Source organism: Zingiber officinale, chromosome 3B, assembly GCF_018446385.1.
Source record: "Zingiber officinale cultivar Zhangliang chromosome 3B, Zo_v1.1, whole genome shotgun sequence".
Classification (NCBI taxonomy): domain Eukaryota; kingdom Viridiplantae; phylum Streptophyta; class Magnoliopsida; order Zingiberales; family Zingiberaceae; genus Zingiber; species Zingiber officinale.
In genome coordinates this window covers 107,634,788-107,706,876 of record NC_055991.1, presented here as the reverse complement: position 1 = coordinate 107,706,876, position 72,089 = coordinate 107,634,788, and the positions used below count along the sequence as shown (strand labels likewise).

The 72,089-nt window shown below is 36.9% G+C and overlaps 5 protein-coding genes across 5 annotated transcripts; 3 read left to right on the top strand and 2 right to left on the bottom strand.

Annotated features, from left to right (window-relative positions):
* Positions 1–23,444: 23,444 nt before the first annotated feature.
* Positions 23,445–25,601, top strand: LOC121967244 (40S ribosomal protein S18). Its single transcript, XM_042517346.1, has 4 exons — positions 23,445–23,575; positions 23,666–23,826; positions 24,032–24,220; positions 25,283–25,601. The coding sequence occupies exons 1-4, from the start codon at positions 23,573–23,575 to the stop codon at positions 25,386–25,388; spliced, it is 459 nt and encodes a 152-aa protein (XP_042373280.1). The 5' UTR covers positions 23,445–23,572; the 3' UTR covers positions 25,389–25,601.
* Positions 25,602–28,125: 2,524 nt separating this feature from the next.
* LOC122055096 (pentatricopeptide repeat-containing protein At1g66345, mitochondrial-like) lies at positions 28,126–29,499 on the top strand. Its single transcript, XM_042616488.1, has one exon. The coding sequence runs from the start codon at positions 28,126–28,128 to the stop codon at positions 29,497–29,499; it is 1,374 nt and encodes a 457-aa protein (XP_042472422.1).
* Positions 29,500–38,347: 8,848 nt separating this feature from the next.
* On the bottom strand, positions 38,348–39,830 carry LOC122055095 (agamous-like MADS-box protein AGL61). Its single transcript, XM_042616487.1, has 2 exons — positions 39,826–39,830; positions 38,348–38,978 (listed from the first exon to the last, which is right to left on the bottom strand). Exons 1-2 carry the CDS (start codon positions 39,828–39,830, stop codon positions 38,348–38,350), a joined length of 636 nt encoding a protein of 211 aa, XP_042472421.1.
* Positions 39,831–50,166: 10,336 nt separating this feature from the next.
* LOC121968500 (zinc finger A20 and AN1 domain-containing stress-associated protein 9-like) lies at positions 50,167–51,724 on the top strand. Its single transcript, XM_042518842.1, has 2 exons — positions 50,167–50,283; positions 50,848–51,724. Exon 2 carries the CDS (start codon positions 50,931–50,933, stop codon positions 51,435–51,437), a length of 507 nt encoding a protein of 168 aa, XP_042374776.1. The 5' UTR covers positions 50,167–50,283; positions 50,848–50,930; the 3' UTR covers positions 51,438–51,724.
* A 2,345-nt stretch (positions 51,725–54,069) lies between these two features.
* On the bottom strand, positions 54,070–55,311 carry LOC122055094. The gene is made up of 2 exons (XM_042616486.1): positions 55,158–55,311; positions 54,070–54,695 (listed from the first exon to the last, which is right to left on the bottom strand). The coding sequence occupies exons 1-2, from the start codon at positions 55,309–55,311 to the stop codon at positions 54,070–54,072; spliced, it is 780 nt and encodes a 259-aa protein (XP_042472420.1).
* Between the last annotated feature and the right edge of the window lie 16,778 nt (positions 55,312–72,089).

Genomic DNA, 72,089 nt, shown 5'->3' with positions numbered 1-72,089 from the left:
TTGGTTATTGAAGCAACAACCACTTCCTTGACAAAACCTCATAAAGAAATTCTTTGTTTAATTTTCTCACTGAAAAGCGCTAATTTTAATTATAAAATTTAGATTAAGCAAGATTTAGGAACCCAATAAAGGTTCCAGCCTACTGGATTAATTAAAAATTTCTTAGGGACATATTTTCTAGAGATATTCTTAATTTGTCCCGGGTGATATTTATAATACCAATTTAAATTTTTTATTTTTCTAGAATTAGATGAACAAGCATAATTTTTCAAATTATCTACTTGAATTTTCAAATCATTATTTTCAAGTTTCAATTTTTCATTTTCCAAATTTGATTTATCTAATTCTTCTAGAGGGCAGGATTTAGCTAAAATTATTTTTAAATTTTTTATTTCTCTTTCTAATTTACAGCAGTCTTTAGTTAATAACTTAACAAATTTATAAAGTTTATCCGGAGGAAGAGAACGTACCTGACTTACCTTGTCGAGTTCGTTGTCCGTATCTCCCCCTAAACTGCTGCTTTCTTCTGACGAAGCTCCCCTTCATCGATGCTCTCGATGCTCATTTCGGAAGAGCTCGACTCGCAGTCTTCGTCTTGATGACTTGCCATTAGAGCAAGTCCGGAGAATACCTCAACTTCCGACTCCGACGACGTATCGTCCCACGTCGCCTTTAGGGCTTTTCGCTTCTGGATAGGCTTCTTACCCTTATCCTTGTCTTTGTTCTTCAGCTTGGGGCAGTTGTCCTTGACGTGCCCTTCTTCGTCGCAGTGGTAGCAGCGGATCGTTCTTCTCTTCTTTCCCTGCGGATGGTTAGTAGATCTGGATTTATAAAGTTTCTTGAATCTTCTTACCATCATTACCATTTCCTCGTCGTCGAGAGAGGATTCAGATTCTGGTTCGTCTCTCGAGGCTTTGAGGGCGACGTTGTTATTAGGCTCCTTCATTCCTGCATATCTTGACTCATGCACTTCAAATGTTGAAAAGAATTCTTCTAATGAAGTCTTTTCTAAATCTTTAGAAATGTAAAATGCATCTACTAGTGATGCCCATTTTGAATTTCTAGGGAAGGAATTTAAAGCGTACCTGAGCGGTTACTTACCTCTTCTCCGAGATTCGTGAGTCCGGTGATGATTTATTCTTGAGTGCAGATGTACGACTGCCTCATCTTCCCAAGTCGCAGTTGGTGAGCCGATGAAGCGGATCTCGCTTAGCGAGCTTGGCTTGACGACCTTCATGCACTGAGGAACTTCTCCCAAAGTTCCTTTGGAGTTATATTTACCGATCCTATTGACTTCTTGAGGCGGAAGGACACTTAGCAGATGGTACTCTGCTTTGCCGTTCAAGTCAGTCTGCTCCTTTTTGTCCATTTATCTATTTCCTTGTCCTATGGAGCTCAAAGCCAAATTTCATTGTTAAAATAATTCAATATCTCAGTAAGAAATACCGCATCGTTTTTTCCAGTAGCAAGTCCCCTTCATATTTCAAGGTGGATGCTTGGTCCGCCATCGCGTTGCTTCGGTTAGTCCTCCTGGCCTCGGCTCGATACCATTTGTAGGACCGTTGGGCTAGAAGGGGTTGAATAGCCTGAAATCAAAACACAAACCAACCCTTCTCGAACTCTTAAACCGACACTTTCATAAAATAAGAGAAATAACTAAAAGCGTAAGAGTAAAAGGCACACCGAGATTTACTTGGTTACAACCGGAAGGTTGTTAATCCAAGAAAGCGTAGCACTAGTATGTCCTTCAGCGGAGAAGCCTTTTACAGAAGAGCACAGACAGAAAAGTAAAGCATAGAGAAATAGAATAAAAGTGAGTTGTTGAAAAGCTTCGGACCAAGGCTATATTTATAGCCTTGGTCGAGCGCCTAGAAGGGTTCCGGCGCCTGGGATAAATTTTATCCCCAACGGTCGGATCGAGTCAAAACTCGATCCCGCTGAAAAGTCGATTCCGGGCGCCCGGAAGGGCCGGGCGCCCGGAATGGTTCCGGGCGCCCGGAGCCCTAAGGTCAACATAAGTTGACTTTTCGACTCCGGTTCAACTCGTCTCAGTTCAGCTCGTCTTGGTCCGGGTCTGTTCGCTCCGACTCCGCTAGCTTGGGTGATCTCGGCCTTCCGGAATAGGGCTCACCCGAACCCATCTTCCGGTCTTCTCGAGCGTGCTTCCCTCCGGCTTCTCGTCCCTCGAAATTGCCGCGTGTTCCTTCTCGTCCACCAGGGTACTCATCCGCAGACTTCGTCCCTCGGTCACACCCCGTGCCGACCTTCGCGCTAGCTGCGTCTCTTGCTCCCCGAGCAATCTTCCGCTCTGGCTTTCGTACCTCGGAACCACCGCGCGCACTTCCTTCTCGTCCGCCGGTGTACTCTTCCGCAGCACCTCGTCCCTCGGATGCACAGCGTGCCGTCCTTCTCGCTAGTTGCGTCTTCCGCTCGAGTACCTGTGCTCATAAGCTCCTGCACACTTAGACACAAGGTTAGAAACAACGCAGGACCTAACTCAACTTGTTGATCACACCAAAACAACCTTGGGGTTCCAACACCGTAGACGCTTTGATCTCCTCTACCGGTCGGTGGGAGAAGTTGTGGTACTTCTGGCAGGAGAGGCATGTCGAGACGGTCCGCGCGGCGTCTGTTTGCAGGGTTAGCCAGAAGTATCCGGCCAGCAAGATCTTCTTGGCCAGCGATCATCCGTCCGGATGTCCCCCACACGATCCTTGGTGCACTTCGTGGAGGATGTACTCCGTATCCTCCGAGCTTACACACTTCAACAGGGGGCGAGAGAAAGCCTTCTTGTAGAGTTGATCTCCAATGAGCGTGAACCGACCGACTCTCCTCCTTAATAGCTGGGTTGCTTCCCGGTCGGATGGTGTTGCCCCCGATCGAAGAAATTCCATGATGGCCGTCCTCCAATCGCTCGGAAACGCGAGACCCTCCATCCGGTCGACGTGAGCCACCAAAGCTACTTGTTCAATTGGCTGCTGGATGACGACCATTGATATTGAACCCCGCTCCCGAGCCGAGTGGACGATCCATCCACAAATATTTTCCACATAGCTTCGGGTTCTGGCTTTTGCACTTCCGGGGTTTATACTGAATGTTGAATTCGCTCAACTCCGTGGTCCATTTGATGAGCCATCCGGACGCTTCTGGGTTCAACAGCACTCTTCCCAAGGGGCTATTTGTCCGGACGATGATAGTATGAGCCAAGAAATAGGGACGAAGTCGCCGAGCGGTGAGGACCAAAGCAAAAGCCAGCTTCTCAAGCCCGGTGTAGCGAGATTCAGCGTCTTTTAAAATATGGCTCAAGAAGTACACTGGTTGTTCTTCTTCGCTCGTCCTCACTAGTGCCGAGCCTACTGTATGCTCGGTAGAAGATAAGTAGATACAAAGCGGCTCACCCACAGCTGGCTTGGCTAGCACAGGCAAAGAGTTCAGATATGTCTTCAGTTCTTCGAACGCCTGATCGCATTCTTCATCCCAATGAAACTTAGTGGCTTTGCGCAAGATTTTGAAAAAAGAGAGGCTCCGGTCGGCAGTCTTCGAGATGAATCTGGACAATGCTGTTATCCGACCAGTCAAGCGCTGTACTTCCCTTAGATTTCTTGGGGCGGCATGTCTTGTAATGCTTTCACTTTGCTGGGATTGGCCTCGATGCCCCGCTCGATCACTATATAGCCCAAGAAACGCCCGCCTTTTGCCCCGAACAGATACTTATGAGGGTTCAGCTTAACTCCATACTTCCTCAGCGTTCGGAAAGTCTCCTCCATGTCTTTAAAGAGATCGGCCGCTCGGACGAATTTGATGAGAATATCATCCACGTACACTTCTAGATTTCATCCGATCTGCTCCTTGAACACTCTGTTCATCAGGCGCTGGTAAGTTGCTCCGGCATTCTTCAGTCCGAACGGCATCACATTGTAGCAGTAAGTGTCGTCGGCTGTAACGAAGCTGACCTTCTCTTGATCTTCTCGGGCGAGCGGCACTTGATGGTAGCCCTGATAGGCGTCGAGCATGCATATCAACTCACAGCCGGCTGTGGAGTCCACCAGTTGATCGATCCGGGGTAGAGGATAAAAATCCTTTGGGCATGCTTTATTGAGATCCCGGAAATCGATGCAAACTCTCCACTTGTTGCCCGGCTTGGAGACTAGCACCACATTCGCCAGCCAGTTCAGGAACTGAACCTCACGTATATGGCCGACCTCCAGGAGCTTCTCAACCTCCACTCAGATGATGGCATTTTGTTCAGCGCTGAAGTCCCTCTTCCTTTGCTTCACCGGCTGAGCGTCCGGTCGGACGTGGAGCTCGTACTGCGCTATACTTGGAGAAATTTCGGGCAGCTCATGCGTCGACCAAACGAAGACATCGCAGTTTTTCTGGAGACATTTGATCACTTCCTTTTTCTGGCTTGCCTCCAGATCGGCCACGATGAAGGTGGTTGCTTCCGGTCGGGTCGGGTGAATTTGCACTTCCTCTTTTTCTTCATAAACCAAAGAGGGTGATTTTTCGGTTATGGCGTTCACCTCGATCTGTGGCATTTTCTAAGCGGAGTTAGCTTCTGCTCGGACTATCTCGACGTAGCATCGCCGAGCGGCCAGCTCGAGGGGCCTTGCCTTTTCTGTTGTCTCGTATTGGCACTTCGTTTGATGAAGATCCTCGATCATGATTGACTGCTGCGGCTTGAGGAGGCGTGCGGAATAGGGCCCGATGAAATGGAACCGTGGCAGCGGGTGCTTCCGCTCGGCCTCCCGATGCGGGCGTCGCTTGTTGCTCCATCCGCTCGGCTTGTGCCTTCTGTTTTTGTTCCACATGCTTAGCTTCTCTTGTTTCGATAAGAGCGTCGAGCTCCTCTGTGGAGAGCATCACCAAGTGCGGTCGTCCAGCTTCGTCCATTGCTTCCGATTGGATACAGGAGCGTTCCCACAGACGGCGCCAAATTGATCATGTCCGAACGCTGAATCAACAGACACTGGGCATGTGGCGCTCTCCTAACTGCTGACGTAGATCTTCGACCGGTTGTGTGGACCTCCGGCGAACCTGCAAGGAAGTCGGGCCGGGAGGGGATTCCCGGCGACGACCCTCCGACGCTCAAGTCAGGCAAGAGGAAGACGAGAAAGTGGCTCTGAATATGCGAGAATGCGTACCTCCGGCGAAGTATGAGGCTCCTTATATAGAGCTGTGAAGAGGCTCACACACATATACCGAGGCGAATACGTGTCCACTAACCATATCTCAGTATGGGCTTGTCAGAAGAGCTTACCTGACACCATACTGCTACAGTCCGAGCACATCTCTGATGGGACAGCGGAACCCTCTGTCGTAAGATCCTGCGTATGGCCTGGTCGTTGAACATACCCGCTATCAGAGGATGTTCCCTTGTCCTTGTGTCTCTTCTTACCCCATTCCGAGCGTCCGACCGGTCGGCAGTCCCCGCACGTCTGGCCGGTCGTATGTGCTAGTCCGCTCGGGAGATTCCTGGTTGTGTGCTGTGTGGAGACTGTTCGCAGTATTACTACTTTAAGCCTTCGGCCGAGCGCGCTGCCCGCTCGGCCATATGGCCCTGTTCAACATGAGCGTCGGAACCCCGACTCCCCGCCGGGGTGTCTTTGCTTCCGTTCGGTCCGTTCGGTTGGTCGCCCCAATCTTTATCCGCTCGGTTAAACCCCTGATTGGCCTTTTACCTTTCAACCTCCACGTGGCGTTGACTCTACTTAAAAGGGGGGTCCCCCCTCCTTATTGTCGGATCACACGTGATTCAACCCCCCGTCTCACATGCGTAATCGATCCAACAAAACTCTCTCCCTGAGATAGGTGCTAAACCACGATGCCATATGTGATAGTATGACCAGTTTAGCTCATTAAAAAATGACACCTACACATAAATGACATTAGTAATTAATACATATCCAATGCTTATTGTATATATGTATATATATAATATAATACTTATAGTTTTATCAAAATAGCAGTATAATTTTCTGTAATGCCGAGAGAGTTATAATGAATTATATGACCTTCCTCCAACTCTATGACCATTAGATGTCAATGGTCATCTTCATTATTTAGTGGACAGAAAATATATCTAATGGGCTTGTCGTCATCAGTTTTAGCACTCTGTTTTAATGCGTCCACGTGCATCATTCCAAATAGTTCCTATGTAAACAAGATAAATTTTTAGTTTAATACATCTGTTATTTATAAAAAACAAGATTAGGTGCTCAAATACTTACTTGAAATCCAACCCCACAAAATATGGATGGGTACTATGGTGAGTTAGAGGTTTTAGCTTCATTAGCTAGAATAGTCCAATAAGCATTTATGAAATCACCATTGGTGTATTGAGTCCAATTAAATATTATCTTAAAAGATTGCATATCTAAAGAGAAAGTATCATTGGACCATATTGGAAGCACTATAACCCTACATAATCAGTCAAAAAACAAAAATAATTAAGTTAACGCTATTAGTTATTATTCAACTCCAATCATCATCACTAGTTTACATGATTATGCAATTACACTACCAACTAACTTCCTTTAACTGACTCAGCTTCAATATTGCATCTACTATCATACCATTTTTATTCTTCTTAAAAAATATCTTCGCTTGCTGAAAAAAATTCAAATTCTAATAGGTCAATAGGGATTACAAAGTAATGAATTACCTACAATCGACCCTACCTTCAATATTTTGGTCTTGAGCTTTTTAAGTTCACCATATTTTATTACTATATTTGACGAACATGTGTCTTCAGTCTTTGATAGGGAAGGAGCTTCTAGTTCTATATCCTTAACAATCTGTTTGCCTTTTTTTTACACTCAGCTAGTTGTTTTCTCTGAGTTCTCTTTCTTTTGGGGCATAGTCTAAAATTAGTTGATAGTCTTAGCGGATTAACTTTTATGTGTTGGATTGAGATGCACATGAGAGGAGGGGGTGAATCACATAGTTTTCAAAAATACTTCTTTTTCTGTTTTTAAAACTAGAGTACGCAACGGAAAGTAAGAAAGAAAGCACCAGAAAAACACGAGTGATTTTTACTTGGTTCGGAGTCTTCAGCGACTCCTACTCCAAGGCCCAGGTCCCACAGACCTATCGATGGAAAATCCACTAAAAAATCTCTTCCGGTACCCTCGGAAGACAGAATCGAGTACAAAGGAATTAGGTCAAGTGTAACACACTTCACTTGCCCTTTTTATAGAAATTAATTATAGAAAATAAATGTTACCAACACTTTTTAGGAATTGAGTTGAAGCACTTTGTGTTGATGTCTATCTGCCGAGCGTAATCAGAACTCCTCGGAGCAGTCGTCGAGCTCAGCATCTTCGCAGTAGAGTCGCAACAGGAATCGGGAGAAGTCAGAGGCTCAAATGTGAGCGTAGTAACTCGTATGTTGTTGTTGTTTAAGTGCCTACTGGAGATTGCCTTATAAAGGGCTTGGAGGGCGCCTCCCATAAGCATGGAAGGCACCTCCAATAAGGCAAATCCTATCCCGATAAAATGGACACTTATCTATGATCGATTCCAAAAATCATCCTACAGAGGGCACCTTCCATAGCTATGGAAGACACCTTCTATGAGCAGTACCGAGACGCCTTCCATAGCGATGGAAAGCGCCTTCTATGAACAGTACCGAGGTATCTTCCATATTCATGGAAGGCGCCCTCGGGTACTGTTCACCCGAAGGCAGCTTTGCTTCTTTGCTTGCTTTCTTGCCCTACAGTAAATGTGTTAGTCCAAATACTCTGCAAGACAAGTGCTAGCACAAAATATAATAAATAGAGTAATTAGTTCTTGTCCTCCCAGGACCAGAAACTAGTCAAGGTCTCAGTATAGGGATCCCAAATAGACCTAAACTGGACTGACGCCTACTGTCCCTCAACTGGGACGCGTCCTCACAGTTACTCTCCTCGAGTGACATACCTTTACTTACCTTTTGCCAGACATCCGGTCAGCCCGTCGACCAATCTAGACTTTGTGCCAGCTATTCGGTCGACCCATCGACCTAGCTGAACTTCGTGTCAGATATCCGGTCAGCCCATCGACCTATCTAGGCTTCGTGCCAGCTATCCGATCGGCCCGTCGACTTAACTGGGCTTTGTACCGACTATCCGGTCGACCCGTTCACCTAGCTGGATTTCTCCTGCACACTCAGTGAAAGTGTTGGATCTCGACAAAACTAACTTAACATACTTTGTCATTCATCAAAACCTAAGTTATACCATTAGTGCTAACCACCCCAATACTATGCCCCCTTTTTCTATGGTAGGGGATGTTCGTAGCTCTTCTAAGACCTTATTTTGCAGGATTTTTTTAGAGATCTTTGATTTTATTTTCTGCATCAGCTATGATTTTATCTTTGACAATTAAAATTATGTTGTCCACAAGAACATTACTAGTATTATCAATTTCCCCATTCCTATCCTGTAAGTCAGGAAGGTGACTTATTTGAAGATCTTTTTCTTTAAGCATACTCTCCATTTCAGCAATTAAAATATCATTTGTTGTTAAGAGACTATTCTTTTCATCCATGACTATTGCCATATTGTTATTAGCATCCTCCAAACTTTTAACAGCTCTCTATCATTATTGCTTAAAATTTTTAATTTGTTCTCCCTTTTCCTTGCACTGACTACAGTCTACCATCTCTGGCCACTAAAGTATACCTTCTTGACGTTGTTGTGAAGATCCTTGGCCAACCAACTCAAGGGCTTGAGTTGGAGGAGCCCAATTTGGTAGTAAATCCAACTCTGACTTTTCCAGAATTAAATCTATAATATTTTTATCTGTAGTCACATGGTCTATCAACTTTTTGACTGTGTCAACATGATAGTTAGGCCAACTCCGTTGTAGGATTCTAGAAAATTATTCAGGATGGTCTAGATCAATGATGTTGATGTGCTCACACACCCATACCTACAATATGATTATAAAAATAAATAATATTCATAACAAATATCATGAGATAATTATAATCTAACGTACATCCAAAATATTTGGAAATCCCTTGAGTAAGGGGGCCTTGGGCATTGAATCAGCAACAAGTGGTTTTGGTCTCAATGTAAGCTCCAAGCCAATGGCTTCTAATTGAGGAGCCATGAAATTATATACCGCATTGCACCAGTTAAACCTAGCTAAGTTGTCAAAATCATCTATACAGTAAATTAGGGATATCACAGGTATTCTAAGAATGCTGCTACTACCACAAAATAGAATTTTTGCAAAAATAATACAGGATATATAGTTGACAGTACAGCTTGTCATTTGATCTTGACTTCCATATAAGTTTCTCCAAATATTTGGCAGAACAATCAGACTTTTGGGAAAACTCCATGTACAGTTGACTGGAGGCCTCATTTAAATCAAGACGAACTATCTCTCCATTATAGGGTAGGCCTAAAATCAGCACAACATCTACCTTGATAAATTTTAGTTTTTTCCATGGAAGATGAAGTTGTGTTCCTCCTGATCCCAATTATCAAACATATTCTGGACCTGAGCTCTTACAAAGGAACTAATAGGGAGGTCGAGGATCCATGAAAAGGGTGTCCCTCGAATCATCTGTTCTTATTCTACAGACGGTTGAACAAAAGAAATAAATTTCCTAAAATGGCAAATGGTACTTTTCCAGTTCATTCTTTTAGTTCTTCCTCTGTTGACATAACTTGGATAGCTGGGTCGAGCAGCACCTGCACTTGTCGATGCTCCTTTTGTAGCCATTCCGAACTTAGCAACCATAAAACAACAACCACACACAGAAAAAAAAACTCTTAGATTCCGTAATAACGGTTGTACTCTTATTCTAACAATGCCCTTAACAATATCACAAACCCTAGGTGAAACCATTGTAGATATTACCACTGAATACGCAACGGAGCGAAGTACAAAACTAATGGTCGGATGTCGGTGATGCTAGAGGCATGCCTCGAATAGAGCTACATACATTGCCTTCGAGAAGACGACTATGGCCGAGGCAGGAGAGTGGGAGAATGAGCTATGATTCAAACGTTGACCTGATATCCCCTAATATCAGGCCCAACGTTGAAAATTCATTTATTTTAATTTGTTAACTTTTTAGTTATTTATTTTCTATTTAATCTCTATAATTTATTATATATTAATCTTTTTTTATTATTTTACTTTTTATTTATACTATATATATATATATATATATATATATATATATATTATTAAAAATTATTTTATATTTTATAGATATATTTAATTTCATTATATGATTTATTTTAATCTATATACTATATTTTGTTTTCTTTAAATTTTTTTATAATATTAATATATATATTAGTAATTTATTTTATATTTATTTTTAATATTTTGTTTAACATTTAAATTTTTTATTTGCTATTTAATTTGTAACTTTTATTCTATATATTACTCTTTTTATATATCAAATTTTATTTTAGAATAAAAACATGAACTGTTAGTGCTAGGCTATTTGAATTTCAAAAAAAAAATCTCAACTCCTAGTATTTTTTTTTTTTGCTTAAAGACGTAAGATATGGTGTGAAATTTTAAATCTCAGGATCAAAATCTTGGTTGTGATTAATGAACAAAGCCACCAAGGATGGATCTTACAAGGCCAACATTGGGCCTGATATGTTAGCATATCAAGCCCAATGTGGGCATGATATTCTAGCATATCAGGCCCACAATAAGGCTGAGATGTTTTGTAATGTTTGATCACCTCTAAGGATATTTAAATTAGTAATGGATAGTATCGTTGGAGTCCTTGGAATACTAGAAACTCACAAGACTTGACATGGGTGCAATCAGAGATGTGTAGGTCCATCAGTGGATTTTGATCAAAATCCACTTATAGACCTACGGTACTTGGAGTTATCTAAAATCACCTTCCCTATCAAGGTTTGAGTTTGTAGAATCTATATATGGTGCAAAGACTTAGTTTTAATCAATAAAAATGAAGCTCTTGCTCCATGCCAGTTGGCATGGAACATGTGCACCTATTGGATTTCTTTAAATGAACACCATTAAATTTACAAAACACCAAGCACCACCATTTTATTTTTTAGTGACAACTTAGTTTGAGGTTAAAGCAATATTGCACTACTATTAGCAATTTCTAATCACGTGTCGTAGCCTTAAAATCCACTGTTGGACCTGGCCTACTGGAATTTTTATAATTTTTCACAATCCGTAGTGAGTTTATAGTTTATAGAAGGGAGAGATGGTGTCAAGTTTTAGATTTGTGGAGCAAGAATTTGGAAGTGATCGGCTGAACAAAGCGACCAAGGTCCCAACCTATCAAGCCCAACATTTGGCTTGATATGTCAGCATATCAGGCCCACAATAAGGCTGAGATGTTTCATAGCATTCGATCATCTCTAAGGATCTTTAAATTAGTAATAGATAGCACCGTTGAAGTCCTTGGAATACTAGAAACTCATAAGTCTTGAAATGAGCACGGTCGGAGATGTGTAGGTCCATCAGTCGGTTTTGGTCAAAACCCACTGATAGTCCTACGGTACTTGGATTTTTCTAAAATCACCTTCCCTATCAAGGTTTGAGTTTGTAGAATCTATATATGGTGTCAAAACTTAGTTTTAACCAATAAAAATGAAGCTCTTGCTCCGTGCCAGTTGGCATGGAACATGTGCACCTATTGGATTTCTTTAAATGAACATCATTAAATTTATAACAACACCAAGCACCACCATTGTATTTTTTAATGACAACTTAGTTAGAGGTTAAAGCGATATTGCACTACCATTAGCAATTTCCAATCACACGCCGTAGCCTTAAAACCCACTGTTGAACCTGGTCTACTGGAATTTCTATACTTTTTCGCAATTCATAGTGTGAGTTTATAGTTTATAGAAGGGAGAGATGGTGTCAAGTTTTAGATTTGTGGAGCAAGAATTTGGTAGTGATCGGCTGAACAAAGCGGCCAAGGTCCCAACCTATTAGGCCCATAATAAGGTTGAGATATTTCGTAACGTTCGATCACCTCTAAGGATCTTTAAATTAGTAATGAATAGCACCGTTGGAATCCTTGGAATACTAGAAACTTATAAGACTTGAAATGGGCGCGATCAGAGATGTGTAAGTCCATCAGTGGATTTTGGTCAAAACCCACTGATGGTCCCACGGTACTTAGATTTCTCTAAAATCACCTTCCCTATCAAGGTTTGAGTTTATAGAATCTATATATGATGTCAAAACTTAGTTTTAACCTTTACAAATGAAGCTCATGCTCTGTGTCAGTTGGCAAAAAACATGTGCACCTGAATTGTATTCTATTAGCAACAACTGCTATCCTATTATATTTTTCAAGCACAATAACACTTATTTTGTTTAGCTCATAACTTAGAGTTGAAAACAAATTTATAAGACTTTAAAATTTCCAACCCCAACCTATTGATTTTAAATGCACAGTTGGACTGAGTCTATTACATTTCTGAATATTCACAACTGCTAGCGAGTTTTTATTTTACAAAATTGATATATGGTGTGAAGTATTAATTCTGCCTTCCTAATATTGGTTTACACTTCTCATATCATAGATATCATTGTATTAAAAAACGAATACTACAAACAACGATATAACAATAACATTTTTTGCACAACTATTTTTTTTTACAACACTATGGATGCACTGTATACAAAATATAAGGATCCACTCCTCCTGCTTACATATACAGGTAAGTCAAGAACAAGCGGATGGCGGCGTTCTACAAGTCCTTCGATTATGGTCCAGTTGTTTGCACCGGCTGCATTTGATTTTTACCTTCCCATTATGTTTCGACTCGATACTTGCCTTCTTTCGCCTACCTGCTGCACAAGGCTACGGGGACATAGAACTATAATGTTGTTTACACTCCATGTATGTCGCATTCCAATTCTGTGAATGAAAAAAATGCTCACAATATGGGAGTGTATCCATGTTTCGGTGAATGATGATAGCAATAGCATGTGAGCAAGGTAGTCCTGAAATTTAAAACTCCCCGCAGTTACAATAATTTTTTCCAAATCAACAATGAATGAAGCACCTCATGTCTCTACTTTCATTTCAGATTGAAAGTAGGGGTGGACTTTATATCGCCTAGCTTTCTCTCTCCTTAAATCCATTTCTTTGGTAGCATGAGGTGTCAAAACAACATACCATTTAGAGACTTCCTCCCTATGGTTAAAGAACCATTGAACTACCTTTCTTCTAGTATTATCAATTAACCTGTTTATGGGAAGTTCACGTGTATGCTTGAACAAAGCATTTAAACTCTCTACACAATTGGTGGTTAGCATTGTGTACTTTCTCCTAGTAAATTGTGCATTCGCCCATCTTTTAGGGTCAATGTTATGAAGCCACTTATGGGCATCTGGATGTTTTTCAAGCATGGACTGCATTATGAGATACATATTGGAGTGTTGTGTTTGCACGTGTTGCTGCCCAAAACAAGCCTAAAGCTGACCTACCGTCAGTATCTATTACAATATTGCAAGACATGTGGTGGCAATAGAAAGCATGATGGATGGTTGGGTAGACTTTCCTAGTTGCTGATATAATGTCGCGATGTCTATCTGATACTATGTTCATTAACTGTCTATCAATAGTAAAGAATTTCTTTGTATGATCCAAAAACCACTCCCAGACAAACCTACATTCAACTTCAGTGATTCCAAACGCTACTAGGAGGACATTGTCATTAGCATCAATTGTTGTAGCCATCAACAACATATCTGGATACTTCCTTCTTAGATGTGTGACATCAATTCCGATTATTTTACGAAGATAAGACCTTAATACTCTTCGGCAAGCTCCAAAACCCCAAAAATAACACTGGAACTGATTATCACCATTCCTTTGTAGTGCTACATAGGTTTCCGGGTCCTTGACTCTTAACTCACGCAGATATAGTGGAAGATCTCTATAAGCTTGGTCATAATCTCCAACGACCTTCTTCATCACTTTCTCCCAAGCTATGTATGCTTTTCTATATGATATGGTCACTCCAAATCTTGCTTTTATATCTGATATAATCATACTTTGTTTACACTGTTCATTTGCAACAAATTTCTCTTCAACAAAACACGCTACAAAGGAGGAAGAGCATGCTTGATGATAAACACTTTTCCTAATGGTGGCACATTGGTGTTCCTTTACATATTTCGTAACAGTGAACTCTACATCCCCCCAGGTAATTATTCTCCATGTACATAGTTTATTGAAGCAGATGACTTTTACTTTATTTTTTCGGGTGTCAACTGGGTTATATCTCATATGTTTAACCATGACATATTTCACAAGTGCATTCTTGAACTCTTGTCGAGACAGAAAAATCTGTCCAACACAAAATTCATGCTCATCTATTACCTCTTCAATTAACCTTTGGAGCAATCGAGAATTTAGAATATATGAATCATCAGTTATTGGGAACTCCTCCTCTAAGTCACTGTACTACTCTGGGGGAATTTTATATTGTTCAATCTGCATATCAACAGCTAAGAATTCTTGTACATCTGTATTACATTATAATTCCTCTCTAATTCAGGTATAATGTCCTTCCTCCTCACTCTAAGTAGGCTCAAAGTAATCACCAAGTGTTGTACAAGGATTCAGAACCTCATCTTCTAGAACACTTGCTTCTTCATTTAGATCAAATGTCAAATTGCTGCTTATATTTCTATTTGTGCTCTGCACACGACTATACTCAGAAGATGATGGAATATTTGTTCTAGATAATTCTTAGCTCCATGTCCCATGCAAGAATTTGTATCAAGTGTATTCCATATCTCAGATAGAATTTCTTCAGTAATATGATCGTCCCTGATAAAAAAATTACAAACTAATTTAGCAAAGTTATAACTACATAATCAAGTATTGTTGTACATACTAATTTAGCAAAGACTAAGTAACGATATATATGGTGTACATATTAGATTTTCATAATTTATCAGTAGTTGTGACATAATTCAATTTATATTGACATAGGGTTTGTAATTTTCCATAATTTCAAACACTAGAAAAGGTTGAGCAAGGAAATTGTATATATGGTGTAAAAGTAAGTTTTAAGCAAAAATCACGCAAGACCTGATATGATCTCACATCAGGCCCATGTTGGGCCTGATATGGGATAATATCAGGTCCAATGTGGACCTGATATCATCCCATATCAGGCCCTCATGAAGCATAAATTCTGGTAACGTTGGACCACCACTCAGAGCCCTGAATAAGCAATGGATAGCACAATTTATCTCCTTACAACACCAAAATGTAACAACATATTCATTGGGTGTAATCAAACAAGTTTAGGTCCTTAAGTGGATTTTGGTCTAAACATATTTATGGACCTAGGGTAATTAAATTTATGCAAACTCCTAGTCACTACGAAGGGTTAAACGAGGAGAATGCCCATATGGTATCAAATCAAATTTTTGATCAACGAATACAATGGACCTGATATGATTGTCTATTAGGCCGAACGCCCTGATACCTACCATATCAATCTAATATGCATGAGCAAGGTCTAACTAAAATCTAGCATCATAGTGGAGCACCTTGCAGGTGTTGTTGAATATTTATTCCCCAAACATTGAATGAAACCATAAACATGATTTTTTTTTTATCACCCTTTGCTACCAAACTGTAATATTTTTTTTTACATGACAACCTTACAATAGTAAATTTATACATACATCGCTAAATATTTAACTGTCTTCTTCTACTAATTTCCCTTTTGCTACAAATTTGCTCTTCAACGCTGCAGTTTTTAATCGTTGTTGTCCTATGAACTCTTCTCTTGAAACTCTTGTTTTGCAATGCCACCAAACATCATGAGAAGGTATAACAAGTGGAGGAGGTTCATGATCGCTTTGTGTTTATAAGACCAGTAAAAGGGATGGAGGGAGAGAGAGGGTGAGAGAACGTGCATCCGAACCATAAAATGATTTTCAGTTTAAAAATATGGCTTAGATGCTTGAAAAATGGTGATTAACAAAAGGAAATTGGCGGGAGGGATAACAAGGGAATTTTATTTTTTATTGTGCGCCATTTGGTATAAACAAAACTATGATACATCTTTTAGTAAATACACAATTCTACCTACGCCTTTTGGTAAATTGTCGAAAAAAATACTTCAATTTTGATCTGACACGAATCATTTCGGGTTGGTTCCGACTCGCATATGTGTCCAACCTTTTCGAACTCATCTAAAAGCACGTGGTAATTAGGAAGCGCGAACCTACATGGTAAACATCTGGTAGTCAATCAAATGAATTAGGGTCAAATTTTGATAAAATTAAGAAAACGATGGTCAATTATTTTAAATTTAATTTTTATTTTAAATTTTAAGATTTCACATAAAAACATATTTAATTATATATTTTATAAATAGTACATTTCTAAATTTGTAGAATAGATTTTATTCCTTAAATATTAAAATAATATTTATCTCTTCTATCTCGGATAATAATTTTTTTCCTTCCCCCCTCTAATAATAAAAAATCTGAAAGAAAAAAATAATAAAAAATAAATAAATATGTCACACCCCAAAGAAGTCCCTGCCAGAGGAAAATCCGGCAGCATTTCCCCTGTACCGATGACAATCTGAAACATATATACATCAACAAATACATCAACCCGCACGATTGGAATATACACAACCACGCAGTTATATATATATTAAACAACCCACACGACTGTACTACAAACACAACCACGCAGTTATATATAAAACAACTCATTCGGCTATAATAAAAACACAACGGAAAAACAAACGGAAAACCCATACAACAAAAACAACACAATGCGTGTTAGCACGACTTAAACACAAATATAACACCAAAATAATAAAATAGCCACATGGCTAAACACCAATACAAAACTAAATCAATAAAGAATATATAAAAAGAAATCAAGAATGAGGTAAACCGTCTTCTAATGTGATGTGGGACCGACAGTCAGGATACTCCAAGCGACACGACATATCTATGTGATAACCTGAAAACAACATGAAAAAATAAGAGGTAGTGAGTTCAACAACTCAGCAAGTATCAAGCGGACATGCATAGTAAAATATAATTACCAGTAATAATGATGGAGTACAGTCTCCTGATCAATAACAGAAAATACGAAAACCGAACAAGCAAAGAAGAGCTGTATTCACCAGGGTCTCCTATCCTGACATAAGGGTCGTCAAACCAGATACTTCATGTCTCATGTATGCATGTCAATCATATGCAACCCAAACAAATGCAACATCCAAAGTGCAACAATCACAAGCAATAAATGCAATCTATGCATATGATGCAAAAATGACATGGTCACCCCTGACGCCAGTCAACCATCTCACACACGATAGTGAGACCGAGTGGGTAGGGCTATGACAACTGTGCACTCTGTCATCACTACTCCTGAGTGACCGAGTGGACAGGATGCTGTCGGAGCACACCTATCCTCCTACCCCAAATCATAAGTGGGGGAGCTCAATGCTCTCATCTCCCTGAAACAATCCAGAGGAGGGATCCCTGTCCTACTACCACACTGTGTCACCACTACCCATGAGCGGGTCAGCGAAGCCCTTGACAGAGCAACCCGCTGCAACACATCCTACCTGATATACCACTAACCCATGAGTGGTTGTGTGTGTAGATCCATGTAACTGACGATGTGCTCAACAACAATGGAGCCGACAATCGCTCAGCATGCAATCATGCAAGATTGTGCATGACACTAACATGTAGATACTAACAGTATACACCTCTATATAAAATGTACCAAAAAGGAAATAAATCCATATAATGATCTAGGTAACAATAAACTAGGTACACAAGTCAGACATGTCAATTAACTAGACTACTACACAGTAGGGCAATGTATATCATTATTTCTATGAAAAGGAGTAAACATGACAACAAACAAGAGAATATAAGTATGAATGCATAACAGATAGGAATATAGGCAGACTACAAGAACCAAGAAGTGGCATACCAAAGTAGAAGTAAACATAATCATTACTACTAGCTATAAACTACTATGCATATAAAAAATGACCATATCAAGGAGATAAGTCAGAGGTATCCTTCTCAAAAGAAGATCGTATTCAAAAATCCTACGTCGAAACGCTCGTCTCAAATCAAAGTCCTGCATCAATCATATGTATAACTTTTATTTAGCTAAAATCATACAAGTTAAATGGCTAAATAAAATCCCCTAATCAATATAATCACTAACCCGAACTATTGATTAATCCACCAATTATAATCCATAGGTCGACTAGGGTTAGATCTACTAACCCTAACCATCCCACTATTCAATTAGATTAAAATCTATACAGAATCAACCTAACCTTAAATCAAATTAAGAATAATTCATTTCTAACCTTCCCTAGCTTCAATCCGGGTGTAGGCTATAACTAAGAAACCAAATTCTCTACACCTTACCTAAACTCACAACCAGGGAGGGTGCTGCCGGAAGAAGCTGCTGCTGCTGGATACACCTTTCTCTTCCTCTCCAATCGCTGGTGATGTTCACGGCAGAATCGAACCAGAACAAAGCACAGGATTAAGAACCAAGCCCTCACCTTTCAGTCACACCGTCGGATCACCACTGCTCTGAGGAGGCAAGGCACGGTAGAGATCAACAAAAAGTAGTATTCGAGGAAGGACTCAAGCAACCTATCTTTGTCGCCTACTCGCGTCCTCGGTTTCCGGCGATCTAGGCACGCTCTGTTGGTTAGTCCTAGGAAAACGTACCGGTTCCACTGTACAAAAAATTTTGTACAAGTGTCAAACCTTTCCTTAAATAACCTATTGTGTTCTTTAGAAATTAAATAAGGAATCGCAGACGGAACTTAACATCATTGATTCCAAATTTAACTTATCTGTTCTTAATAGTTTAGATTTGAATCACAAGCGGAACTTAACACTATTGATTCAAATCTACCTATGTTATTAATTCCATTAAATATTAATTTCCAAAATTGTCTTCTAGGACTGCATGGCGAGGCACATGACCTTCTTGGATATGGGAGCAACCACCACCGTCTAGAGAAAGCCTTTTAAGGAAAGCTAATATTTAATTTCCTTAAATAACTCTAGGTTAACTAAAAAGAACAATCGAATCACAAATTCGAAAAAGAAGAAAACACAAACTCGAAAAATAATTTCGAAAAACTAGATCTAATTGCCTCTTGTATTTAGAATTCTTACAAAGAAAATAACTAGTATGATGCGGAAGAAAATTACTAGTTATACCTTCTCTTTGTAAGCTAATGACCTCGAGATCTTCTGCCGTATTCCTCGCCTCGCCTTGGACGTCGTGTGGGTGACGAACCTCCAAGATGATCACCACCCAAAAGCTTTCCTTCCTCTTCTTCTAAAACTGGCCACCACCACCAACAAGGAGAAGAGAGCAAAAGGGAAAAGAGAGAAGAAAGGGAGGGCCGGCCACTTGATGATCTCCAAGAAAGAGAATAAGAATTGTCTTCCATGAAGCCCTCTCACCCCTTCTTTTATATTACTTGCCCAAGGCAAATAAGGAAAAAAACTTTTTACAAAAATAAAATCATCCATGAGTTTTTTCTTTTTCCCTTTTAATTTTTCCTTTTCTTTCCTCTTGATTGAATCAATCACCAAAATTAATTTTTGTGATGATTTTTAATTTTTAATTATGGCTGGCCCCTTGCTTGGGCACCAAGCAAGGTGGCCAACCACCTCATCAAGAGGAATAAGGAAAAATATTTTTTTAAAAATTTTACAAGAAGTAATCTTCTTATAAAATTTACAAACTCTCTTTCCTAAAGTAGGAGTTAAAAAAGGAAAGTTTTAAAAATTAAAACCATGTTTTAAAATTTAAAACTTCTCTTATATATTTCCTTTTTTATCATGATGATAGAAAATTTTAATTTTAAAACTTATCTTCCTTTTTTTCTTAAACCATGAGGATGGTTAAAAAAAGAAAGTTTTAAAAGTTTTAAAACTCTCTATTAAAACATGTGACCTAATTCAAATAAGGAAAATTTTAAAAATTAAAATCTCTCTTTTAAAACTTATAGTTTCCTACAAAGAGAATATTTTAAAAATTCAAAGCAACCCTCCTTTTTTGAATTATTGTGGCCGACCCCTTTATGCTTGGTCACCAAGCAAAGGGTTGGCCCCTATAGAAGAGGATGTGGCCGGCCCTTGCTTGGTCACCAAGCATTGGACCAACCCACTTCTTGGACACCAAGAAGAGCCTTACATTTGGATGGACTTGGGACTATAATGAGGCTACGACAGGGACCTAGAGGAGAAATTGGTTTTGTTCTTCCGATGAGCTTGAGTATCCCGTGCTCACCCCGAACACACAACTCAAGTTCATCGATAATAACTCATTCCACTAGAGAGTTATTATCGCACTACTGCACCAATCCTAAATTACATTATGGGCTCCTTCTTATCATGAGTGTGTCAGTCTCCCTGTGTTTAAGATAACGAATGTCCACTAATTAAGTAAGTTACTGACAACTCACTTAATTAATATCTAGCTCCAAGAGTAGTACCACTCAACTTCATTATCATGTCAGACTAAGTCCACCTGTAGGGTTTAACATGACAATCCTTATGAGCTCCTCTTGGGGGCATTCTCAACCTAGATAACTAAGACACAAATTCCTTCTATAATCAACAACACACACTATAAGTAATATCATTTCCCAACTTATCGAGCATATTGATTTATCGAGCTAAACCTCACCCTTTGATAAGTCAAAGAAATAAATATTAAATATATGTGCTTGTTATTATATTAGGATTAAGAGCACACACTTCCATAATAACTAAGGTCTAGTTCTTTTTATTAAGTCAGTACAAAAAGAACTTACCTAAAATGGTCCTACTCAATACACTTAGAGTGTACCAGTGTAATTTATTAATCAAGATAAACTAATACTTAATTACACTACGACTATTCCGATGGTTTGCTCCTTTCCATCTTAGTCGTGAGCAACTGTTTATAATTTATAGAGAACCGACAACATGATCTTCTGAGTGTGACACCACACTCCATGTTATCTACTATATAAATTAATTGAACAATTACATTTAACAAATAAATGTAGATATTGACCAATATGATTCTTTTATTTCAACAAATAAATGTTTATACAAAAGCTAGATTTTTAGTATACACTCTAACACGCTCGGATGCTCGATCTGCGACCAAGAGAGGGAAGGTAGAGTGGCACTCAACGTTCCTCCCTGCTTATCCTGGACAGGTCGTCGACTGTTTCTAGTGACACTCGACGATTAGGCAGCGCCGCAAGATCGAGAGGAAGAAGGATCGGGAGAGAACGTCGCAAGATCTGGGAGGAGGAAGGGTCGTTGCGGAGCACAACGATGGAGCTCACGGCTTGCTTAACAATCGCAAGGAAAGGAAAAGAATCGGCGAGGTTAGGTTGGCGTTGCGAGATGAAGAGAAGGGGAAGAAGAAAAGAGAGGAGACGGCGGTGTGCGGCTCGGTAGAGAAGGGGAGGTCGGGGCGACGATGAGTTGAGGAAAGGAAGGTTTTCGGCAAGGAAGAAATAGGGCACCGGAAGGAATTTAAAGAAAAGGAAAAGAAACATTTAAGGAAATTAAACATTTCCTCGTTCAAATAGGGTAGCTTAAACATGCTTTTCTCTAGCCCAATATTTTATCCCCTTAAAAATTCTCAAATTTTTTAAAAAAATTTCTAAAAATTCCGTTAAGATTATTCCTCATATAATTTTATTACTTTATTATTATTTGGTTGCTGTATTTTATAAAATATATGATAAGTTATAGAAAAATTGATGTTCATAATAAAAAAATAGATATCTAAATTTAAATTTAATAAAATAGTTGTATCTTAATTTTTAAATTTTAAATTTTAAGTGACCATTAGAACATCCACACTCTCGTATTCCTATTAAAAATATATAATTTAACTTAAAAAATTACATATTAAATTTAGATTTTTATTTTTTATTATATCAATATTTTTAATTTTTTTTCTTCTGTAATCTTTGGAAAATAGAATTTATTTTTAAAATTTTGAGAATATAGGTAATTGACTAAAAGATTTTTTAGTTAATCTAATTTTAAATAAAATTTTTGAATAGGATAATTAATATAGATGTAGATGCGGATGTGGCACATAGTTTTTCGATTTACGACCGACCATATTTCAACTTTTTTCTATAATTATAACCAATCACAGGCAATATTAAGAAATCAGAGTATTCTTACCCCAAATAAGAGAGCTGTTTTTCTTACCCCTGCTGACACCCTCCCCTCTCCGGATCCACCATAAAATATAATAATATTTACCCTTCTACCATTTTCCTTATTCCTTATTCATGTTTTTTTTTTTGTTTTAATTTTTTAAAGTTTTGTTTTTTTAAGTAATTTTATTTTTTATCAGTTTTATTTTTTGAATAATTTTTTAATTATATATTTTAATCTTTGTTTATTTTTTATCTTAGATTTTATGAGTTATTATTGGTAAAAATTTAAATAGTATAAAAATATGGATCATAATAAATAAATAAATATATATATATATATATAGAGAGAGAGAGAGGGGGCAGTGCCACATTTTATTTTGTTTTGTTTTGTTTTATTTTATTGATTTTTGTTTTTTTTAATCAGTTTTTTTTATAATTTTAATTTTTTTAATATATATTTATAATCTTTTATTTATTTTTTAGTCGTAGATTTTCGCACACACTTCTTTCTCAGTCCCATCATATTATTTACCTTTATATCATTTTTTTGTTTTTTTTAAAGTATTTTCTCGGTAAAAATGTCATGTTTTTTTTTATATTTGTAATATGAGATTGGATCTTTTGTCCTCAATTTTCTCTGTCCTCCTATCCCACTCGTCACCTCGAGCTCACTATCGGCGGTCTCTGGTCGTCACCCCGATCAGAACTATACCCTAAAGGAAGGTGAACTCGGGGGTCACTATCAGGGCGATCGACGTCGAAATTCGATCGAATTTAAGCAGGGACTTAGATCGTTGACGAAGAAAAGTTTACTCAAATCAGACCGAATTTCGGGGTTGATCGCGTCGATGGCGACCGCATTCACTTTCCTCCTAGGATATAATTTTAATCGGAGCGACGGTCGGAGGCCGCCGACGGTGTCGCAGATGAAGGGCTAGGGCAATAAGTGGGACACCGGGACAAGTGATATTGGGATAGAGGATTCGATATCTTATAATTTTTGTTTTTTTTAATAATAAATTTTAGGGGTTATTATTTATAAAAAATTTAAAAGTAAAATATGGATAAAAAATAAAAAAAAATTGATGAAAAAATAATAAATAAAATTTATTTAAAAAAATAAAACTAAGGAATTAATAAAATTGGAAAAAAAATAAAACTAAGAAAGTAAATAAAATTGGAAAAAAATAAAATAATTTATTATTTTAAAGAAGAAGGGTAAAAGGGTGATTTAACATGAAAGAGAGAGGGGGTGTGCTGCCAGGGGTGGGAAAAGCAATTTACCCCCAAATAAATAAATCGTCTGCTCCTAGGGTTTCGTTCTTTGCTTTGCCGCCGCTCCCAGCGAGAAGTGCTTAGAAACCCTAGCTGACACCATGGTGAGTTCTAGGATGGATCTACCGGTTGTTTCGATCTTGAACTGTCTTTTCCTTCTTCCGAGTAATTAATGGGTTTTATGTTTTCTGCAGTCGCTGGTCGCCAACGAGGATTTCCAGCATATTCTTCGTGTTCTAAACACGAACGTTGATGGGAAGCAGAAGATTATGTTCGCCCTTACCTCCATCAAAGGTATTGGCCGCCGCTTCGCCAATATTGTTTGCAAGAAGGCCGACGTCGACATGAACAAAAGGTTGTTTCATTTTTTCTCCTATGGATTGCTATCATTGGAAGTTGTTGATCCTAGCGTTCCTTTAAATATTTTTTGCAAGGTCATCTTTTTTGTCACAGTGAAAGGATCTAAAAGTTTTTTCTTTCTAAAGATTCTTTGATTAAGCTGCTCCAGAGTATTCTTTTGAGTTTATTTCATTGCGTTAGAAAGTTTTACTTTTCTGTAGGGCTGGCGAGCTTTCTGCTGCTGAACTTGAGAATCTGATGACAGTTGTTGCGAACCCACGCCAGTTCAAGATTCCTGATTGGTTCTTGAACAGAAAGAAAGATTACAAAGATGGCAGGTATTCTCAGGTTGTTTCAAATGCCTTGGACATGAAGCTGAGGGATGACCTTGAGAGGCTGAAGAAGATAAGGTTAGCTTATCCTAAAACTCTAAGTTTCTTGTTAGAATATTTATGTAAATTTTGTCTTTGGATTGCACATTGCTACTATTACCTAGAGTTTGCAAAGCGATGACTTCTGACTCTTTGTTCTTTGGTACATTGAATCTGCACTCTGATTTTACTTTTTTAGGGCATTCACAATGTTACATCTTTAAACACCACCACCTCATCAAAAAGCACGGGTCCACATTGGTTGGTATTTATAGATGGAATGAAAATATGTGTACACATTTGTCGGTATTTGTAGATGGAATTTTGAACTAGCCGTTAAAAATAACCGTTAAAAAAACTAACTGTTTTATTTAATTTTTAATTTTTAATTATAAATTTTTAATAAATAAAATTTAAAAATATATATATATACACATGGGTTGGGCCAGACGGGCCCACCCCATGTTTGCAGTTTTGAACTCGTTCAAGCGGAGGGTTAACGTTGAAGTGACGTTATAACATATAATGGATCGCAGCGTTGCAGTTGCTCTTAGCTGTTTCTTTCTTTTCGCATGTGAATTCAAATTGAATTGCTTAAAATTGTCTTTCCAAGTTAAATATTTATGGATCAATAGTACATTATAGAATAGCCACTGGTAGGTTTCCAATTATTTTCATTCTATGAATATCAGGATATTTACTAAGCCCACATTATACTTTCTATTGTTTTGTGTTCCAAACATGATACTCGGCAGTTGTTTCAGTCCTTATTATGAAATATGTTGGTCTAGGTAGATTGCTACTTGTACTGTGTGATTATCCATTGATTGTTCATTAAAATTCAATCCATGGTGGTCGAGGTAGATGCTGGCAATAGAACATCCAATACATGTTGATATGGCATTTGGTATATAGAATGTGTCTTCTGAGCAAGGCATGACTTCCCCTACCTACCTTCTCTGTTTGATAATGGTATTTCTTCATGCATTTAATATGACTAAGCATTTGGATCTCGCTAGAGGGCATAACTTTTTGCAGTCATATCGGCTCATGAACTTCCATCATTTTGAGTTTGCTCAAGCATCAGATTTTCTCTTGCAGGAATCACCGCGGACTTCGTCATTACTGGGGTCTTCGTGTTCGCGGTCAGCACACAAAGACAACTGGCAGGAGGGGAAAAACTGTTGGTGTTTCGAAGAAACGATGAGCTCCTGCACATCTCACTATGCTCATCAGCATTCGGAGAACCTCGAGAACTCTACTTCCAACTTTTAATTAATTGTGCTGAAAACTCCTGCTAGTTTAATCTTTTGTTAATGTTTTTGATGAAAATTTTGTTTGCCTGCTCGCTCAACAATCATTTTGACAAATGATAACTCTTCAATCTGTTTGATTTGCCTATAAAATTCTATTTGATCCACAAATATGTTACATTTTATTACTATGATAACAGTCTGCATACGCACCCCCCTGTACATTACAGTTACATAACTAGAAGAGCCCAACATCACAATTATCACATCTGTAGCACTGATCTTCATTTAGCTTCTTTTACTAAACCTTTTAATTTCATTGTAGCGAAGTTCTAGCATATACTCAGCAAGTCCTTTGTAATTAGCTTCTTTTGCATTTCAGTGCTCGATTTGTAAGTTGGTAATTTTGTACATTTTTACATTGTTTTTCTATTCTATCCTCATGATAAATTTGATTAATTTTCTTTTTATTTTCTCTATAATTTCTCTCTTCTTTTTTCTTCTATACATGTAATATTTATTCTCTTTCCTCTCAGCTTTTGTATTCTTTTTTTTGCACATCATTTTTTTTTAAAATATTTTAACACTATTGAGAAATTAAAATAAATAATCGATGGTATATTTGAATTCTTTGTAATTCTAGAAATTCATAATAATTGAAATGAATATAATCAAAGCTCTTTAGGTCTATCAGTAAATTTTGACTAGCTCTTTAGGTTTATCAGTGAATTTTGATCAAAGATCAATTTTGGTCAAAATTCATTCATAGATCTAGAGAGTTTCGATGATATCTATTTCAGTTTCTATGTATTTCTGGATTTACAAGGAGTTCAAATATGTTATCATTGTTTATTTTGATTCGAGTATGTTAAAATATAATAAGAAAGAATCGTTAAAATTCATCATGTTGAGTTTGATCAAGAATCATATCAGGCCTAATGTGGGCCTGATCTAGAACATATCAAGATCACATGGGGCCTAATATAATTCCATATCAGCACAATGTGAAAAATTTGATGATTATTTTTATTACATTTTAACACCTCTGTGAAGTCGAAATAAATAATGGATAGTATATTTGAACTCCTTGCAATCCCAGAAATTCATAGGAATTGAAATGGCTAAAATTGGAGCTTTCTAGGTCAATCAGTGATTTTTTACTAAAATCCACAAAATCTACTGATGAATCTAGATAATTTCAATTGTATCTATTTCAGTTCATATGGATTTATTAAGTTGTGAGGAATTCAAATATTTTATTCATTTTTTATTTTGACTTCTTCGGGTGTTAAAATGATTTTAGAAGAATCGGTGTGCAAAAGAAAAGAAAGAAAAAAGAGAAAATAGAATAGTTGTTGTAAGCATAGAAGGAAAGAGAAAAAAGAGAAAAGTGGTAGAGAAAATAAAAAGAAAAATAATCAAATTTATCATGAAGTAAAATAATAATAGTAATATAAAAATGTGCTTCTTTGATAAATATAAAATAACATGCGTCTTTTATAAATTTAAAAATTTGCATAAATCTTTTGATAAATTACCATATGTAAATAACATATTCTCAGGAACATGAGTGTTTTGTTTGTTTTTGTTTAAGAAAAGAGGTTTGTCTATGTTCTTTGTCGAGGGTCTGCATAGGAAGGAAGTTCATATCGGCACGGAGTTCATATCCTTTTCTCGTGGTCAGTGTTGAATGGATGGACACTTGCACTCATATCGGTCCAAATGCCTTGGGGTGGGGGTGAAGAGGAGTTTGTCTTGATGAGTTCATATTGGTGGTGAAATGAGAAATTTCATCTGTGCCAATCGATAATTGATGTAGTTTGTCATGCGAGATAAATGCATTGCTGAATACCTTAATAACACGTCTAACGTAAGAAGTTGCCTTCATTCTTCTTTTGTTTTTTAAAAAAGAACCACATACAAAAATATTTTGAATAAGAGAAAAGTTGCAAGGAAAAATGAAAATTTCGTTGTAACAGATAAAAGGTAAAGACGAAAAAGTAAATGAAATGTTAAATTGTCTATTTTATCGACTTAAATTATTTATTTATCGATAAAGAAAATAATTAAATACTAAAAAAATTATTAATTATAAAAACGTTATTTCACATGAAACCAAGAAATGTCCTCAAGAAAATTATATTCCATTTTTGCCCTCTTTGAATTTTCGCTCCTCTATTTCCATCCCTCGAAAACGAACGTTGCCTTAGAATTGGCCATGGTGATGCACTGAGCTGGTGGATTAGGGTTTATGCGGTGTCCGGAATCTCGACCCTTCTCAACTCATCCGGGTTTATATCCATGCGAGCCACGGTAGTTCGATGCCTCTCCGACCGTCTCCGTTGCTGCCCAACTCTCGTCTCGAAATATGATCCAAATCGCTGCTTCGGCAGTGAATTCGTACTCGCTCGTCGCCAAGCTCTCCACCTCCCTGCTAATAATTCCCACGCAGACTCCGTCCATTGCCGACAACCGCAAAAAGAATCAAATTTTTGCAATTTTTCCTCTATAATCAACGATGTGAGCAACAAAGGTTGGAGCTTTGACAGCCTAACCGCTGGTTTCGGATCAGTACAACTCACCGAGCCCCTGGTGGAGCGAGTGATACTTTCCCTCAAGGAACCCATTGACGCAAAAAAGGCGCTAACTTTCTTCCACTAGTGCTCCCAGACCAAACATTTTGAACATGGCATGCGATCTTATTGCTTCATTGTTCATGTCCTTGTTCGTTCTGGCCTTCTTATCGATGCGCGTGCTTTGCTGGAGTTGGCAGTCAGCAAGTATACAGAGAGAGTTGCATCCAAACATGCATCGATTGTGGAGGTGCTTCTCGGCACTTACGAAGCAGTTTTTCCGGGACATCGTGTTTTTGATCTTTTGCTGCAGGTGTATTCGAAGAAGAGAATGGTCAATGAAGCGTTTGATGCTTGCAGATACTTGGGAGATCATGGGCTGGACGCTAATATAATTAGCTTTAACGCAATGCTTCATGTTTCACAGAGATCTGATCAGAATAATTTAGCTTGGAAGATATTTGAATATATGTTTGTAAGAAGAATATACCAAAACCAAACAACGACTGAAGTTATGATTGATGTGATGCTCAAGGAAGGGGTTTTGCCAAAGTTAGTCAGTGTTTTGGATAGAATCCGTGGGAGTAGATGTGCCCCTGGCATTATTGTGAACACTACACTGGCTTTTAGGATCATTGAGGAGGATAGGGCTGAAGAAGCAATCACTCTTTTGAAGAGAATGCTGCAAAGAAACATGATGTTTGATGATATTGCATACTCTTTGATTGTAGCTAGCTATTGCAAGTTGTGCAAACTAGACTCAGCACTTCAATCCAAGGACGAAATGATCAACAGGGGATGCAGCTTGAATTCATATGTTTACACTTGTCTAATAGGATTTTATTCTGAGGAAGAAAGAATCGAAGAGGCTGTTCAAATGATGGAAGAGATGGTGTCAATAGGACTGAAACCATATGACGAGACATATAATCATCTGATAGTTGGTCTGTCGAGAAATGGGTGGACAAATCAGTGCTTGAGATATAGTGAAAAGATGCTTAAAGGTGGATTTTTGCCCAGTCTTGGCACTTGCAATGAGATGATAAAGACACTCTGCATAGTAGGAAATATCGAGGAAGCCAACAAAACTCTGACATCTTTGTTGAACATGGGGCTTGTCCCTAATCAGGAAATATACTTGATTCTAATTGATGTCTATGGATCAACTGGAGATTATCATAAAATCATCACACTTTACTATGAGATGGTGCATGTGGGTCTTGAGCCCAATGTGTGGGTTTATAAGTCCTTGGTTCAAAACCTCTGCAAATGTGGAAAATTGAGTGAAGCTGAGAAATTTATTGGCATTTTGGAGAGGAAAGTTTTGACCCCTACTAACTGCATGTATAATTCATTGATCATAGCATATTGTAACAGAGGTGGTATACAGAGAGCACTTATTTTCTATGATGAGATGATTCAAAAGGAGTTGGTGCCATGTTCAGATGCTTTCATGCTTCTAGCAAAGAAAATGCTAAAAGCTGAACAGTGAGATTTCAACAAAATTCAAATGGTTAGGCATTTATGTTGCACTCTTGAGACTGAATTTTTGTTTGGTGAGTGGTCTAGGCATTTAGAAAAATTTGACACAATCACCTCGAGAGATGGTTATGATGGGTGGAGTTTTTACTTGCTTGAGAGAATAGCATCCACGGAAGTTAGACTACATCATTCAGCAGGAGTTATGAAAATACTGTTTTCCAGGGAATAATACTCCAACAATATGTATATATGAGCAATAATATAAGAAAAAATGACTCATACATTCTACCTGATCAAGTATAATGCATCATGCTTTTGCTCTCTAGCACACCTTTTCTATTGGCAAATTAAACAACTTAGCTGTGTTACGAGCAAAGATAGCTTGCCGTGTGTTGAAGGAGATGGCCTATCCTTATTCAAGTTTTTTGGAAATGAAAATTGCATACTCATGCTCAAGTACCCTTCTCTGCTGATGACTATAACTTTATACTTTATGATGAACTTCATCCTTTATGGGTCAAGTATTTTGGCTGTCTTGTTTCCATTCATCACAAATTTTGGTTCACGCATTGAGATGAGGGTCATTGTTGGTTGACTTCTTGAATGTTTTGAAGCCATTGGGGCATGTTGAAAAGAAGATACATTTGAATGAAGACAGTTCTCAAGGCTTTTTTCCTTTATGAAAACTTTAAGGAACGTAAATATTTGATACTAAATAGAATATATATATAGTATCAAATATTTACGAGTGATATTTTCAGTTCAGTGCATGGTTTTTGACTTGAAGGACAGTGAGCAGAGTCATGCATTTACGATGGCAAAACTTCCAACATGAGTTTGTATTTAGCAGCAAGAGCTGTACTTGTAACATTTAGGGAGCGTTTAGTTTAGGGGAATAAGAGTGGGGAATGGGAATAGTATTCATTGATTTCCATTGTTGATGTTTGGATTCTAGGAATGAGAATACAAATAAGGAAATGAATCCTTATAATTGGGTAATGACTCATTCCCATGTCTCCTCCCTTCAATGAGTCATTACCCTATTTTCAACAATCAAAATATTCTCTTATTCCCAAAATACCCTTGACCAAAAACTAAAATTTTCCCCTTAATATCAAATATCAAAATATATTTATTTAATTTTTCTTTCATATCACTTTCTCTCTCCTTGTTCTCTCTCATTATATTTTCTTTTCCTCATTTTTATCATCCACTTTCTCTCTCCTTAATCTCTCTCATCACACTTTCCTTACTCTTTTTTTCTCATTACACTTTCTCTCTCCTGAATCTCTTCCATCACATTCTCTTCCCTCTTTTTTTCTCATCATACTTTCTCTCTCATCAACTTCCTCTCTCATCATACTTTCTCTCTTCTCAATCTCTCACATCACACTCTCTTTTCTTTTTTTTCTCATCACACTTTCTCTCTCATCACACTTTCTCTCTCTTCAATATCTCCCATCACATTCTCTCCCTTTTTTTCTTAATACACTTTCTCTCTCAGCACACTTTCTCTCTCTTCAATATCTCCCATCACAGTCTCTCCGTTTTTTTCTTAACACACTTTCTCTCTCATTATGCTTTCTCTCTCCTCAATATCTCCGATCACAATTACTTTCCTATTTTTTTCTCATCACACTTTCTCTCTCAGCATACTTTCTCTCTCCTCAATCTCTCCCATCACACATTCTCTTCTCATTTTTTCTTATTACACTTTCTCTCTCTTCATCCTGGCTCATCATATTTTCTCTCTCATCTTCTATTATCACGCTCTCTCTCATCTACTTTCTTTTCTCATTTTCTCTTATCGCACTTTCTCTCTCTTTTCATTCTTTTCCATCACACTTTTTCTCTCATCATACTTTCTCTCTCATCATATTTTTCTCTCACATTCAACTTTCTCCCACATCTAATTTTTTTCTTTTATTTTCCTTTAAGGATAAAAAAGAAAATTTTGATTGATTCCAATAGAAAATATTTAACTAACCAAATATTACTTTTAAAAGTGATATCCATGCTCATACTCATTCCCATTCAACAATACTATGATTCCCATTCTGATTCCTATTCCTAGGAAAGAACCAAACGCCCCCTTATAACTTTGGGGCAAACCGTTTGTTGATTCATTTACTTTCCCAAAATGAAAATTGCTGGCTTAGGCATTCGAACAATAATGAGCAGATCCATGCATTCAGGATTGTGCAGATTTAAGCTGCCTTATTGGACGTGTGTGAAGAGAGAATCAAAAGTAAGTTCATCTCTTTTCCTTTCAAATGTGATGTTGGCTCATCTCTTTTCACTCAGTTTCCATGGATATCTCTAGCTAATGGAATTGTGCTAGGAGATGGATCTTTTTTATAATCCATTGTGGGGATGTTTGTTTGGTGGTCTGAAATATAGCAAGATCCTGGAGAAAGAAATGTGAAGGAAAGAAATCCCCGGGCAGCCGGGACCAATTAGACGTGCTCGAGCTTGCGGCCATGACATCGTGAACTCACAACAGCCACTAACTCGCAGCCTCTCGGTGACTTCTATGTGTTCGTGGAGTCACTGTGAACTTGCATAGCCTTGCTGCTCGTAAGACCGTGGAGAGGTTGGCTACGGTGTCGTTGCGAGTTTGCAGTGAGTCGGAATGACTGCGACTCTTGTTCAACTCTCAACTCACGACAAATGAGTTAAGGTTTTCGTTGAAACTATACTAGTCATATCTCTCCTCTCCTATTTTGAACTTGTGTTTCATAATGACACAAGAAGATATTGCAAAGGTATGTTTAGTGTCTATCTTTTACCCATTAACTTGAATTCTTTGATTTTTTTTTTGTTGGCTTTAGGATTCCATATTTTCTACCAACCACATTGTTAATGGTTCAGGGATTGTAAATCCATCATAGTTTTTAAGAACCGGCTGTTTAAAAATCAGGCGTTCACTTTAGTTCTTGATTTCGAAGAACAACACCACCCCTAAAAGCAAGTTTGGACTATATTGAACATGAGGGTTCAGTGTCTGAAAAATAGAAAAGTTAGGCCAACGTTGTTCAATGTTTGAAAAATCAATATCACTGTGGTACTGCAATATGGAAACTAGCACCAACCCTGCAACATATTGATAAAGACATAAAAGTCAGAAGACATAGTGTTATATCAATGTCAAAATTTTAGAACCGTTATTTGAGCATATGGACATTTATTTATTTATGTTAATAATGTATATTTTTAATAATTTTAATCATTAGTTGATGTTGGTCATAAACTCTAATGAACTAGTGTTTTAAGTCACTTTAATAATTTTTTGGTCTTCTAGCAATTAAAGGAAAGGGTTGTGGGTCCGATCACTTATATGATTGGCGCAAAGCTTGTAGGGATTTTATACATAAAATTTACATAATAGCAGTGGAAAAGGATCCCTCCAGAGATCCTAGCGAATACCGTATACTCATTCTTGCTACTCTATCACATAGAATAGTTACCTTTGTTGCATGAACAAGCAATCCCGACAACAACTTGAGTTTGGTAGATCTCATCTTGATCAGAACGTTCGTGCTTATATGGTAACCACACGAACACGTTTCTTGTCCGTCTCATGAACTCACTACTGGAACAAGTTACAACCTTTGTTGTGCTAGCAACAACTCAAGGAAGTTTCACCCAAGGTAAGAATAAGAAGAAGACTAGAATGAATACTCAAAGTCATGACTGAAAATCATCAAAAAAAATCTTTTTGTACTCATTCAATGAATACCAAAGGTTTTCGCCTTTTGATCTTCCTTCTTCAATGCATAATTAGTCCAAATTAATCATCATTATTCTTCTTTAATGAGTGAATTCAATTGAGTATAACTCAATGAGTCTAATTCAAATTAGACTCAATCCAATGGTTGGATTCATTTAAGTCTAACTTAATGAGTCTAATTTGGATTAGCCTTGACCTAATAATCTTAAGGTCCAATATATTTTCGTCATACTAAAATACCCATCTTCAAATCAACATATTCTATAGGATCGAAAGTGCTAGAGAGGGGGGAGGGGAGTAAATAACGCTCATGACTTTTTCATGTTTTTGAAAATCGATCATGTAAAGAGTAAGTGCAATGGAAAGAAAGAGAAGGAAAGTAAAACAATGCTAACACGATCAAGTTTACTTGGTTCGAAACCTATGACGACTCTTACTCCAAAGCCTGCACTTATTGAGTGCTTTCGATGGACAATCACTAATCAATCAGAAAGATTATAAATACAATATCAATTTAAATACATGCAATTTGGAAGGTAAACAATACCAATGACTTAGAAACGGATCTTGAGCATAGTCGTCGTCGGAGCATCAAGCATCCTAGAGACCTTTTCGGAGCAACGCACAGGAGTGGAAGATGTTTGAATTGATGTGTTGAAGCTGTTGGTCGAACCCTCATTTTATAGCCCTGTCCAGGCGCTTGGATTCCTTTTCGGATGCTTGGATTGTGCTGACATGGTGAGCTCTCGTCGAAACTTCATCCTGGAATTTTATCTATATTCGAGCGCCCAACCCCCCTTTGGGCACTTGGACTGCTGATATGGGTCGGCCAGTCGTCGCACTCCAACTCTGTGTGATAATGAGATTTGTCTTGTCTGGGCACCTGGACCAACTTGGGGCGCCTGGGTGTCTGGCTAGGCGCCCACCCGGGGACGTTCCCTCATCGAAGCTTGCCCGGGCACCTAGAGCAACTCTGGGCGCCCATACCACCTTTTTCAAGCTTTTGTCTTTCTATAAAACAAGAGTTAGTCCAGGCAACAATATATATATATATATATATATATATATATATATATATATATATATATATATATATAAAGAATAATTTTGATAGCCTTCGGACTGTCTGGTCCTGACTTTGAGTTTTGTTGAAACTCTAGGTCAGATCGATGCATAATGTTCTCTCTTCGAGGAACACGTTCTTACCTACTCCTCTCATGAGAATTTACTATTTTCCAAACCAAACATCCATACCATTTGGACTTTTTCTCAGCGTCCAAGACATCAGGACTTTCCACTAGATGTCTGATCCTCGACCCGTCCAGTCTTCCGCCTGATGTCCGCGACCTCCACGACTTTCATCTAGTGTCCTCGACCCTAGGATTTAGCAAAATGTCCTCGATTGGTTAAGACTTTGCTTAGTCCCCTGGACCAGTACTTCATTTCCTAATCGCAGCTAGGACTTTCACTTTACCTAAGATCACTTAGGACTTTCTACACACTTAGTTCAACTTATTAAAATAATAATAACATTTAACTTATAACCCTTTACCATTATCAAAAAATAGGTTCAATTGTCTGGTGCTCCTTGCACTAGCACTCTCCCCTTTTTTAATTATGACAATATATTTCATAGTTAAGTTAAGTAAATAGATAACAAGTAAGAATAAATAAGTATTTTCACAAGTAAGAAAAATCTTTTTTAAAAAATAAGTTTCTAAGTGTTGTAGTAGGACTAAAAAATCCTTAAGAGTTCTAAAACTCCCCCTAAAATATAACACTTTCTTAACTTAAAAAAACTTATCTTTTCTTTTTCCAAAATTTTAGTTTTTTTTTCAAAATACATAGCTAAACATACTTAGCTAAAAATACTTTCTCAAAAAATACTTACTTTTTAAAAAATACTTTAAACTTTGTTTTTTTTTAAAAAAAATAGTTAAACTTACTTTTTCAAAAAACCTTTAAACTTTGTTTTTCAAAGATAGTTAAATTTTCTTCTTCTTTTTTTTTAAAAAAAACTTAAACTTTAAATTTTGCTTTTTCAAAAATAGTTGAACTTACTTTTTAAAAAATATTTAAATTTTCTTTTTGAAAAATATTTAACTTGCTTTTTGTAAAACACTTAACTTTGAAAAAAATTATCATGCCCTCAGAGGAGTCCCTACCGACAAAATTTCGATAACATCTTCCCTATATCGGTGACAATATGAAGCAATATATATACACAAATAACATCATAACATATTCAACAGCCCACACGAATGGATATAAGTACAACCATGCAGTATAATAAACTCACACGGCTAAAAATAAACACACAACCACGCAGTATAATAACAACCCACACGGCTAGAAGTAAACACAACGAAAAATCACAAAGAAATACGAATGTAAGACCAACCAAGTCACTATCTAAAATACCTGCGACCACTAGATTAGACTCCAGAATCCACATTGACTTATTCGAAAAGAAAAATACGCAAAATTAACATACCACCCAAACAGTAACAAAACCAAAAAAAAAACTCTCCTCGAGTGTGACGTGGGACTGACAGCCGGGACCCTCCAAGCATCCATGACTCATCTATCTGCGACCTGGCGAAAGAAAAAATCATTTTGTGGGGGTGGTGAGTATTGGAACTCAACGGGTAAAAGAAAGATAGTGCATGAACATAATATACAAAAAAAGAGTGCCAACAGTATACAGTCTCATAAGGGGAATATCAGATACTAAAATAAAATCATAATAAATGTCCATACCTGAAGCAATATCCTAGGCTAACAATAGAAGGTCAAAAGTAGTACTAATCTGCTATAGTACTGCTCATAACTACAGAGGTAGTGTGTAAGGTATATAAACATTTCAAATAAATAAACCAATGTCTAAACACCGACAATGAGAGTATATCCCAACATAAGTAAGCATATCAGCATAAGTGAACAACAACAGTAAGTAAGCAATAACAACATCTGTAAAACATCAACAGCCAAAGCAAGTATAATAACAACGTATGCACGGATGGTCACCCGCCCACCTCTTTGCACCACGACCCTTGTATGGTCGAGAGGCCGGATCGATGACAACTACACCACTCAAAGGTCGTCACTTCTCTCAAGTGACCGAGTGGACAGGTGCTGAGTAGCTAACTAGCTACACAGCGAAGGGGGTCCTTGCTGCTCGCAACTCCAGCTACCACTACCCACAAATGGCCAAGCGCGGCACGACAGGACAAGCAACATCAACTCCAGCTACCACTCTGTCGAGTGACCGAGGATGCGGCCTTGGTCAACGACTCTCTCGACCGCAAGGGAGAATTTGTCGTTGACATGTATGCAATGATATGATGCGCATAATACAACGGTCATTATATATATATATATATATATATATATATATATATATATATATATATATATATATATATATATATATATATATATATATATATATATATATATATATATATATATATAAACAGGAATCAGGTATGCTACATGAAGTCAGCATGCTCAATACAGAATATAAATAAACAACAATCAAAACATGCAAATATGGTATTTAGTATCTGCTACGTATCATGGATAATAACGAGACACTGTATAGATATGGAAATGAATATCTCAAAGATCGAATGGAAATATTAAACATAGAAAAAATAAGAATTAAAGTTGAAAGCAATTGATATTCCATAATTATTCAAAGACGAGTAGAAAATTTAGTATAAAAATAATAAAATGAATAATCTATTTATAGAGTTGGTTGAAATAACAATATGTTATTGATAACTATTAATAAAAAATAATCAAATAATTTTAATCATTAAAAAATAAATAAAAGTTATGAAGGGTGTGTATATATATATATATATATATATATATATATATATATATGATCCTGTCGGGAACATGAGAAGACGGAACTGTCAGAATGACGTAGCTGGAATGCTGACTGCATCTCGTATCTCTATGACCCGGATGGTGAGTTGTCTTCTGTATTGACCAAGTCATCATAGGGCCTCTGGTCAACAGTACTTGTAGCCAGCGATCGGGTTGCCCCGGTCCCTGATACCCCGATGCTCGAGGTGGGTGCCACAAATATATAAACAGTCAAATAGTAGTAGAACAACGAAATAAATATATGATAAGTACAGTGATGTACCCTGGCCTCGGGGGCGCCCTTGGATGGATCGACGAGTTGGTCGTTATGCTGAGTGAGTCGTAGCGGCCCTGAAGGGTAGATGAGTGTGAGTCAACTGAGGAGCCGGATCTAAAGGTGACGATATGAAGTCCGGTGCAGCATGGATCCAAAAGGCGGCATGTAGGTCAAAATATGACAACGACACCTAGGCGTGCCCTGTGGAGCAATGGAGGCAGTGTCGGCAGTGGGAGGTGCTGGCAGAGGCGTGCCTTCGGTTGTGGCAGAAGAAAACTAACCTCCGATGAGGCGACGAGAGACGCCCAAGGCATCTGCGAAGGCGACATTAGTGACAAGGGTCGCGTTAGAGGCCCTAGCGACGGAGAAGAGGAGGAGGTGTGCCCCTTCATCTACAGCAATAATGTCGATGTTGTCAGCCATCCTTGTGCATGGGCGTGAGGCGGTGGCAGCGCTGGCGTGAGAGAGGAAATCGGAGGAGAGGGAGGCGCAATGCTCATCCGGGTGTATGACTCCGGCTGTTGCCTCGGCGAACGCCCAGAGAGGGAGGGGGAGAGGAGAAACGGTTGGCGTCGATGAGGAGACAGAGAAGGGGAGGAGAACAGTGGCTGGGGTGAGGGAGAGAGGTGGCGGCCAAAACCCATACCCAGCGACCCCCTTTTCTCCACACGATGAGCAATAGCACATAAATATCAAAATCCTTTACATGTGAAAGGATCAAAATACCCCTCTTCTTCTCCATAATTTTCTTTGGGCTACATCAATATATATTGAGCCGACGGTTCAAATCATCGATTCTCATTGAAATTGTAATCGGCTTAAATATTTAACTGAGTCAAAAGATTTTATATATATATATATATAATTCTCACATTTTTCAAACAATTAATATTGCTTGGTCTTCTTATTTATTTGTTCGGTAAAAGACTAACAAACTCTTGAAAGGCATGCAAAAATCCACCTAAACTAGTGGCGCTAGACCAAGCGATAGACGTAGGGCGGCATGTAGGCAAAATCCGTTGGAGCCCCCGCGCTCCCTGCCGCCGGGGCGGCGGCAACCAATGCACCGGCGTTTGAGCTGATTCTGGGAACTACAGACGTACTCGTAGCCTGTAAAGTCTCCATGCCCAGTTGCTCCGCTCTGCTAACCGCCTCCGCTCGTATTTGCACCAGCGCTATCCGCAACTTATCAAGCTCCGGAAGGCCCAGCTCCTCCAGATCCTCGTTCAACAGGTCCGCCACAGGGCCCCGAGGCCGCCGCAGCACCTCTTCGAGTGCCACCTTCCTCCTCCTCTCCGCCTCGAGTTGCTCCCTAAGCTCCGACTCCTGGCGGCAGAGCGCGTGAATCACGGGGTGGACGAACGGGTGCGGTGGCAGAAGGCAGCTAGGAGGAGGAGAAGGCTGGAAAGAGAAGCGGTCGAGGATGGAGTCGACGGAGGGGTGGCCGTAGGAGAAGGGCTTACCGCTAGGGGAGAAGACGACGACGGCGAGTTGGGCGCCGCAGAGGAGGGAGAGCTCGTTGGCCTTCTTGAAGAGGCTGGCGCGGCGTTTGCAGAAGCACACCTGCCTTGCTTCTTCCTTGCGCCGCTCATCTTCTTCAACACTACTGCAAATTTTGAGGGGATATATAAATTAAGTAAACTGATTTGAATATATATACATATGATACTACTAATTAAGGGCTTCCAAAATTAGTAATGAATATTCTAATCTAATTTAATCGAGATTAGATTAGAGGATTTCATTACATAAAAGGTTTAAGATATCTAATCAAAAGTTCAATCTAATCAAAGATCTGAATTGAGTTCCAACGGACGATTCTATTCCTAATTAATCTTGGATTGCTTTTTACGATAATAGATTAATGTTTATAATCTTTTAATTCACAAATTCAAATTCGTCATCCTTTTAACTAGGTAATTTCCATTTAAACTTGCTTAATTGTTCTTCTTCTGCTAAAAAATAGTTTCCAAAATTTAATCTCCTCTTGCCCTACTTTGTACCCACGATAATTTCCCAAAATGCGTATTTACTATTTTAGATTTCCCAAAAGGCGCACACAATGTTGGGATGGGCCAAAAGGCTCTCTTTATTCCACTTTTACCCCTTTTTGTTGTCTCACCATAGCCACATTTTAAAAAAGAATTATTAAAAAAAAACTTTCGTCGGTTTGGATGTACGTGATAACTCTCTCCACGAGAAAAGCAGATATTTCTCTCTCTGATCGGGCAAAGATCTCTTTCAGGTCGTCAAAAGCAATCTCCTTGTCTCGTCGTCGAAAATCTCAGAAGCCGAAACTCTACACATAGATCATCTTGTAGGGTCGTACCTAAGATTTTGATGCCCTAAATCGAGCTTAAAAAAAATGCCCCTCTCTTACAACATCTTATTACTATTTTAACTTAAAAATTCATTTACACTTCAAATCAAAATATAAAAGTCAAAAGTCTTGCCTCATTTCACTACCAAAATCAATAAACACATAATCAAAATTTCTAAAAGGATAAATAATATCAATGCCATATGCTACAAATTATGTAACAATATGAAGTAAATATTATAAATTACTATATGCATCTCTTGCCTCGAACTATAGACATTTTGAAGCAAGTTCCACTAGCTTTGTAACATCCTCATTAGCATATTGCCGATCCAGGGATGAAGTCATTATCATCAACATGCTATTTCCTCTTATCAAATCTAGTGTCTGACAAGAGACAACAAAAATTCAGTTTGGTCATAATCAAATAGTATTAGACTGGTAAACAGTAAATTGTCAAACAATCAAATATATCAGGAAAACAACTTGAGATTTATTTATAAACATAAGCATTAAGAAATACAAATAAAATTGAACTAATTACAATGTGCACAAAGAGTTACTGAGCTACAAAGATAAAATAGGCCACTGTCATTAAGAAAAATTAGGTAAAATAATAATAAACATATAAATATCAAAATGTAAAATAAAATACACCAATGAAGATTCAATGGTAAGATAGATTTAAGCCTAAAAGAATAATGTAAAATAGTATTTACAATGATCTATGGTAAATGTATTTAATTATAAGTAAAGAATTTCAAATGTAACAAACAAACAAATTTAATGACGCAAACTATTCTAATCGAATTAAATGAAGTTAATAGGAATAAGCAAGAGTAGGAGCATAGCAGAAGAGAAGAAGAATAATTGGCCTTGCTTAATTGCTTTTGTCTCCCTTTCACGATCTCACCTTTTCCCTTGATTTTGTAACCGCACAAAACATTAAACACACAACGCTTTAAAAGCAAGAGAACTAATGCCGCAAGCAAGAGCAGCGAGCTAGCGAAGTTGATCGGAAACAAAAATTGGACAGATCGAACAGAGTTATATAAACTTACCAAAATAGAAGATGAATCGAAGATACTGCCATCGTCGGTCGTGTAGGAGACGAGCACCCTTGAAGAGTAGAAGCTTAGTACCGATGATGAGGGAGGGTCGGAAGCAGAAAACGATCCCCATTGCCCCATGCTAGAGGCGACAGCGCGGAAGAAATGGAAGGGGACAAGGAGGTTGGCGGAGGAGAAGATTGAAGAGAGGAAGGGAAGGGCGGGCCCGGGATTGACGGAAAGGGCGAAGCCAGTGAAGGGCACGGCGAAGCCCTCAAGGACAACGTCTGATCCAACAATAAGTATCTCAACGAGTCGACGTCGGTTGCTCACGACAAAATTAGGATGGAACCGAAATTTTAGGCCCCTCTCAAAAATGGGCCTGAGACGAGCGCCTTCTGTGCCTCACCTTAGGTCCGGGTCTGACTGCGAGTTTGTGGTGTGGCCTTAACTCACTTGGTCTCGTTGCTACAAGCTCGCAACGACCATTATTTTGATGTTTGAGATTAGGATTCACAATCAAAGTTCATTATTCTTGTAGTCAATTTTTTTTATCAAGTTTGAAAAGATTATTTTACCTATTTTGGATGGATGAAAAAATGTGTCAAAATAATTCGTGGATGAATTTAAACTCTGTCCGTCAATTATTTTTTCAATAGGTGAATGAATAAAAGTGTTTCAACTCTTATGTAATTCATCTTTTTTTTTTTTAATTTTCTTTTTATATTTAATTCATAGTTCACATTAAACAGAGGATAAATTCAGTCTCTTGAGAGATAGACGGTTGACATTAAACTAACTTTTCAATCAAAAGCAAACAAATAAGTGATAATTCATAAGGAACAAAACAACAACAATAATAATAATCACATTTCATATTGCAACACGTCAAAAATCTTAACAAAACAAAATGTTAGGAACTTAAGGTTGATGGCTGGAAGTGAGAGATGATGAGTCGCAGGAGGGGAGTGAGCAGTATTTTTCTTGTGAAGTTAGTTTATACTCTTACTAGCTTAGTAAGGTCAATTGCAATAGATTTGTGTAACAAAAATGAGAGGAAAAAATACCAATGCTAACATGCTAATTAATGTGGTCGGCAATTTTTTTTTCTTCTATTGCACTATGATTTTTTAACGAGTCATTTCTTAAAGTCTACTAGCAGGCAATTTGAGTTAGAAGATTTAGAATAAGATTACACCAGATAAATCCTAAATCGCTCTCCTTAACATTTCTTTTATAGCTTTCCAATGTCTTTAGTTCTATTGTTCTATTATTAATCATCCGATTGGATCAGTCGTCAGTCAACTATTTTCCCATTACAACATTTTCAGTCTATCAATAGTTATCCTAGTACTTCCCGGTGTTCAGGATGTCCTATATAATAATCTTTGTTAGTCACATTAATTATTTTTAGATCATTAGTTCAGTCCTATGAAAAATTTTTATCAACCATCAGAATAAATCAAAAAGCACATATGACAATCAGTCCAGAAGCTCAATATCTTTTAGTTGTACCCCATATTTGAAGAAAAAATTTCTACAAATACGTTATAGCTGGGATTCGAACCGCAAGTGCCTGGATGATAACTTGGATGTCCTACCGCGGTACTATAGCCGATAAATGATAATCCCAGTTAGCTTCATTAACTATCCCTAAGGGTGATCGGCTCGATCCTATGAAAGTTTTCACTGGCCACTAGGATAAATCGGGAAGCGCACGCGACGACCAGCTCAAAAGCACAGTATCCTTTGGTCGCATCCCCTATTTGAAAGAAAAATTTCTATAAAATATGTTATAACTAGGGATCAAATTATAGATACCTAGGTGATAATATGATCAAATATTTCGTGTAGCTCTTAGATCATCTATAGTTATCTTTCATAGATACTGTCCTATCGGATGGGTCTAGTGGCTAGCACATGAGATGTTGCCACCAATGAGGTCTGGGGTTCGAATCTCGGCAAAGCCGAGGTAAATGCCTCATTTATGTGCTAGTTACTATTCCAAAGGCTAGTAGCCGTCCGTGATTTACCTCCTCCGTGTTGGCCTTAGGACGAATTGACGGAGGCGCTGGGACGAACGTATTCACCTTTTGCCACTAATCTATAGTTACTTTCAACTTTATCAAATTAACTATTATCTTTATTTTTTTTTTCTACGTCAACAATCGAGTAAAATTCACTCAGTCAACTGACTATTAGTTTGGTATCTAGTCAACTTAGCCACGAGTATAAACATTTTAATTATTGGTCCATCAACTTAAGTTGATTGCTTAGCTGACTATTAGTTTGGTATCTAGTCAACTTAGCCACACGTATAAACATTTTAATTATTGGTCTATCAACTTAGTTGATTGTTGAGCTGACTCAATGATTTACTGACTAAAGATTATCTTCGGTCGACGATAAAAATCTTATTAGTCGAGTTTATTGTAGGATCGAACTCGACTTTAAATGAGAGAGGGGGAGGGGTTGATAGTAAAACAATTGAATAACTGAAATAGAAATTACTTAAATTGATTCTATTTCAATCAAGTAAAGTAGCATAGTGGAAATAAAAATTACTTAAATTGATTCAATCAAGTAAAACGAGACAATATAAACATGTAATAGATTTAGTTAACAATTTAAGCATGCAAGTAGTTGACCAATCACACTAGAAGTAGATACACGCAACAATAATAATAGTATGATTCTTATTTTTAAATTTCTTCTACGTGGAGAAACTTTACAGAAAAAAATATAAAAAATAAGCACAATAATAAAACGAGACAACACAACATAAATGAAAATGTACTTTAGGTGCTGTCAAACAGAAGTGAAGCACAAGTCGCAGTGCATTGCAACACTAAAGGTAAGAGAGCACAAGAGTATGAGCATAAGAGAATGTGTGAATAAGTAATTAAGTGATTTCCAAACTCGGCCTCGAAACTCCTCCGATCGCCTTGAGACTTCTTGGTCGCCTATATTAGAGCTGATGTGGCTACAAAGTTTATCGGTGAGATAATGATAAAGAAGCTCTCTGATCGATTAGACACCCTTCGATCACCTGGACAAGGCTCAAACCTCATCTTAATTTGGCTCGCTTGGATTGTTGATAATGTTATCCCCGATTGCTTAGAAACTGCCCCCATCACTCATATTCTCCGGTTGCCTGGACCCAATATGGTCGTCCCAAAATCCTTTTATGGAGTGTTATCACCAGTCAGTCACCCTTGGACTCCATTCGGTTGTCTGGAACTATTGAACATGCTTCTCTATAGTGGTTACACGTAAGAGTATGATACATAATTTAAAATTACGGATCTAGATACTCAACCTTCAGCTGACTCATCTAGACTGAGTTGTTAAGCCATAACTCCCATGCCGCTTCCACTTGAACTTGTTTGCTAAGCCTTCAGCTCCTAGTTGTCTCCACCTGGACTTGATTCACCTAGCACCTAGCTAGCTAGGACTTTGTCTGCCAAGGCTTACCACTTGGACTTGATTCACCTAGTCTACATCTAGGAATTTGTTTGTCAAACCTTTATCACTTGTACTTGATTCACCTAGCTAGTCTTCAACCAGGAATTTCATCGGCTAAGCATTTTGTAACGACCACCCTTCTTACTATTACTACTCTCTAAGGAAAATCGTTACTTAACTACTAACTCTACTTAACCGGTATGATTAAAAATCATATGGAAACCCTACCGAAAAATTTCGACAAAATCTCCCCTGTACCGGTGACCTTAAACTGACATACATAACATAATATACACAGCCACAGGCGGCTGGAACACATATCAAACACACAAAAGGAATAACATCACCACGCAGTTTAATGAAATCAAATCACGCAAGTAATGAATAGCGGAAACAAAATAAAAACATACAATTAACTAACAGCGGAAGACTAAATGACTCATCTAATACATTCTTAATAAATGACAATCTTAATAAATTCTTAAACTAAGTCCCAAGGCTTCCATAGTCCTAGCATCACACACCATCCGCGCCACCTTGTCGCCTTCCTTTCTATATCTTTTCCTTTCCTGTATCTGCAGTAAGAGGAAGTGTAGTCTATAAGCAAAATTTGCTTAGTAAGCGCTATCTAACTCACAAAATCATGAATGTGCATGTATACGAAAAGAACTAGAAACTATATGCTCTAAAAAGAAATAAAGTATAAACATAACTGCTCATGTCAAACTAATAGCAAAAAAAAGCTAAAGAATCTACTCATGTAATTCTAATAGTTAATCATGCTGCTCATCTAATAGGTAAACATGAAAACTACTCATCTACTAGATAAACATGGTAGAATAAAGAACTAAACTTACTGATTTTTAGAACTATATGAATCTTATTTCATTTGTTCTATACTTATTCTTTTATTTCGCTTGTTTAAAAACTTCTTCTTTAATACTTTTATACTTATGTAAAACTTACTTTACTTGTTCAAAAACTTATACTTATAATACTTCAAAATAATAATCAACTTCTTCTTGGGCCCAGGCGTAGTACCATCTTATGCGCGTTCCCTAATATGTTGGGGTAGCGAGCCACCAATCCTAAAAGAGCATACCTCGGTCTACCAGGGCCAAGACCTCGGAATTGGACACCTGGATTTGTTTAACGACAACCTCGGAAGTCAGGTACTAGCCTCTTCTTAAAAGTAAAATACTTATAATCTTAATTACTTCTTCTTTAAATGCCTTGGCATTTTAATAGGCACCTTGTGTGCCAAAATCCCTAAAGTCTTGACTTTTGGGATCTACTTAAGGCCTCGGCCTTTTCTTTTCTTTTCTTTATCTTTCTTATACTTTTCTTAAAAAAAATGCTTCTTACAAAACTGAAATGTTTAAACAAATTCTAACACTGAAATGCTTAAACAAAAATCTGCATATTAAGCTTAACTAAAATCTGCATATTAAGCTTGACTAAAATCTGCATATTAAGCTTATCTAAAATCTGCATACTAAGCTTAACAAAATCTGCATACTAAGCTTATCTAAAATCTGCATTTGCTAAAGAACTAAACTAAATCTGCACCCGAAACTCTAAAGAAAACTGCACTACCTGCTTGCGAAATCTGCACTATAACTTACAAAATCTGCACTATGTTAAATCACATGTTTTAAGAACTAAAACTAAAACTATTTGTTCATATCCAAATCTAACAAATTCTGAATTAAGTTTCATGGAAGCAAGTATCAAAAGAACAAGCCGAAACCTCTACAATTCTTCCTGTTCAGCACTATGTTAAATCACATGCTTTAAGAACTAAAACTAAAACTATTTGTTCATGTTATCCCAATAGCAAATAAATCTAGAAATCTGCTCGTGCACATTTAATAGCAAGGAAACTAGAAATAAAGGAATCAAATGCTTAAGGAAATCTAAGTTTCTGCATTGCTACTGAAAGGAACTAAAACATGAATAATCATCTTGTTATGTGCCATGGCTGTACTGGAAAAACACAGAAAAGTGCCTCTGTTTCAATCCATAGCAAAAATGGAAGAAAAGAAAACAGAAAAGTGCCTCTACTTTAATCTACGGCAAGGAAGGAAAACCACAATACCGCCAACCTCCTGTTCAGTGCTACGGTAGGGAAAACAAAGAGACCAAATTTGCTACTTATAGCCATTCCAACCTAAAACCTACTAAAGCTTAAAAACTATGTGAGACTTATGCAAAACCTGTACTTTCATTGAGTAATATAGAGATCTTCAAGCTTACTACAGCAGGGATGCAAGGGAAAAAGCAAACACCCGAAGCTACACTTCCTCCAGCAACCCTATTCTGCATAGCATAATCCGAATCCCAAAAAGGAAACTAGATTCTTAGCAACCACAACTTTTTCTACAGCATGTTTTGAAAACCCAAAAAAACAGATATCTAAATCCTTGGACAAACCCAAAATTCCTCACGGCAGAAATGACAAATTCACCATCTTAACAGCTTAAATCCGAACATTCATCCTCTACTTCATGGAGTTCATATCAATATATAGGATGTACTTGCTCAACTATATAATCATCCTCTTCCTCGTTCTTTCTTTGAACCTCACGGCAACAAGCCCTAAATGGAAATCCCCATAGCAAAATTCGAAAACAAGGAAGAAACGAGAACCCGAAGCTACTCTACTGCAGGTGAGGAAGCACTTACCTTCGTTTCCTTGACTCACAGCCGAAGGAGGAACCTTCTAGTGCTTCTTGGGTTCGGGTGAGCTCCAAATCTCGGCGATCTCTTGCGTCTACACCTTCTCCTCGCTGAAATCCCCTTCGGCCGGCCGCCGGAGACGAAGCTAGGGCTTCGTTTTCCTTCGCTCGGGCAGAATCGGCGCCGACGCCGTTCGTGAGGGAGAGGAGAGAAAGTTAGGTCACGGGGAAATAATCAACCCTAAGTTCTCCTCTTATAACCTTAATATTCTGTTAACTGCTTTAAATAAATCTCCTACCTTTTCCAAATAGAACCGACGGCTGGAGCACTTGGTCAACCGCGGCTTGGCTCATGGTTGGAGTCGCGGGTTCGAATCCCAGCTGCAACCATTTTTCTCCTCATTATTTCTTGTTATTAACTTCTACCGCTTAAATAAAATTCTCCCTTTGTTTGATTAAATAACAACTGCTAGCCCAGTTGGTTAGCTGGGTTCGAGGTCTCGAGTTCGAATCTCTCTATTTTTTCCAACTTCTTCCTTTTGGTAAAAATACCAAACGAATTCCAAAAATTATATAAAAATACTCTATAAATTCCTAAAAATCTCTAGAATTTTTCTAAACCATTTCTAGATTTTAATAAGATCTTTTAGGACTCCAAATCATAAAATTTGGGGTGTTACACATTTACCACTTGGACTTAATTCACCTAGTCTCAAGCTAGGAATTTCTTACTTGGCCTCAACCAAGACTTAGCACATGCGTAACTCCCAATCAGGTCTTCAGATGTCTAGTTCCAGTAAGACTTAGTCACTACCTAGTACTTAACCAGGACTTTAACATGTGTCAAGTAACCTGTACCTGTATATTTGACACAATTGATTAGATCACAACTAACTTAATTTTAACCTTAGTCATACATTAAAACTCTGGATTAAATGTTATGCACTCAGTACCAATATCTATGCCAGAGTTGAAGACTACCTTTTCCTAAATACAACTCTTTCAACAATTAGCTCACTTAAGAGTTCACCATACAACTCATCTTTGCCATGAAGCTTTCTCCCATTAGGTTACTCATCTCTCGTTGAATCTTTATTTTGTTTCATATATCATCATTTACTTCTTCATCTACATAGTTCGGCTCCTTCAATGAATATGCACCTTGATCCTTGTCGTCTTATGATCTTTTGAATGTCTCATAACATTCTTCTTTAATCTCAAGTGGATCTTGAACTATCTTCTCATCTTATGATCTTTTGAATATCTCATAACATTCTTCTTTAATCTCAAGTGGATCTTGAACTATCTTCTCATCTTATGATCTTTTGAATATCTCATAACATTCTTCTTTGATCTCTATTGGATCATGAGCTACCAAGCCATCATCCAGTGTTCATGTGTATTTCAACAAAGCTGCTATACAACTTTATACACATAGATGCAATTATAATTTTAACTTAAACGATTTACTCAAATATCAAAACTTAAAATCAAATAACACAATTTCATTGGCACAAAATACATAAATACATAATTATGGTATCATAGGGATTTCTGTGATTAGAGAAGGATGTGAATAGAGTAGCACACAACTAATTAGAGAATTTATGATATTAAGGTTTTGTCAAAGTTAACTAATTTCTCATAAACTATTTTGTTTAAAATAAACTTATCTAGACTTTCTGCTTTCACTAATGGAGCAATAAACCCTATCATACTTAGGGACCTTGAAGGAAAATACAAGATAAAAGGTATGCACCCAAAACTATATAATGAACAATTGAAGTTATTAAAAAGAGATTTATTGGTTTATACTGATGAGATGAATCAGGAGGCATATCTATTCTGTTTCATAATTCTATTTTAGACTATCTTAGAAATTTCACTAGTCCATTCTTCACCAAAAGATTCGGAGATCTTAAACTTCTTCTAAATTATTTGTAAAACACCATGAATCACTACGAAAGTAATACATTAAGAGGTTGTGATAATAGATTGTGCATGATTATTTGAGAAATTAATGTTTTTTTAATATTAGGTAGAGAGTGTAAATCTAAAATGTAATTTATACATACCCAAAAAAGTTGATTTCTAAAATATTTATTATTAATGAGATTCAAATTTTGATCCTCTATAACATGTTTGATATGAACCAAATTGAGAATCTCAATATTCACTAAACAATTCATAATGAGTTGACTACTTCACATAAATATAAGTGTCTAGAGAGGGTAGGTGGGTGTTTGGTAAGATATATCGGATCCTAAATTTGTATATTATATATTATGCTAAAAAATTTGGTATAAAAAAATTTATATCTATACTACATTGAAAGTTCGGTATATTGAATTTTTGATATATCAAATTTTTAGTATGGTATAATTTTTATACCGTTTATATTAAAATTTCAATATCAGTATAGTGTATGTGACATATCAATACTAAATCTCACATCGATATTGATACCGAAAAACTTGATACGGTATACTATCATATTGAAATTTTTAGTATACCAATAATATCGGTATCATTCAATATATTTTAATACGGTATATATGGTATACTAAACTTTTAATTTTTTTTTACCCTTTTAAATTGGAGAGAAAGGAAAAGATTTGAATGAGAAAGTGAAAAAAATATTATTTGAAATTTTTTTATGTAAACGAAAAGAAAGTGAGAGATAGAAAAATTTTCCCTTTATAATTAAAATATTTGCCACTCAAAAAATGGAAGAAAATGGGAGAAATTTGGTTGTATCATTTCTCTTCTTTTCCATACTCTATCCACCCTTCCTTTTTTTTAACTTCTTTTCTTTTACCTTCCAACTAAGCCTAAGAATCCCTTATTTTTATTACTTTGATTTATTACCAATTATTTTTATGTTCTTTTTAAAATCTCTAATATGACCTTTATTTCATATTAAAAAAATAAATCCTGTACTAACAAAGAATTAAATTTCACTGTAAAAAAAGGATCAATTTTATTTTTTTTTGTCGACAATATTTATGTAAACTCATCAATCAAATCACATAAGCAAGTTATTTTATTAATATTTAATAAATTATTTATTTTGATTAAGATGATCAAATCAATAACTAATTTGTCAATTTTTTCCCCTTATTTGTCTGTAAAGAATTACCAAGAAATCGGAACTAGATCACATCCTATTTAACAGAATACCTAAATTACTACCTCTAATAATAATAATAATAATAATAATAATAATAATAATAATAATAATAATAGCAACATGTCCAAATTTGTGCTATAAAAACCCTACCCCTCTTGAACTCCTCCATCTCTCTCGCGCTCTCTCGTCTCAGTCGGCCTTCGATTTAGTGGAGGCGATCGCGCCTTCGACCATCTTTGGCTTGCTATTTCGCTTCGGCTCAGCTTCTGGTAATTCTTGTCTCTGAAAGATACGATCTTTTCGTGCTTTTTCCGGATCGAGATAGCGTTTATTCTTCTTTGGATTCGAGATACGATTCCTCTTTTTGGTTCCATGGACGGATTTGGTTGCCTTCTTGGGAAGGGAATTCAACCAAAATTCTTTGGATTGTAGAATTCGTCTTTGTATTACTTTTAAATTTAAGGTACCTTGTTAATTGTGTCTTCCTTTTCTTTTCAAGGATCAAGGTTCTAGCGGGATCTTTCCTTTTCTCTGTGTCTTTGTTAATTGAGATATCTACAAGCTGATGATCGAATTTTTCCTATTTTGGATTTTGGTTGCCATCTAATTGGTCTTGTTATGTTACTTCAGAATTGGTTTCCACAGATCGTTTTATATGTATGGTATTCTTCTGTACTAATATCGTTCTATATTCCATCAAACTATAAAACTCGCTTTTATTTGTGCTCAATTTCGTCCTTTTTTTTTTAAAAAAAATGTGATAATTACTTAAATTTTCTATAGCTTTTCCCCCTGTCATGATGGTGGATTCTTGACTACTATTGTAATTGTAGGTATTACAGAGATATCTGGGATCTGCCTCTTGATTTTGCGTCACCAAAAATCAGAGGAGAAAAAGTAAGTTCTTCGATTCTGAATGGCGCAAGAGAGCTGGAAAAAGGATACTGAACAAACTGACTGCGAAACCCCTGAAGTCCCCATTTTATGTGCAAACAAATGTGGGTTTTTTGGAACTGCCATGAACAATAACCTCTGCTCCAAATGCTACAAGGATATTTCCATGAAACATGAGTCGATGGTTTCTTCCCCTATAACAGAAGTGGAGAAACCACAGATTGTTCCATCTTCTTCTGTGCAGATCAACCACACTGAAGGTTTGAGTAAAGTGGATGGGCCAAGTGAGCCCAAGGTTGTCGACGATCAACTGAAGGGATTGTTGAAGAAGCAACCGGCTAACCGATGTGCCCAATGCCAGAAAAAGATAGGTTTAATTGGTTTCAAATGCCGGTGTGGCGGTGCATTCTGTTCCTCTCATAGGTACTCTGAGGCACATGAATGCTCTTTCGACTACAAGGCTGCTGGCCGAGTGGTGTTAGCCAAAGAGAATCCTGTTGTGATGGCTAAGAAGTTGGAGAAAATTTGAAGTCATAGTTGTTCTTGAGTGGGGATACAAAGGCATGTTCCGATGCGAATTAGATAGCCAAGTTTTTATAAAAGTGAATATTGAAGTACTTTATTCTTCGAATTGAAGATGCTGGCATGCTTTTATGATGTAAAAAGAAACTTCATCAAATGTATGGGTTTAACCCTGTTTAAGTCTTATGGGGCATGATAGCGTAGATAGTTTTTAAAAATAAGTGTGATTAGAAAGATCCTATGTTATTTATATATAACATAGGATTATGATTGTATGTATTTAACAAGTTTTTGAGTATACAATTTCTAATTTCCAACAAATTGCACACTGAAATATCTATTTCCTTTGTGGGGGTTTGCATGATTTCATGGATGAAAAAGCTTGGTCTCAAGTAAATTACTTCTTGTTATTTATTTGTATGGGTTTTCAACATTTTAGAGTTCTAAGTGTATGTTATATCTAAAGTCATGGATATAAAGAAGTTCATTATTTTGGTAGCCAATTTTTTGTTTTTTTTTAACCAAGAACAAAAAGATTATTTTGTCTGATTTTAGATGGTAAGATGGACCATCTCCTGATCCATAAAAAATGTACTAGAGGATTCGGTCTCATGGTTGAGCAGTATTTTTCTTGTGAAGTTAGTTTATACTTCTAATAACTTAGTAAGGTCAATTGCAATAGATTTGCAATGCTAGCATGCTAAGTAATCCGATTCAGAACCCTCTTTCCTCCTATTACACTGTTTATGAATTTTCAACTAGTCATTTCTCAAAGTCCACTAGCTTTTCTCTTTCTAGGCTCCTTCTGTGAATAAAATATATTACAATCTTTTTTACAACACAACAATTGGAGCTAGATATTTAGGCTAAGATTACACAAGATAGAGTTGAGAATGCAAATACAAATAAATTTAAATGTCAATCCTAAATCGTTCCCTTGTTAATCAATAGATTGGATCCACCATCAGTCAATTACTTTTCTCATTACAACATTTTTAATTTTTCAATAACTACTTTAGTCTCTCTCCGGTGACCTTTAGGTCATCCAACAATCGTCCTTCAACTTTGTTAGATCAATGTTACCTTTAACTCTTCTACTATAATTGAAAATATTAGTTGACTGGTTTAAGATCAGTCCGACTAATTCAACCGTGAATATAAATATTCTATTTATTGGTATATCAACTTAAATTGATTGTCTAATCAACTCAATCACCAATTGACTAAAAACTATCTTCAATCAACGAGAGTCATCCTACTAGCCAAGTTTTTACCTAAGTTGAAGACTACATTTTCCTATATTCAATTCTCTCAGTCCTTAGCTCACTTAAAAGTTTACCTTACAGGTTACAACTCATGTTCGCCATGAAGTTCTTTCCCATTAGGTTACTCGCAAACCCTTAGTTGTCCTATTGTCTTTTGAATGTCCTGTAAGGGCATCCACAACGCTACATCATTATAACATCCACCACCTCATCAAAAAGTATGGGTCCACTGTCACATACTCATTATAACATCTTTTTTTCGCCCACATTACTTTTAACATTAATATTTATTATTTATGGGTCCCACAATCTACTCAATATCATATTAAATAAATATATTTTAAAATATTTAAATTATTATTGTTATTTTTAATAATAATCTTACTTTTAAAAATATAATTTTATTGTTTTTCAAAAATAATAATATTTTTTTAATATATTTATTAAATAAAATAGATATTTGTGAGAAAACAAAATTACAAAGTTGGGGAAACAAAATTACAACTAAACGACTAAAATTACAAAGTTGGGAAAATAAAATTACAAAGTTGGGAAAATAAAATTACAACTGAGCGGCTAAAATTATAAAGTTGAGAAAATAAAATTTATTTTAAATTACCATGTAATTATGAAATTGAAAGCAACAATAACTTAAATAAACCACACTATGATGAAATTAAAAATAATATATGAAATACTAATTCACGGATTATTGCTGTATTGCCCCAGATATGCTCAACTAAGTCGACGCGAAGTTGGTGATGAACTTGAGTGTCACGTAACTCAGAATTTGTTCGAAGATAATCCTAAAATCCTCGGTTTGAGCCATGGACAAGTTGTGCAGGTTCGTCACCTTCATCATTGTACCAATTTGTCACGTAACCTCCCTCATCCTCAATAATCATGTTATGCAAACTAATACATGCTAGCATGATTTATTTTAACTTTTTCCTATATCAATAATGAGTTTGACCTCTAACAATCGCCCATCGAGATTGAAGCACCCTAAATGCCCATTCGACATCTTTTCTTGTAGACTCTTGTATTTCCTTAAACAACTTTCTCTTGGGATCCTCCGGGCAAGGAAAATCCTTAACGAAAGTAGCACACTCGGGATATATTCCATCTGTTAGATAATAACTCTTCGTATATAATGTCGTTTGTCGTGAAATTAAGCTCCGACGCATTTCTTTGCAAAACGTTGTTGAATATGGGAGATTCATATAACATGTTAATATCGTTACGTGAACCGGCGACCCTAAAGAATGCATGCCATATCCACAAGTCATGAGACGCGACCGCTTCAAGTACGATTGTTGGTGACTCATGCCCCCTCCTTGTAAATTGACCTTTCCAAGCAACTGGATATTTTTTTCATTTCCAATGCATACAATCAAGGCTACCCAACATGCCAGGAAAGCCGTGTCTCTCATCATGCATTTGAAGAAGATGTTGAACATCATCAGTATTTGACCTTCTCAAGTACCTATCACCAAATATTTCAACCACGTATTTGCAGAACTTGAAAAGACACCTGATGACAGTTGATTCACCCATATGTAGGTACTCGTCAAGGTGGTCAGTGAGGACTTCGTAAGCCAGTCGACGAATTACAGCGATGCATTTTTGTAGTGGTGACAACCCTTTTCTTTGCACAACATCGTCTCTATGTTGAAAAAACGCTGAATGATTCTCTAATGCATTCAGTATGTGGAAGAATAACTCTCTTCGCATCCGAAATCGTCTTCGAAATATTTCATCGTGATACACCAGGTTTATAGAGAAATAGTCATTGACAAGCCTCTCATATCCGGTTTCACGATTTCTTCGGATGAACTTTCTTCTTCTGCGTGTGCCCCCTCTCTGATATGCTTCCATAAGTTGTTGGTGTTGTTGAAGAACCAATAACATCAATTCTTCACCCGGATCATAAGCTTGCTCATCGATTTCAACATGGACTTCATCTTCGCTTGTCGAGCTGGAACTTGAGCTAGAGCTGCCTGTAGAATAAGATATTTTTGGAAGAAACATGTTATAGTCGAATAAAAATCTCATAGCACAATGTGTTTTTATATATTATTTTTTTTCATGCAACAGCTAGTTTGCAACGGTTAGCTTGCAACAGCTAGTTTATAACGGCTATTTTGCAACGTCTAGTTTGTAATGCCTAGTTTGCAATAGCTATTTTCCAACAGCTAGTTTCCAACGACTAGTTTACAACGACTATTTTGTAAAATTATAATAATTGAAAATCACATTAATCGAAATGAGAAATACAATAATTAAAAATTACAATCACTCGAAAATACAATAATGCTAGAAAATGAACGTTGAGTAAACAATTTAGATATTCCATCTCGACCTAATATCCTGGCATAGACATTCATGTATGATAAGCTACTCCTTTGTCATCTGTGAGGTGTCTTTGTTCAATATTCCGTACTCCTTTAACTTCAAATAACGATTCTTAGCTTTAGATTTGGACAAGGTAGCTTTTGCCTTAATCTCCTCTACTTCGAATTGTTTTTGTTTCAGATCGACTTCGGACTTCTTCACGCTTGTGCACTCAGTGAACTTTGCGAAAATATTGTTGTAGTTTAGTGTTAGATCCTCCATGGTTGATTTTACTTTGTGTTTTCCCTTTCTTTTTGCTGCCTTCTATCCCATTGGACGAATATCTTCATCATCCATGTCTATACTCACATCTTGGTTGGAGGAGGTGTTGCTTGCTCCCAACTCTGAGGTCCTCGTCTTCTTTGTGGCCACAAAGTGATCAACGGACTGTGGAGTAAACATTGGACGATCTTTGACAATTCTCCACACATGCTCGAAATTGAATGCAGCGCCATTATTTTCGGATCGATATTTTTCGTAAACAAACCTCAATATATCTTCATCACTATGACCACTTCGATAGGAACTTAAACACTATTGTAATTTATGTTGAATTGATATCCCTTCTTTTGTATTGTATTGTACCAATGTGATCGTATAACATTTGCACTTCTGGTGTTTGAACCTAGGGGACGATTCTCATTGTACTAGTTTGCAACACGCCCCCAAAAAGCATCCGCCTTTTGATCATTGCTGATTATTGGATCATCGCTGATAGTGACAAAACTTTTCGCTAAGACCTTATCTTCAACCTTTGTCCAACTTGAACGCTTTCTTGTACCCTTAGTACTTGAAACCGTTTTTCAAAATTGATCACCTCAATTGGGGATTCACGGTCGGAAAGTTGAGTCTCTGGGACAAAAGTCGGAGTTGCAAGTTCATTCGATATTGGAGGAGTGAAAGACATACCAGTTGTGTGCGAGGTACCATATCCATGAACAACCAGCGACGTAAAATACAGATGACTTATGTTTTGCCAATATTAGGCTGGAAGTGGTTGATATAGACTTCGAGAGGCATAATTTGGATGATTCATAGAATTTTCAAAACCTTAGAAATTTTGAAGATTTTGTGGAGGAAACGACATATTTGAAAATGGATGTAGGTATTGATAATTTGATAGAATTTGTGGATTTTGGAAAAATTAATATTCTTACGGGTTGTTTATAGAATTTAAGAAATTTGTAAAAAAAAAATGCCTTGTTATTTTCATCCATTTTGCATAGAAAATAAGATTATAGGAACTTAAAAAAATAATTGGAGAGAATATTAGAGTTGAATTGGAGAGTCTAGTGAGTTGGAATGAAAATATATGTATACATTGATGGATCTTTATAGATGAAATTTCGAACTAGCCGTTAAAAAACTAACCGTTTTATTCAATTTATAATTTTAAAATTTATAATTTTTTAATAAATAAAATTTAAAAACTAAAAAATATATACACATGGGATGGACCAACTAGGGGATGGCCTACCCCACATTTACTTGAACGCGTTCAAACAAAGAATGTTATAACACCCCCTCCCAATACTTTTAACAACAAAGGGGTTGTTATAACACCCTTTAACATCTGTATTACAGATACTCTAATATTTTCTTGACTTTTATTGGACCCCGAGCTACCAAGTCATCATCAGGTCCTTGTTTATTTCAACAAAGTTGCACAACTTTATATACATAGATATCATTATAATTTTAACTTGAACTCTTTACTCAAATATTAAAACATAAAATCAAAAATACAATTTCATTGACACAAAATACATAAATACATAGACATGGTAGCATTGGAATTTCTATGAGTGAAGAAGGATGCAAGCAAAGTAATGTGCAACTCGTTAGGGAATTTAGGATAGATTTTAGACTGATTTATCATAAACTATTTTATTTAAAATAAATTTATCTAAACTTTTGGCTTGCAGTAATAGAGTAATAAACCCTATCATACTTAGGAAACTCGTAGGAAAATACAAGATAAATTATTAAATTACAAATTAGAGATAGAGAGAGAAGACCTCTCTTAGTGCCAATAGATGTCAAGAAAGACATAAACCCAAAGTATTTAATGAACAGTTGAAGTTTTTGAAGAGAGATTTATTACTTTATGAGATGAATAAGGAGGCATATCTATTCTGCATCATAATTCCATTTTTATACCAATTTCAAAACTTCACTAATCCATTCATCAAGTCTCATTAAAAAAATTCAGAAATATTAAACTTCTTTTAACATTTGGAGATTTAAAGATCTTAAATTTCAATAATTGATCCTATCTAAAAGCTAAGACAAATAGAAGATCGGTGATATGGCTGCGATGTAGACCAAGTCTTCATAACCCAAGGGGAGGAGGGCTAATGAGCTATCTTTTATGTTGACCGAATCGTTGGACACTCAAAAAAAAGAATGAACAAAGGTGTCCGAAAGTCTTCGGTTCATGGTGCCTACAAGGTTGTTAGAAAACATACCATGAATATCCCGGTCTAACACTTCGACGTTCAAATAAGTCTCCGATAAAAAAAAAAAAGATAAACAGTATGTAATGAAATGATTGAATATAAAACATTCCAGGCCTACAAGAGTGGAGCGGAAGCGATATGGAGCCTGAGGCAATGGCGCAAAGCCGAAGGCTACATGGATCTGAATGCGACGACACGAAACTAGATGCGGCATGGATTCGAAAGACGACATACAACCGGAATACACGCAGTCGGATCTCAAGTCGGAATATGACAGTGGCACACATGCCTGAATTCAACAATGACACGAAGGTCGAAATATGATACATAGGCTGGAATATGACAAGCACGCAGGCCGATACACGACACATAGACGGGAACACAATCGTGGTTGGCAGGTGGGAATATAACAGTGGTGGCAAAAAACAACTGTATGCTAGGGGTGTGGAGGTCAGAAACAGTAGCACAAGATTGAGAGGTCAACTGGTAGAGATGGCGTGGAGTGTGTGAGGGAAAAAAGGGGTCCAGCCACGAAGATGGCAGGCGTCGGAGGCGACGTTCTTGTGCGAGAGAAAGAGGAAGCACGAGTCCGGCAGCATGCGTGAGGCGCGGATCCTGCGGCAGAGGTAGGAGAATGCTGACGACGGGATAACTGGCAGAGAGGGCAATGGTCCGCCGAAGGAAATGGCAAGAGGGAGGAAATCGGTGGCCTAATCGCAAGGGAGCATATGGCGACTCAGGTCGGCTGCTCATGGCGAAGGAGGCTATTGCAGTAGCGTTGTGCAAATTAACGGTGGCTGGCTGCGAATGGAAGAGCTACAACGGTAGCCTATTGTGTCGGTGGCGACTGGAGAGAGGGTGGGTGAGAGTGCGGAGATCGTGAGGGAGAGGGAGACAGGGCTCGACGGCTTGACTTGAGGCGGAAAAAAATGGAGCCCCGAGACCAAATCCTCCAAAACGAGAAAATCCAAAATGTCCTAATTACCCTCCACATCCACGCGAGGAGGACATGCTCAGACACGTCAATTTCAACCCTAAACCCTAAGACCTCATATAACAACACTCCATGTCTTAACTATCGCACCACCCCGAATGAACGTATTCACTAACTTATATGAAAGTAATGTAATAGGTTATGATAACAGCTTATGCATGGTTACTCGAGGAAATCATTTTTATTATTATTATTTTTGATAACAGGTGGATGCCCTTCATCTTAATTAATCCATTCGAGTAATTTTGAAATATAATTTGTGTATTAAAAAGTCAATCTCTAAAATATTTCTTTTTAATGGGATTCGATTATATAATTTTTTTTAAGTGTTTCTCAGAGATGGTTAACAAATATGTCTAATGTTTTTAATTGCTTTAATTTATTGGTAAAAATCAAAAGAACCTTTGTTTTTTTTTGAACCATTGCATAAGCGTTCCTCTTTTAATTTTTATTAAAACAACGTTCCACCCATCAACCCCTTTAAAATAGCACAGTTGCCCTCAAGTACATGCCTAACATTATTACCCCTATCACTCAGATTAAATCCTAAACCAATCAGCCAATTAGATGAACATGATAAATCTGTGTTATAGCAACTACGAAATTATAATTATTACAAATATTATAATAGCTATGGTTTATCATAGTTGCAACCGTTGTTATAACAACTATATTTTTTTAGTTGTTTCAATGTGAATATTATTAAATAAGAAAAGTATATGTTGTAATAGCTATGAAATCGTAGTTGTTACTGTTGGGGTTGCAAGGTTGCAAACATAGTCCCATATTGGAAACACATGGGAAAGATCATGGGTTTATAAGAGAAAAGATATCTCCATTGGTATGAGGCCTTTTGGATAGAGCCCAAGAGCAAAACCATGAGGGCGTAGGCCCAAAGTGGACAATATCATGTCATTGTGGAGATATCTAAATTCTTTTCGATCCTACAGTTACAATGTGAATATTAGGTAAATATGTCAAGTCTGTATTATATTAACTATGATTTCGTATTTGCGGCAATGCAAATTATAGTAGCTATGAAAATATAATTGTACAATGTGAATATTGTTAACGAGTGAAGTCTACCTGACTGGTTCAAGGTTTAAATTTAAAATCAACTAAACAGACATCCTTTTTAATAAAAAAAGGAAAGATGGACGCTATCTAATGATTCAAAAAAAAAAAACTCCATTGACAACTAATTAAGAATATGTATGAGAATATAGTGACTAGAGTGAAAACTTAAGGTGGAGTAACTGTAGTATTTCCACTACAAAATAATCAGGATTATCGATGGAAATATCCGTCGGAATTCCGTCAGAATATGACTTTACCGACAGATTACCGACGGAATTATAGGTGTCAGTAGCTGATTTGTCAAAAACGGGATTACTGACAGAATAGTATATTCCGTTGGTAATATTACTAGTCCGTCGGTAATAATGCCAAAGCAGTGTAAGACAACCGGGGTCGGTAGTAAATAGATTACTGACGAAAATCTCAGTTCCGTTAGTAAATACTGACAGAAATCTCTATTATGTCTGTAAATATCGACAAAAATCTCAGTTCTGTCAGTAAATACCAACGAAACATAGGTTTCCATCAGTAAATACCGACGGAACAGAGGTTTCCGGTAGTATTTACTGACGGAACTGAGATTTCCGTCGGTATTTACTGATGAAAACCAATATTCCATCGATAATGTATCGAAATACCGGCGGAAACCAAAACTTCCGTCCGCAAATTTTTTCGATAATTACTGACTGAAAATATATTCTGTCAGTATTCTGTCGGTAAATAAAAAAAAACACAGATACAATCTGCTTTCGCGCTTACTCTATTTAGAATTTCAAATATCCAAAACCATCACAGACGATGGCATTATAATCCATTACATACAATCCATACATACAAAAATATAATTCATACATACATCATATAACAATCACATACCAACAATCACACTTACAAAATCCACACATAAAATAAAATCCATACATCCTAACAATTCATTCATTCTTCTTCATACAAACATATAAGAACAAATAAACTAACATTTATACTATTAAAAACAATCAAAATCATCTAAACTAAACAATTCTGCAGAATACAAATACAAATATCCATATATAAATCCAAGTTTACAGAATACATATCGTAATAGAAAATACTCCAAATAATACAAGAACACAAGATAATAAAGAAAATCCTATCGAAAGACAAATATCAAATGATCATGTTGATGTATAAATAAGTATTTTTTCAAATATGTATAATGAATTTTATTTATAATAAAATGATACCTGAACAAAAAATGAGTATATGATGATATGAAGAGCCAATTGTAAATAGAATCGAACGTGACTTCTGAAACATATAGTATTAAAATATTTAGAAATGAGCTTATTAGAATATTAAAACAGAATAAATATATTACCACGGTCTATATATAATAAATAAAAACTAAAGTGTAGTTGAACATACCCGTGTAGTTGAACATACCTCAGAAAAAACTAATCATCACCGTCTGATGGATCTTGAGTCTCCTATGACTCAAAACCATGTGATGCCTGGGTGAAATTAGCCACGATTGCTCGCATCTGGCCCTGAGAGCATCATTACTCTTGTCACATTCAACTCTCTTCTTCTCCTCATCAGCTCTCCATTGATCCATATCGGTCATCCTCTGATCCATTGATTTCAATTGAGTGTGCAGTTCTTGATTTTCACGTCTTAAAGACTGCATCTCATTAGAAGAAAAGGAACTAGCATGGCCCGCCAGAATCAAATGCAACTTTGGCTTGAGAGCCAAGGCCGTAGAGGGTAGAGTTTTTTGTCCTTCCACTGACAACATCATAATAAATCTCATTTAAAGCGTCGGTGGATAGAGACTGTGACTCTCCCCCCTCTGCTGATGGCTGAGATGTCTGAGCCACCCTTTCTATCATTTGTTGCTGTATACAAAAATATAATATCAAATTTAATCAGTATTACTAAATACTAACCAAGATAGAAATGAACAAATGTAATAAAGTTAATAATCTTATATGTAGAGTCTGAGATCGAGAATCAACAAATAACACATCCTTCTTCTTGTGGGTCTTGAGAAAGACCTCCATACATGTGGGCTGTCGGGCAAGCTCATGTTCCTACATTCAAAATAATTTTGGATAAAATTATACAAGTTTGGTAATAAATACAAAGTTTGGATAAATTATACTCACTAGATCCATGGTATGCTCAACAATAGATCTGGATCCTAACGTATGTTGAGCGGTTCCGGTGCTTGGGCCACCTGGTTCTATATTTCTATTTGCTTTTGCCTTTTCAGCATTTGCTTGCCACCTTTCTGCAGTCCAAGTGGTCATCCATGCACTCCATATCGCCTCAAAAACATACGAAGGCCTAGTGCCCTTCTTTCTCATATAATACATAAGATCTCTATATAGTTTAGTACAGTAAGTATTCCATGTAGCTTTAAATTCTTCTTCTTGCCCGCCCTCCCATGTATATCTTTTCTGTAATTATAAGTTAAACATTTAGTTTAAATAATAACTATATTATAGAATATTAAATATATTAAATTTACTTACTACAAATTTATTATAATAAAATAGCTTCATCTCCTGGTCTACATGTCTCCATGTAGTACCAGACATGCAAACTCATTCCTTGAATTTTCCAGTGATATATGTGGCAATTCAGTGGCCATCAGGAGTGAACCTGCACGAAATAATATTAAGTTATGAGAAATATATTATATATGAACTTGAATTATTAATAAGAAAAAAAAATACTTACGAGCCCCCGACAACTCTAAGGACCTTGTAGCCACAGGGTGCTATAGGTTGCTGCTCTGCCATAATGATATTTGCAAAATAACATTGCAACATGATAATATAAATACAAAATTATATGGAACCATAACTTACTTGATGAATAATAATGTTAATACTTAATCATCATTAATATTTGACTAATCAACATTAACAATTTCTATGTCCTCATCACTAGATGAGCTTAGTTCAATTTCATCCTCACTATTGGATATCTCTCCATCATTTTGTTAGAGTGTATACTAAAAGTCTAGCTTTTTGTATAAACAATTATTCTGAAATAAGAATCACATTGGTCAAATGTCTATATTTATGCTAAGTGAAGTTGTTCATTTAATTTATATTATAGATAACATGGTATGAGGAGACACACAGAAGGTCATGTTATCAGATCCTTATAAATTATAAATAGTAGCTCACAACCAAGATGGAATGGGACAAACCATTGGAGTGGTTGTAGTGTAATTTGATATTAGTTTATCTTGACTATAAAATTATACTAGTACACTATGAGTGTATTGAGCAGGACCATTTGAGGTAGTTTCTTTTTATACTGACTATATAAAAGAATAAAACCTCTATTATTATGGAACTATGTACTCTTAATTATGATATAATAACAAGCACGTATACTTAATATTTATTTCTTTAATTTATCAAAGGGTGTGATTTAGTTTGTTAAATCAATAGGTCCGATAAGTTGGGAAATGATATTATTTATATGGTGTGTTGTTGATTATAGAATGAAACTGTGTCCTAGTAATCTAGGTTGATGATGCCCCCTTGAGGAGCTCATAAGTATTGTCATGTAAACCCTACAGGTGAACTTAGTCCGACATGACAATAAGGTTGAGTGATACTACTCTTGGAGCTAAATATTAATTGAGTTGTCAGTAACTCATTTAATTAGTGGGCATTCAATATCTTAAATAATGGAGACTAATGTACTCATAATAATTGTAATATGGGATTGGTGCGGTAGTGCAATAATAACTCTTTAGTGGTATAAGTTATTATTGATGAACTCGAGTTGGGTGTTCGGGGCGAATACGGGAAGCTCAAGTTCATCGGGAGACCAAAATCAATTCCTCCTCTAGGTCCCTATTGTAGCCTGTTATTTATAAAATTTTATATCCACCTAAAGCCCAACTTCTTACCCATCTTGAAGTGGTCGGCCAAGCCTAGCTTGGAGCCCAAGCTAGGGCCGGCCAAACCAAACCAAGATGGGAGGTAAGTTGTGGCCGACCTAGCTTGGAGCCCAAGCAAGGGTGGCCGACCACATTGAAAGAGGGAGTTTTAAATTTTCAAATCTTTCCTATTGTGGGAGCCATGATTTTAAAAGAGAGTTTTAAAAATTTGAAATCTTTCCTTTTATAGCCTTCTACAAAGGATTAAGAGAAAGGTTTTTAATCTTTCCTTATTTGTAGTTTAAAAGAAAGAGATTTTAATTTTTGATAAAACTTTCCTTTTTTATAATTATCCACATGTTTTGAAAGAGAGATTTTAATTTATAAAATTTTCCTCTTATAACCAACCATGAAGGGATTTTAAAAGAGAAATTTTTAATTAAAATTTGTTACCGGAAACAAATAAGGAAGTTTTAATTTTATGTTTAAAACTTTCCTTATTGGGAGCACAAGGGTATGGCCGACCATGACAAGTATAAAAGTAAGTTTTAATTTTTTGTTTTAAAACTTTCCTTTTTAGTTATTGGTAAGGAATATAAGAAAGTTTTAATTATGTTTAAAACTTTCCTTTTTTGCCAAGACCAAGGATTATAAAAGAGAATGAGGGGGTGCCTCACCCAATAACACATCTTCTAATCCTCTTCTCTTATTCCTTATGGCCGACCCTTCCTCTTCTCCTATTCTTCTTCTTTGTGGCCGGCGACATCAACTTCTTGGAGAGACTTTGGTGGCCGGATTTTTACTTGGAGAAGAAGAAGAGAAAGGAGTCATTGTTTCCTAGCATTTCTTGGAGATTGGTTGGTGGCCGAAACTCATCATCCTTGAAGGTTGTTGTTGGCCGAAACTTGGGAGCAAGAAGAGAAGGCTTGGGTGGATTTCATCTTGGTAGATCGTCGCCCACACGACGTCCAAGAGAAGGAGAGGAATACAATAGAAGGTCAAGAGGTCTATAAGCTACAAAAGGTATAACTAGTTATTAGTTTCCGTATCATAACTAGTTCATCTTTTGTATAGATCTTGAAAAATCAAACACAAGAGGTTATCGGTTTTAAGTTATCATTTTTGTTATTGATTATATGTTTTCGATTTCATGCTTCGATAATGTGTTTCTATTGAGGTCTCTATAGTTAAACCTAGTTTACTGTAAGAAGTTAAATATATGATTTCTTTGAAAGACTTTGTCTAGGAAGTGATGGATGATCTCATACCCAAGAAGGTCTAGTGTCTCGCCATGTTTAACCTGGAAGCCGATCTTTGAAATAGATATTTGATAACTTCTGTAATATGGTTTAACTTAGGAAGATCACATCGGTTAAACTTAGAGTAAAAATGTTAAGTATCGTTTCCAATCCAAGTTTAACTTCTGAAGGACAATTTGGATTAATAATGTTAAACATCGTTTATAATCCAAATTTAACTTCAGTAGAGCACATGGGTAGCTAGGATAGTGTTGGAGTGTATACTGAGAGCCTAAGCTTTGTAAACATTCATTATGAATAAAGAATCACATTTGGTCTAATTATCTACATTTGTTTGTAGTTGTTCATTTAATTTATATTGTAGATAACATAGTATGTGGTGTCACATACAGAAGATGATGTTATCAGTACCTTATAAATTATAAACAGTAGCTCACGACCAGAATGGAAAGGAACAAACCATTAGAAAGTCGTAGTGTAATTAGGTATTAGTTTATCTTGACTATATAATTACACTAGTACACTCAGAGTGTATTGAGTAGGACAATTTGAGGTCGTTCCTTTTATACTGACTTTATAAAGGAACAAAGACCTCAGTTATTATGGAAGTGTGTGCTCTTAATCCTAATATAATAACAAGCACATATGTTTGATATTTATTTCTTTAATTTATCAATGGGTGAGATTTAGTTCGATGAATCAATAAACCCGATAAATTGGAAAATGGTATCACTCATAGTGTGTGTTGTTGATTATAGAAGGAAACTGTGTCCTAGTGATACTAGGTTGATAATGTCCTCAAGAGGAGCTCAGAAAGATTGTCATGTTAAACCCCGGTGGACTTAGTCCGACATGATAATAAGGTTGAGTGGTACTACTCTTGGACTTAGATATTAATTAAATGAGTTGTCGAACTCACTTAATTAGTGGACATTCATAATCTTAAACACAGGGAGACTAACACACTCATGATAAGAAGGAGCCCATAATGTAATTTGGGATTGGTGCGGTAATTCAATGATAGTTCTCTAGTGGAATGAATTATCATTGATAAAATTAAGTTGTGTGTTCGAACACGGGATGCTTAATTTTATCGGAGACCAAAACCAATTCCTCCTCTCGGTCCCTATCGTAGCCTCTTATTTATAGAGTACTATACCCACATATACCCACCTTTATACCCACCTAAACCCAAGCTTAGGCCGGACCTAGCTTGGTTCCCAAGCTAAGGTGGCCGGCCCTAGCTTGAACCCAAGCTAGTAGGGCCGGCCATAATTAAATAAAAAGAAATTTAATTTTAGATTTTATTATTATGTGGAAGATATATTTTAAAGAGAATTAAAATTAAAATATCTCTCTTGTAAAAGTTTTACAAAAGATTAAAGAAAGAGATTAGATCTCTTTCCTTATTTGTAGATTGGAGAGTTTTTATTTTCTCTTTAAAATTATTCACATGTTAATAAAATTAAAATTATAGATATTTCCTTTTATTAACAATGAAGAGATTTTTAAAGAGAAATTTTATTTTTTAAAATTTCTGGAAACAAATAAGGAAAGTTTTAATTGTTGATTAAAACTTGTCCAATTTGTTTCCTCTTGATGTGGCCGGCCATCATTGTTTAATTGGGGAAATATTATTTTATTTTTCTCAATTAAATCATGTCAAGGAAATTAAGGAAAATTTGTTGTAATTAAATTTCCTAATTTATCTAGGCCAAGGAATATTACGGAGGGGGCGGGGGTGCCTTCACTTGACACAACCTCTGTTCTTCCTCTCTATTTTTTGCTCCTTGGTGTGGCCGGCCATCATCTCCTTCTCTTCCTCTTGTGGTGGCCGAACCTCTCCCTCTCCCTTGGAGTTCTTGTGGTGGTCGGATACTACTCGGAGAAGAAGAAGAAGAAGGAGAGAAAGCTAGCATCTCTTGGAGCTTGGTTAGTATTTTGTTTTTCCTCCTTGGTGAAGTTTCCTTTTTGGCCGAACCTTGCTTGGAGGAGAAGAAGGTGGTTGGTGGTTTCTCATCTTGGAAGATCGCTGCCCACAACGTCCGAGGTTAGAAGAGGAATACGGTAGAAGATCAAGAGGTTTTCTACAAGGTATAACTAGTAATTTCTATTTCGCATCATGCTAGTTATTTATGGAAATAATACCAAATACAAGAGGCTTACGCTCTAGTATTTCGAATATGGTTTTTCAAGTTGTGTTCTTTGTTTCTTTCTTTTCCTTGTGATTTGATTGTTCTCTTTGGTTAACCTAAAGTTATTTTAGGAAATTAAATATTAGCTTTCTATTAAAGGTTTTGTCTAGTCGGTGGTGGTTGCTCCCATATCCAAGAAGGCCATGTGCCCCGCCACGTCGGAACCTTTTATGGAAATTGATATTTAATGGAATTAATAACTTAAGGAGACTTGGGTCGAACGTGTTAAGTTCCGCAGGAGATCCAAGTCAAAACCTAAAAGAACAAATAGATTAAGTTTTGGATCAAACGTGTTAAGTTCCGCAGGAGATCCAAAATTTAATTTAAAAGAACACATGGTAGCTAGGAAAAGGTTCGACCTTTGTACAAAATTTTGTACAATGGAACCTATAGGCTTTCCGAGTAGCAACCAACAGGTTCGGCATTTAGCGGCGGCTCGTGTTTTGGTATTTAGTTTAATTATGCACATGTCATACATAATTTAGGCAGGTTAATAGTAGGATGTGCTAACTCTATGGATGCAGGATCCAACTATTATGGCTTTTAGTTAATTATGTGTGTGATTGGACCCTTGGACATGTCAAGGGCAATTTATATGTGTGTGCATGATTGTATTAAAATACAGCAGGAGTCGATTTAGTTTTATTAGGATTTTATTTTTGATCTAGATACATGTACATTCCTTTTATGGAATATAGGATCAAAATGTAAAATTCTATTTATGTCGCGGATCGAATCTTGCAAAGCGTGGAACCTTCTAAGGACCAGAGGCGCAGCGGAACTCGGAGCAAGATGGATGCGACAGTTAGACCCGGTGGCGATGGCCAAATATGGCAGCAGCTTCGGATGACAACACACGGAGGACAATTAAAGATAAAAGCCATAATAGTTGAAAATTAGATTTTCTATTTATTGCTTTTATATTATGCTGTGTGTGCATGTTAGTTTACAAGTTTAGTAGGCTAGCATAGTTAAAATTCCTCATTTATAAATAACTAAGTGGGAGAGGGATTTTTAAATAAATCCCATGGTCTCCATTACTGGTTTGTAAGTGATGCAAACGAGCTTGCGCGTTGGCTCTGAGTGCCTTCCTCCATAACGGATGAGCTTGTTTGCGGATCACTAGAACAGACTTCCATTTATGGATGACTATAGGAAGTTAATTAAGAGCGTGTGATCTTCCCCAACGGAAGGGGCATAATCTTATTAATGGACTTAGTGTCAAGTAATGGTGTACACTTAGACACATCTAATAGTATCCTCCCTAACGGAGTCACCGCTATTATTTGTGTGACCAAATAATACCAACTATTAATTTTATTTGTCAAAAGTTAGGTTGACAAGATAATAAAATTAATGGGTTAAACCTCCTTTACAAATGTTGAATTTGTATACGTCCACACTAACGTGGCATACAAAATTCACGGTGGTTTAGGTGTTGGTTAATTTAAAATAGTATTGTTTGAGGAATCAATATTATTCTAAATTTAGAGTTCGACCAAAAGTTATTTGTGATTCTTAGGATGACTTTCAACCCATCGTCCATCATACTTCAACAAAATAGACTTACTGGACCAAATTACATAGATTGGAAAAGAAACCTGTTCTTATTACTGAAAGCTATAAATTTGTCTGACCGAGCATTGCCTGATGCACCCATCGGTGAATCTACCCAAGAGGAGATTGAATATCATAGGAAATGGGTAAAGCAGATGAGATGGCGCGGTGTTACATTTTGGCTTCAATGTCAAATGTATTGCAACATCAAGATAAAGATTTACAGCTTATGATATTATGAACAATCTCAAGGAACTCTTTGGTCATCGGGATAGGGCTTCTAGACAAGAAGCTATGAGAAAGATAATGACGACCACCATTCAAGAGGGTACTCCTGTAGGGATCATATCCTAAACATGATGGCTTATCCGAACGAAATACGATACTTGGAGGAGAAATTGATGGGAAACCCAGATCGATATGATCCTCCAAACCCTACCTAGAAGTTTTGAGCAGCTCCTTGAACTATAATATGAATAAAAGGATTTATTCATTAGGGGAACTACTGACGGAACTTCAAGCAGGGTTATTTCGACACAATGCTCAAATTCACTATGTCGAAAATGGTTCTACTTCTAAACCGAAGGTAAGAAGAAGAAGAAACAAACTGGTTCAGGAAAGAAAGTGAATAAATCTCGGAGTACGGATTTAAAGTGGAATGAAGAAGCCAAGGGCAAGTGCTTCATCTGCAAGGAGTCAGGAAGGCGGATCGTCCTCGTAAGAACCAAAACAAAGGTATATCTCATACTCTAGTTGTTGAAACATGTTTAGCGGTGTTATCTACCAGCACCTGGTGTGTAGATACGGGAGCCACTGATCATGTCTGCAATTCCTTGCAGGGGTTCCAGGAAACCCGACGACTATCTGAAGGGGAGATTACTGTCTACATGGGCAATGCTACTAAGGTGGCAGCTGTTGCAGTGGGAGACGTCTACTTATCTTTTAGTAGAAATAGAAATTTGGTTTTAAGAAATTGTCTTTATGTACCCAGTTTTAGAAAGAATTTAATTTCAGTTTCTAAACTGTTTTTAGATGGATATTCAGTTTCTTTCAGTAACGATGTAGTTATTAAAAGAAATAAAGTGATTATCTGTTCCGGTGCATTAGTTGGCAATTTGTATATTTTAAATCCAAATTCTTCCACAAAGCAAAACATGGAAATTTATAATTCATCTTCTAATTCTAATAAGAGAAAAGAACCTTCAGAAATGAACCAAGCATATCTTTGGCATCTAAGGCTTGGTCATATTAACTTAAGTAGGATTCAGAGGCTTATAGCCGATGGACTTTTAAGTTCATTAGAGTTGGAAAATTTTCCAACTTGTGAATCTTGCTTAGAAGGTAAAATGACCAAGAGGCCGCTCAAAGCCAAGGGTATAGAGCCAAAGAAGTGTTAGAGTTGGTTCACTCGATTTATGTGGTCCTATGTCTGTCCGTGCAAGAGGAGGTTTTGAATATTTTGTCTCTTTCATGACGATTATTCAAGATATGGATACATTTACCTAATGCGCGAAGTCCGAGTGCTTTGATAAGTTCAAAGAATACAAGGTCGATGTGGAGAAACGACTAGGTAAAAGTATCAAGACACTACGATCGTGGTGGCGAATACCTCTTAGGAGAGTTTAGGAATTACTTATCGAGGTCCGGATTCAATCCCAATTGTCTGCACTGGAACACCCCAATAGAATGGTGTAGCGTAACGAAGGAATAGGACTCTTATGGAGATGGTTAGATCAATGATGAGTTATTGAATTACCAAATTCGTTTGGGGATATGCTCGAAACAAAGTACATTCTCAACTTAGTACCTTCTAAATCAGCTTCTTCTACTCCCATAGAATTGTGGAATGGGCGAAAACCCAGCCTAAGACATATTCGGATATGGGGTAGTCCGACAATGTGCTGAAACCAGATGTTGATAAGTTAGAATCTCGTCGAAGTTCGCGTGTTTGTAGGATATCCCAAAGGAACGAAGGTGGTTTATTTTATAGTCCTAAGACCGTAAGGTCATTGTTAGCACCAATGCCCAGGTTTTAGAAGAAGACTATATAATGGATCACAAGCCCAAGAGTAAAGTTGTTTTAGAAGAACTTAGAGAGGACATGTCTACTTCAGCAACAAGACAAGATGAAGTACCACAAGAGACCGCAACACGTCGCACATGATACACAACCACAGAGTGCCTCGTCAGAGTGGGAGGGTTGTTGCAACCTAGAAGATTCATGTTTTGGGAGAGTCTTGGACTTGATCCCTGGTAAACATGAACCTGATCCCCGGTCATATGAAGAAGCACTCCAAGATATAGATGCAGATCTTGGCAAAAGGCAATGAATTCAAATAGAGTCCATGTACTCTAATAAGGTCCGAGCTTGTAGAACCACCGATGGTGTAAAAGCCGTTGGATGCAAGTGGATTTACAAAAGGAAAAGAGGGATGACGGAAGGTAGAAACCTTCAAAGTTAGGCTTGTTGCTAAAGGGTACACTAAAGAGGGAATTGATTATGAGGAAACCTTTTCACCGGTAGCTATGCTTAAGTCTATCCGGATACTCTTATCCATTGCTCATATGGATTATGAGATTTGGCAAATGGATGTCAAGACACTTTCCTTAATGGAAGTCTTGAAGAGAACATCCATATGAAGCAACCAAGGATTTATTGAAAAGGCAAAGAGCATCTAGTATGCAAGCTCAATCGGTCCATTTATGGATCAAGCAAGCTTCAAGGTCTTGGAACATCCGGTTTAATGAAGTAATCCACCATATGGATTTATTCAAAGTCCGGATGAGTCTTGTGTATATAAGAAGTGTAACGGAAACGTGGTGGTATTTCTTGTACTATACGATATTTTGTTAATTGGCAACAATGTCAAGGAATTATCGGACGTAAGGGTATGGTTGTCCAAACAATTTGATATGAAGGACTTAGGAGAATGTGCACACATTCTTGGGATCAAAGTTATAAGGGATCGCAAAAAGAATGTTGTGTCTATCCCAAGCTTCATATATAGATACAATCCTTGCTCGCTTTAGCATGCAAGACTCCAAGAAAGGTTTCTTACCTTTAGACATGGAGTAGCTCTATCTAAAGAGATGTCTCCAAAGACATCAAAAGAGATAGAGGACATGAAAGCGGTTCCTTATGCAGGAAGTCTAATGTATGCAATGTTATGTACGAGACCGATATCTGCTTTGCCAGTAGGCATGGTCACAGATATCGAGTAACCTCGACAAGGACATTGGATCACTGCAGAAAGCATATATTAAAGTACCGAGAAGGACTAGGGATTATATGCTAGTTTACCAAGCAGATGATTTGCTCCTGTGGGTTACACGGATTCAGATTTCCAATCGATAGGGATAATAAGAAGTCTACATCAGGCTATGTGTTTACTTTAGAGGTGGAGCCATTTCATGGAGGAGTGTTAAGCAAATGCTTCGGACTCAACCATGGAAGTCGAGTATGTAGCAGCCTCGAGGCTAAAGAAGCAGATGGCTCAGAACTTTCTAATGGACTTAGATGTGATTCCCGGTTTGCCCAAAATCATCACAATTTATTGTGATAACAGCAGTGCA

Coding starts and splice junctions, on each gene's coding strand:
- LOC121967244 (XM_042517346.1), top strand. Junction 23,827..24,031: donor GACGTCGACATGAACAAAAG/GTTGTTTCATTT, acceptor ACTTTTCTGTAG/GGCTGGCGAGCTTTCTGCTG. Junction 24,221..25,282: donor GAGAGGCTGAAGAAGATAAG/GTTAGCTTATCC, acceptor TTTCTCTTGCAG/GAATCACCGCGGACTTCGTC.
- LOC122055096 (XM_042616488.1), top strand. CDS start 28,126: ATGCGATCTTATTGCTTCATTGTTCATGTCCTTGTTCGTTCTGGCCTT.
- LOC121968500 (XM_042518842.1), top strand. CDS start 50,931: ATGGCGCAAGAGAGCTGGAAAAAGGATACTGAACAAACTGACTGCGAA.
- LOC122055094 (XM_042616486.1), bottom strand. CDS start 55,311: ATGGAGGATCTAACACTAAACTACAACAATATTTTCGCAAAGTTCACT. Junction 54,696..55,157: donor CAAATCTAAAGCTAAGAATC/GTTATTTGAAGT, acceptor CTTATTCTACAG/GCAGCTCTAGCTCAAGTTCC.